Source organism: Haliotis rufescens, unplaced genomic scaffold, assembly GCF_023055435.1.
Source record: "Haliotis rufescens isolate VD_foot unplaced genomic scaffold, xgHalRufe1.0.p SCAF_13, whole genome shotgun sequence".
Lineage (NCBI taxonomy): Eukaryota > Metazoa > Mollusca > Gastropoda > Lepetellida > Haliotidae > Haliotis > Haliotis rufescens.
In genome coordinates, this window is record NW_025963813.1 from 33,101,083 (window position 1) to 33,173,171 (window position 72,089).

At 40.1% G+C, this 72,089-nt stretch overlaps 4 protein-coding genes across 4 annotated transcripts in view; 1 reads left to right on the forward strand and 3 right to left on the reverse strand.

The window, feature by feature from the left end:
- Positions 1 to 2,467: 2,467 nt before the first annotated feature.
- On the reverse strand, positions 2,468 to 30,553 carry LOC124125056. Its single transcript, XM_048394678.1, has 24 exons — positions 30,442 to 30,553; positions 28,089 to 28,264; positions 27,298 to 27,556; positions 26,244 to 26,417; positions 25,556 to 25,743; positions 23,661 to 23,820; positions 23,016 to 23,127; positions 22,384 to 22,534; positions 21,433 to 21,577; positions 20,800 to 20,971; positions 20,038 to 20,228; positions 13,329 to 13,484; positions 12,726 to 12,901; positions 12,004 to 12,265; positions 10,646 to 10,819; positions 8,774 to 8,961; positions 8,027 to 8,186; positions 7,739 to 7,850; positions 6,865 to 7,015; positions 5,123 to 5,267; positions 4,691 to 4,862; positions 3,440 to 3,630; positions 3,204 to 3,264; positions 2,468 to 2,544 (listed from the first exon to the last, which is right to left on the reverse strand). Exons 2-24 carry the CDS (start codon positions 28,257 to 28,259, stop codon positions 2,538 to 2,540), a joined length of 3,678 nt encoding a protein of 1,225 aa, XP_048250635.1. The 5' UTR covers positions 28,260 to 28,264; positions 30,442 to 30,553; the 3' UTR covers positions 2,468 to 2,537.
- A 3,497-nt stretch (positions 30,554 to 34,050) lies between these two features.
- On the reverse strand, positions 34,051 to 44,796 carry LOC124125057 (endoglucanase E-4-like). Its single transcript, XM_046488370.2, has 12 exons — positions 44,641 to 44,796; positions 41,505 to 41,680; positions 40,590 to 40,842; positions 39,606 to 39,779; positions 38,661 to 38,848; positions 38,285 to 38,444; positions 37,866 to 37,977; positions 36,762 to 36,912; positions 36,189 to 36,333; positions 35,357 to 35,528; positions 34,380 to 34,570; positions 34,051 to 34,156 (listed from the first exon to the last, which is right to left on the reverse strand). The coding sequence occupies exons 2-12, from the start codon at positions 41,673 to 41,675 to the stop codon at positions 34,092 to 34,094; spliced, it is 1,782 nt and encodes a 593-aa protein (XP_046344326.2). The 5' UTR covers positions 41,676 to 41,680; positions 44,641 to 44,796; the 3' UTR covers positions 34,051 to 34,091.
- A 7,569-nt stretch (positions 44,797 to 52,365) lies between these two features.
- Positions 52,366 to 64,809, reverse strand: LOC124125058 (endoglucanase E-4-like). Its single transcript, XM_046488371.2, has 12 exons — positions 64,675 to 64,809; positions 62,422 to 62,597; positions 61,556 to 61,763; positions 60,109 to 60,282; positions 59,681 to 59,868; positions 57,844 to 58,003; positions 56,944 to 57,055; positions 56,292 to 56,442; positions 54,580 to 54,724; positions 53,447 to 53,618; positions 52,683 to 52,873; positions 52,366 to 52,474 (listed from the first exon to the last, which is right to left on the reverse strand). The coding sequence occupies exons 2-12, from the start codon at positions 62,590 to 62,592 to the stop codon at positions 52,401 to 52,403; spliced, it is 1,746 nt and encodes a 581-aa protein (XP_046344327.2). The 5' UTR covers positions 62,593 to 62,597; positions 64,675 to 64,809; the 3' UTR covers positions 52,366 to 52,400.
- A 7,257-nt stretch (positions 64,810 to 72,066) lies between these two features.
- Positions 72,067 to 72,089, forward strand: part of LOC124125065 (endoglucanase 4-like) — a 22,055-nt gene continuing 22,032 nt past the window's right edge. The window contains exon 1 of the mRNA XM_048394420.1: positions 72,067 to 72,089. This exon is cut by the window's right edge and continues 27 nt beyond it. The gene's annotated coding sequence lies outside the window, so the exon portion shown is untranslated.

The following is a 72,089-nucleotide window of genomic DNA, read 5'->3' on the forward strand; positions in this document are numbered from 1 at the left end:
ATACAGGCCTTGGATTGAAATCCTCCATTCGAGTGGTTGCCTACAGTACCATCCACAGCCGATCCTACAGTCAAGACGGTCGCCACAAGGAACACGAGCGTAATGACCGAGAAGAGTGTAACAACAAGCCTTTTAACATACACTCCAAAACAGCGAAACGCATAATCAGATTCATGGTATGGGAAATAAAGCACATTCACTGTGTATCTGAACACACGATGGAGGACAACATATTGCAAACTGGACAACAGTGGACACCAAACGGAAAATCACCAAGGTCAAGGTAATGAGAACTCAATATCTCGAGTGTTCACCATCAGCGTCACGTACTCCCGGACACCTTCTGCCCATGGACCAAAGTGTGTGGCTCTTGATGAAGCTGTCATACACGACGATTGCTAATCCTATTGGAATTCTATGTGTTCAAATCTGGCTATTTAGAGGGTCACGGGTCAAGATGGACTGTCTGTGGGTGTAGGATTGCATTACAATAGCTCTTGGCCGTTAAAGCATCTTGCACTTTTACCAAGGTTGTTCTACCAACGTGGGAGATGAAGCCCCACATCATTACACTACCACCGCCAAATATGTCGACTTCCTGTATGCAGGTGGCTGCAAAACGTCCTTGGCGACATCGGTACACACTGCCTTCCCATCAGCTCGATACAGCCAAAATCGTGACTGATCCATACATTTCTCCATCGCTAGTTAGCCCAGCGCTTGACACCACTACAGCAGCAGTTGACGATGCTGTTGTGTCAAAATAACACATCTCACAGGCACGATGAACCCAGAACTGTCTCGTCAGATATCCTTCACAGTCCTTTGCCACAATTGAGGCGATATGAAGCGGCAAGAAGCGGTCATGGACAGCTGTTGGTTGAAACATGGGGTCTGCCTGGTTGGTGGTACCATCCTGCTGGTACCGATGTCACGATATGGCTGAAATATCGCCGATGTGACGTTAAATTGTAACTCACTCACTGGTACCGATGCCTACATCTAGAGATGGTGCTCTGGGACACCTTGCATACCCTGGCTACAACCTATTCTTCTGCTTCCAATCGTCCCACGACATTGTTCTCTTGTGCTCAGGTTAGTCGCTTGATGCCACATTTGTTGCCACAGCTGTTGCTTCAGATGTTTTATTGGCAACCGAGAAACCCACTGCAAAATGTGCATCGACCCGTGCTTTCCACGTGGTGTTGCGTTCTGTATTGTTACGGTCGGTTATGTATCCTGTCAGTGTTGTGTTTTGATAAGTCAAGCAATGACTTAATCAATAATAATCAAAATGCTTCTAACGTTGCTGATGTTCTTGATATTTATATATTCCAATTGCATCGGACATCATTCTTTCTCACTGATGCGTCAAATTTGGAAATTTCCTTCATGTCTATCATAAAACGTTTTCGAAGCTTTACCGAGGCCTTGAATGCTGAATCCTTGATCAAACAACGTTTGAGCAATAGACTTTGATATCATCGTAGAAACAGCATACTCGATTGTTCCTCACATGTTGTGAAATGTAGACACCAAATGCTGGAGCGGCAGGAATATTGCTCGACATAAAGGGAAAGTTGACTGTTGGAAAGTTGAATTCGTCCCTCTTGTCATGTAGTCTTGAAAAGTTTTTTTTGTCAGTAAATCTTTGTGCATAGATCTAAATAAGAAATCTCTTTTATTTCTATTTCAGTGGGTACATCAGTGAACGGGAATTGGCAATTTGACCGTTATTTAACGACATCAGATCATCGATATACCTGTCGAAGTTAATTTGGCAAAATTCCCTTCTTTTTTTTTGCCAATCCAAACAGAACTTCTGATTCATATGCATAATGAAACAAATGAGTAAGAAGGGTGACAAATTGACCCCCTGGAGATAGAAATCAATATCACCACGTTTAATAAGGACATTAATTTTTTCATGAAACGAGCCGTATGAAGAAGTGATGAACAAAGTTGAAAAATCAAATGTTTTGACAGAATTCAACTTGGTACTTTCTGATCTGAGATTGCAGTTTTTGAGAATCCCCATTTTATTGTTTCCCTTTTGGCTTACCTCTCCCATACCCATTCAAGTACGGTTGAAGCTCACACCTTAATGCCTTATCTACAATAATACACAGATGTTACCCAGGTGGCCCACTCCTGGAACATGTGTGGGATAGAACGCATGTGCCAAGTATGAAATATCTGTCTAACAATAGAAGCTGTGGGGGGAGTCTAGTGGTTAAAGCGTTCACTGGTCAAGATCCGGGTACGATTCCCCACATGGGTAAAATGTGTGAAGACCATTTCTAGAGTCCCCCGCCGTGATATTGGTGGAATATTGTTGAAAGCAGCTTAAAACTATACCCATTCACTCCCGGTAATAAAACATGCCATAAAATCGCTCCTCACACTCTTTACACACATGTATTTGCCAGTTGGGGTTTTGCAATATTTAAAGACAATAAAAGAAAAATGGTATCAAAAATTGAATTTTATTGACAATTGAGTAACTTGGGTAAAATTCTCTATCCCTATTCCCGTGATTAAGACCTGCAAAAAAGGAAAAATTAGATTATTGTCCAGCGTAATATGAAGGAACAAGGGAGATTATGCTATATATAGATCATGCAGCTTCGCGAGTGCCAATCAATATTTGCACCACCAGTCCTAGTAGCATGAACTTAGCGACCAATCTGCGTCACGTACATGTACCAATATTTGCACCATCTCTCCTACTAGCTCCAGCTTAGCAATCAATCTGAATGACGCATCAATATTTGCACCATGAGTCCTAGTAACTGAAGCTTAGCAACCAATCTGAATGACGCATCAATATTTGCACAATCAGTCCTAGTAGCTCCAGCTTAGCAATCAATCTGAATGACGCATCAATATTTGCACAATCAGTCCTTGTAGCTCAAGCTAAGCAACCAATCTGAACGACGCATCAATATTTGCACCATGAGTCCTTGTAGCTCAAGCTCAGCAATCAATCGGAATGACGCATCAGTATTTGCACCATCAGTCCCAGTAGCAACCTCAACATACGTTTTAGCATAATCAACTTCATTAATAATATGACACTCGATTAATATCAATTACCTCCCTTGACCGGATACCACTTTCGTAATTTAGAGTAACTTACACTGATTTGTCACAGCATGGTTTTTTTCAATCAGTAGAATTGCAATACAATAGTATTCATTTACCCGTGGCATTTTGGTGTACCAACATCGGGCAGTTCCTTTTTGGCGACAAGATGAGTAAGACCTAGGACAGAAGGTTTCTCTTAGTTCTCGAGTGCACCAGCATCAATCATCAGTTTACAATTATTAGCTATGCATTAAATGAACCTCCAGTATTTACCAAGAAAGCGTTTCAGTAGCTGGGATATTTAACAACAAATTGCATCCACTATGCGTGAAAATAAAGTAACCACACGTACCAGCAAGAGCAGACTGGAAGCCGGAGTTATAGTCGCAGGCCACCTCGTTGTGGGTGTAGTCCTCCCTGTTGTCCTTGTAGGAGTCGTCTTTCTCGGGACCTCCAACAATGGCGCCGACAAGGAGCTGGGGACTCGGGCCGGAGGAGTGGAGGTTAGCCTCGGTACAGGGAGCTGGACGGTCGGGGCAGGAGCTGTGGTGTGAACAAACATGTATAGGCAGAGATTATTATACGAGCATGTGTGTCATACTGATTTTAAGAAAAGATGGTCAGAATTCTTGCAATTCCAGAGCGAGAGTGAGGGTAATACATGAATTCTTACACTAGTGTCTTAAAATCAGTATGTCACACATGCGAGTGTAATACTTCTTTCTTACCCATCATTTGGTAATCCTTTTGAGCTCCCTTTTGAAAAGTGCACTGATCGCGACCGACGTCTCAGAAAACCACAATTGTCGAATGACGTCAACATTCAGCCATGACGTCATTCGACTATTGTGGTTTCATTACTAACTGACGTCACAATAACATTCGAATTACGTCAACAATACCGTTCGGGTGACATTAACAAAACACTGGTGCGCGTTAAGGGATATTTGCACGAGTGCACATACATTTTTTTATGAGCTTGGTTATATTCTAACCCAGTGGGTAATAAAACATTTAACAGAACGAAGACATAGCTGCTAAGTTTTGGTCAGGAAATGGTTCCAGAGAATAGTTCATAATACTATGACTGCGCTGTATTTCCTTACACCGGAATTATATGTTCGGAGTATATGAGTACAGGAGACCAATAATGTGTTTCAAAATTGTTGGGAGTGGTGAAACCAACATCTGTCTTCAGATTTCCAATTCCAATACATTGACCTCAATGTCACATGTTAAACCCCTTATCTTTTGAGGTAGGTTAGTATGTTGTTTAACGCTGGACACAGCAATATTCCAGCTATATGACGCTGGTCTGTAAATAATCGAGTCTGAACTAGACAACCCGGTGTTTGATATCATGAGCATCGATCCACGCAATTGGGATCGATGACATGCATCAACCAAGTCAGCGAGCCTTACCACCCGATCCCGTTAGTCGCCTCGTACGACAAGCATAGTCCCCTTTGACGGCAAGCATGGGTTGCTGAAGAGCTATTCTACCCCGGTTCTTCACGGGGCCCTTTGAGGTAATAAATGGATGTGTTGTGATTCGAGATGCTAATAAAGGATGATGAATGAAAATATAGTCAAGTTAACACACGCTGATCTGTGATGTGGACTCCTGGGGTACTTTTTGCCGAAGCCAATCTGGTAGCTGATGCCGTAGTTGTTGTCCCCGAGGATGTAGTTCATCTGTTGAGCTGCCCACTTCCTGTAGGTTGCAGTGTCAATACCAGCATCAGCAGCAATCAGGGCGACAAATGCTGCATCAGCTGAGAGTGAAATTACAGGCATAAAGGCAATGAAAAATATATGAATGAATCACTAAAAACGAAATGTTTAGAATTGTGAACTATTTTTCTTTTATTGTATAGATTTTAAATGCTTTCGTGTTCTTCCTGAAATTTTATCCCCTGGTCGATTCTTGCGACCAGATATCTCTAACAGTTGCCTACATATATGGCATTGCCCCACTGGTTTTGCAATGGAATGTAAGGAATTTCTGAATGTATGCATAAACATTGATATGAACCTGCATATCTGTTGGAGCCCCACATGTCTCTCCACGCCAGTCCACATGGAGTGTACGTGATGGAGCCACCAGGGAGCCAGCCCTTAAAGAAGCCCTCCACTTCCGCCTTGTAGGCAGTGTCACGGGTAGCCTCGTATAACAGCACCTGAAACACGAATGAAATAAATAATGATTAAGATAATTATAAGATAATTATTCCCAAATAATTAACTTTTAAATAACAAACCCTATTTATGCTTACTTCTTTTTCATCGACGGTATTCACATATTTATTTCCAACTTTGATATATCCAAACGTCTTTAATAGGTCAGTGATAAGATTGATATTGTCGCAACGCTTTGTTCTTCCCACATTGAGGAGTCGAAATGTTGTAGTCTCGTTCATCATGCTTCCCACAGCTGCCAATGCGTTCACAACTACCTTTTGTGCACCAGTGATCATTTCCCTGCTTTGGACAATGTTATTAAGATACTGCTTATTGATTTAACTACTGAACATGGGCATTTGTCAGTACTTTGAGGATGTTACTGGAAAGATGGCTTCTCTAGACTTTGCCAGCATATATTTCAGAGTCGAGAGTATAGTAAGTCCCATCTTCATCGACAATGGAACTACGGGTCATACCCACCCTTTATGAGAAGATTGGCTTCTTTAAACAACATGATTTATGTATTAATATATGTCGATACAGATTCAATTGAGCGAAAAAGGCAAAAAAGTGATGATCATGATGTGAATGGATCACTGAAAATCAAGGAGGACCCCAGGTGTTCGCGTAAAGAGTAAACATGTAATGCTCCACCGTAAGCTTCCGTCACTCATGCACTTTACATGTCTGTTTGTTTGTGTGTTTTTGTGTTTGTTGCCTCAGTTACCCTTGTTGACAGGCCCAAGTTCCAAATAATGTTATGAATTAGGTGAGGTGAAATTGGGTTTAACGTCGCGTCCAAGATTATTGCACTTATATAGCGACGTGCATGCACGTGTATGTGTGTGTGTGGCTGCTTGTACTAGTCCGGACTGATGCCGATTTATAGTGCTAGCACACTGAGATATCATGCCGCAGTTTAACATGGATACCCCACTCAGACACAGTATACTGACTCCGAGCCGACCAGTCCTTAATTTAGCCCTTTAATGCCGAGCGCCAGACAGGATAACAACAAGTACCATCTTTTAACGTCTTTTGGTATGACGCGGCCGGGGATCGAACCCCGGACCTTCCGCTCTTCGGGCGGACGCTCTACCACTAGACCACGGAGGCGGTCTGTTATGAATTAAGAACACTCTGAAAGCGATGTGGCCATCAACCATACGCATTGATATCCATGAAACTGATATAAATCACTTAAATGCCTTACAAGGAGATATGAAATTGTCATCTATGTTCTCGTTTGTTCTACTTGTTGTTTATATAGAGTCTGTTGTATAACAGTGCTATTATTTTATACACCACGCACCACTTTACCTGCTTTTGTTAGCTACATACATGTATTTTGGTCAGGCATGTTTATACTCAATCCTAGAGATTTTATTTCTAACGTTTATATCGTAAAGGTATCGGGTGAAGATCCGGGTTAGAATAGGTCTTCAGCAACCCATGCATGTTGTAAGAGGCGACTAACGGGAACGGGTGGGCAGGCTCGCAAACAAACAAAAACATAGAGAAGGAATGTTAGTTCATAGTTTCAAAAATATCTTCGAATGTGTGTCATGAATGCGAGAATTCACGTTATTTCACCTGGCAAGCGATCTTCTTGTCGTCCCATCCAAGAGCCCACGCCCAGGCATTCTCGTGGTATCCCTTGGCATCGGCCAGGTAGGACTTGTCCCCTGTAGCTCTGTACAGCCACATAGCGCCCTCACACATCTCGTCTTTGTAACCACTTGATCTGGAGAACCAATTACATCATCATGCTCACGTCAATGGTTTACGGGTAAATACTCAACGTCAACGCGAGAGAACAACCAGTCTCGCTTAGCCATGGAATCAGATTCCATTGGACGTAAGACAGAAAGTGAGGAAACTTATATGAATGGATCATTAAAAAGAGTGATGACACCATGTGTTCCAGAAAAGCGTAAGCATGTCCTGACCCACCTGCCATACTCCTACAGGAAACTAAGAATTATGAGAGAAATATACTGCTGTTCCTTCTCAACTCAGAACATTTCCCATAAATGTTCAGGTTGATCAATTGCACAATTACCCTTTTCCAGCTGTGATGCCCCGTTGAAGGTGTGTGGCAGTGTTATGTGTTTCAAATATTTCCTTTTCGTTGAAGCATAACAGTGTATGTGTTTATTGCTTCTTAACCTTCCATTTTGCCTACAACTGCGAGGTTTCATCTTCTGGTGACTCTTGTTTAAATGGTTAAGTTTGATTAATTCATCTAGATTTTTTTATATGATATATACCCCAGAAAAAGTTAAACACTCCACAGACCAGCGGACCTCTTTAACTATATTCTATTCATCTTCATTTTCTGTAATGTACATTTGAAAATTGCTGTAGCCTTGGACTGTCTACCTAAATATGAAACGTCAATGCCAGAGAATAACCAGTCTCGATTTTCCTACGAAACAGATTCCGTAGGGCGTAAAAGGCTACATACGAGTAGAACTGTCCAGCATCTTGGATACTGGAGGAGTATGTCCCGGGATATTTCTTGCCAAACTCGTAAATCTCCTTGGATGTTGACAGAAGGGTGGCGGCGTATTTGGCATCTGTAATCAAAGGTTCATCAGATGACAGGCGGCACATTCAAGTCTAACCTTTAACATGTACATTAATGCGTCAGATATTAACAGAGTGAAGACTAAGCATGTTATTTGATCTGCCATTGAAGCAAAATGAGTTTCATGAGTGGTGGTGTATTTCAACTTCAACACTTCGTGTTCACCTCTTTCCTTGAACGCCAGATACCCGGCAGCTAGAGAGGCAGCAATCTCCCCAGCAACATCGGACCCAGGTTTGCTTGGTGTGAGTTTATAGGCGGGTCTGGCCATCTTCATGTCCTCAGCGCGGCCCCAGAAGTGGTGGTCATCATTTCCTTCTCCAACCTTGGTGAAATCAGAAACTAGGTTTGAATACAGGGAAGGATACAGAGATTAATGATTTCATATGTTTGGTAAGGGTATTCTTAAGGTATATGCTAAACGTCAGTCCCTATTATCTATCCAAACAGATTCCATTGGGCTTAAAAAGGAAAATAGTTATGAATAATATGAATGTATCACTGAAAATCGGTGATGACATCAGGTGTTTCCGAAAAAGGGTAAGCATGTTCTGTTCTGGAGGCAGCTTCAACCAGTTACACAATTTGCTAGAAAAATAAGTGTTTTTTTCTTGCCCAACGACGACCTGGTGTACAGAAATCACAGTACTCAACATAACATGATCTCCTCCATGTTGATGGCGATATTTGTATCGTTCCGTGATACACAAAACTGATGCCCATAATATGCCAAGTGTACTTGTAAATAGAATGACATAGCTGATTATTCCTGTCAGAAGAGGAACAGTATGTGGGTTTCCCTCTGTCCTAAATGGAGCCTGAACATCCGTCTGGGGTGTATCTGCAGATTCATGTCATATTTCTAAGAGATAAACTGCTCTTAAAGAGACGTTACGCTGAGTAATGACTCACCTGAGCATACAGAGTCTGACTGGATGGGATCCAGCACTTGAGGTAATAGTCCAGTGGCCATTTGATCATGTCAAAGAACATATCTGTCTGTTTCATCGTAGCATAGGCATCCTTCCACTGCAGGTAGCCCCAGAGCAACAGAGTCGAAGTACTGGACATGGGCAAACTGAACTTGACGTGGTCACCAGCTGCAAGGAAGCACCACCATAATGTTTATATCCTCTGTTGCCTTCCATTACCTACCTTCCAACCCTATAAGTAGGCCAGCCACCCGTGGGCATAAACCCGGACATATTGAAGGATATCGAGACAAAACAGAAGTCCATAAATCAATATATGTCACGTGTGTTTTGTAACATGGTGCCACTTCTACTCAATAAATGTATTTTTGTATGTATTTTTGTTTTGTAAAAATCGTTTCCATGTTTTTTAAAGACATAAACCTGTTCGATCACATGTAACTGTTAATTAATGTGAGTTTCCTCTGCTTCTCTCATGAGCTTTTCGTTTGGGCTGTTTGTGTAGGATTTCACTGATGCAAAATACCCTTTTGTTGTGTCATGAGTGGTAAACAGTACTGTTGTGTGACGGATTGACAAAGTATTTAACGTTTGTAGTTATTTGTGCATATTGCAACCACCGCACAGCACAAAGTGAGACTGAATGGACAAAGACTGAATTTAATTATGTTGTTTGTGGTGCAGTTTGCCAGCACTTCTACTCACAAAAGGAAAAAGAATAATGAATATGAAATGATCAGCATGTTCCTCAAGTTCATGACAAATGAATACAAGTTTGGTTAAAGTTAAGGTTTTAATAACCATGCTGACATGAACACAAATACATTCTGCATAATACATATCTTCGCATGGACTTTTCCCCCACTTTGAATATGTAAATAATTCATATTACAGTTTTTATTTACAATTTGACAAACTATAGTACAATGAAGATTAAATACATCGTCACTTGCCAAGTTGCTCAATTGTTAGCAACGGGAACATGTCACAGACAAGTATGGGTTCTAACCGATGGCCATCGAATTCATGAACAAGTTGAGTGAATTCTTACAAAAACAAAACAAAAGTGGGAAAACTTCAAAGTCACACCAATTTCGTCCCGTGACATTAATTTGGCCCTTCATGTGATAATTATAGTTTAATTTTGGTGATTAATTTATCATGTTAATTAGGTCATCATTCACCAGCGCCCTTTACGTTGTAAGAACTGTTTGCGACCAGTAACTATTGCGCGTAGCTTAAAATACTATAGACAAATGCATTTCCCTGATTGTGAATACATCTCACATAATTCTTGACTACAATCATCACTACAATATTAAGAGATTTAGCAGCGTACATTTTATCTTTACGATGGAAATTACAATGAATTTGATAAATTCAGAATACTACATGTTGCACTAAACTTCAGTGATTTATGATTGTGTACCTCCCATGACCATGATGATAAGGATTTTCTCAATATTGTGTCTCAAATGACAAAGATATGATATTTTGTTATTTTAAGTTGGCATTTGTCTCTGTGAATGGCACGCCTCTTTCTTCATATTTCTATAATTTCTTGCAGATTTCTATTTTGCCAAAGATTGATGATGTTAGGAGAAGTTTGGTTTGTTGCCAGAAAATATCGTGATCAAGCTGAACATATTGTTATTTAAGTAAACTCACTACGGGGAGACAACTCTGTCTAAATAACAGATTCTGGATTTTTTATAGAGCCTGTTCTTATTATCTTATCACTGAAAATAGTCAAAACAACCAACACGGTTAATTTGCATGGATTTCTGTTCATTCTGGTAGTATTCATGTGCCATGATAATAATGTTAGCATCATCAAAACGCTTCCACTCACCGTCATACCATCCTCCAGTGAGGTCCTCCCCATTATCTCCCTTGTCTCCCAGGGCGGAGTCTCCTCTCCAGGGGATGGGGTTGTTAGCCGGAAGTTTGCCTGATCTCTGGGCGTCATAGAAGAGTATGGACTTGGCCATAGCTTCTCCGTAGGCGTATCTGGCCGTTCCGCCACCTAATCAATAACATGGAAAAGGTCATTATCACTAAAAACAGAATTATTTGACACAATAGAAACCGTATATCCTCATCTTATCTCATCTTAGCTTTCTCTTTAAAAAAAACCAACATATGACGTCACTCTAATGTTTCAACTGTAGATTATTTGTAACGAATCAACAGTTTACTGACCTACTTAAGTCTAAACACGTGCATTACGAATGACTACAACAAGCAAATGGCGCAAAATCCACTTGCAGTCCAAATGCAGCACGATATTAGTGAGTGAGTGAGTGAGTTGGGTTAAACGCCGCTTTTAACAGTATTCCAGTTATATCACGGCGTGTCAGCTAAATGTGGGAGGAAAGCCCGAAGTGATGCAGGTCTTTACGTTTTATTACTTTGATGCTGTATTTTGATCAGTTAAATATTTGTTATAATTAATGATAGTCCAGTTATTTGTGGGTTATCCTTAACGTATCTGTATGAAGCAAATTGTCGATTGTGCAAGAGCTAACACAAACTCAAATAATCTTTTGTTGGACTCATTTTACATTTTTTTCTGGGCGGTCAGGTAGCCTAGTGGTTAAAGCGTTCGCTCGTCACGCCGAAGACCCGGGTTCGATTCTCGACATGGGTGCATTGTGTGAAGTACATTTCTAATGTTCCTGCCGTGATATTGCAGGAATATTGCTAAAAGCGGCGTAAAATCACACTCACTCACACTCATTTCTTCTATAGCTATATTTTCAAATACCGTTGGCGAATTCCATTTGATAATGTATTTAATGTTATATATTCCTAAGCACTCAACATGAGTGAATCTAACAGCCTTACTGTAACGACATATCCTGAACAAAAACAATGGAGATCATGAATATTTTGGGGAACATATTCTGCAGTAAAGAGAGCACACAATGTCATATAAAGTCCCAAAACAATTTTGTTCAGGGTTGCGTCCCTTGGGAACGCCAGAAACCTATTATTGTGGGTTCGAATCCCGGTTCGCCCCGATTATGTTTCTAGGTTTGTCAGACCATACACGTGCTCGTGGGTTTCACCGAAGTGGTAAACGTCTAAGACCTGCACCACTTCGGGCTTTCCTCCCACATTAGGCTTTCACGCCGTGATATAACTGAAATACTGTTTAAAGCGGCGTTAAACACAACCCACTCACTCACTCAGTATAGATTCACTGACCTGTATGTGGGATTGGTGGAATTGTTGCTATTTGGTGAGGCTTAGTGGGCAGGTTGCCCTGGGTAACAGACCCTGATGACGGCACAACGCCACCACTCATTCCTTCAATATCAAGTGTGGTTTGGGGGGTGATGTCCCCCGTTGTGTGGGCCACGAAGTCAATACAAAGTTGGTCCCCGACATGCTCGTCGGCATTCCAACCCTTGTTGGTCAACACGAACTCCTTGCCCCCATCTGCCTTCTTGGCATCAGCCGTCCATACCTGCCGAGTTAGAAAGAAAATCGTGTTAAATTGACGGTGTGGTAATCTTACAGTTAAAGCGTGCGTGGTCACATCGAAGACCCAGATCCGATTCGTATATGTAGATATATCGTGGAAAACCTGTTCCTGTATAGTATCCAAAGCATTCAAACGAGGCATAACGAACCGTTATGCAATTGTGCGTTATGGAAATGTGTTAAATATCTTTTAAAATATCTTCCATTGGTATTTACTCTAACGCCATTATATTAATTTGAAAAGAACTGAGAAGACGGAATCGATCTATATGCATATACATATATTTTATTGGTAGATAGATAGATAGATAGATAGATAGATGTATATTCTCATATATACTCGTATATATATTTTGAGAGAGAGAGAGAGGCGGTTATATATACTCGTATATCGTACGATTTGTTTAAAACTGTAATAGCTTTTGCAACAATGAATAACTTACGTCAATGCTGTCGACGGCTTGGTCAAAACGTAGATGTGCCGTCCAAGAGTGCAGCTCCTTGGTAATCCCTATACAGGCCTTGGCCTGGAAGCCCCCGTTCCAGTGGTTGTTGAGTTTGACGTCCACTGCCGACCCGACAGCCACGATAGTCGCCACGAGAAACACAATCATCGTGACTGGAAGGGAAACCACTCCACAACATCAACATGTATGGGTGACAATTTGTGCCTATTGCTTTGCTTCCGATCGAAAATCGAAACGCTGAACGTGGGCGAATATTTCAACTGATCTCAACATGTGCACGTCGTGGGAATAGTAATACCATGCACCCACTAAGAATGAGATTGTAATGTGGTTGTTCACCTTCTAGCGCTTCGCAGGCAGCTTGGGTTGTATACTCCCCAGGGACATGAGAATTAATCGTCCACTGCACACTGATCAATTGACGAGGGTAATAATGGTTCGCGATTTGAGAATACACGAGAAATATAGCGCTACACTGTGTACACTGTAAAATAACCCCGTATTTTGATTTGCGGTAAAAGCCCTGGCAGTAAGATGCCTATAGAGTACTGTACATGAAAACGTTGACACCGTACGTACGGTAAGCCCGTATCTGCGACCGGAACGTTTCATGTACTTTTACTGGCAACCATCTGCCCGGATTTTCACCGTAGATACGAGCGATACCATTCTTTCTACAGTACAAATCCAGTAAAAGCGGTGTATAAATAAATATCCCATAATCCTGCGATACATCTGGCAATGACTCACTTTCTCAAAATTGTGAGCGCATTTATTCATAAAAGTTAAAAATAAATCATTCAGAAAAGAAAAACATTATGGATATTTTTGCACCTACCTATATATACTTACAAACCCATACCATGGGACATGATTTAGGAAAAAAGGCAAAGATGTCCTTACCTCCTTATGTTCAGATGAGAAGTGAAACGTGGTCACTGCAAGTCATAGATATATGTTTTCAGCGTATCCCACACCCTGACCTTATGCCTTATAAGCTTATCTACTGGCCCGACCCTTGACTCTTATATGTGCACGTGGTTAGACAAATGAGAGCAAACGTGGTATTGTACCGATATCTCAGATATCCGGGTGTCAAGCTCATTTTTCGCCTATCTGTTGACTTATTATATCCAACATGGATCATATTTTTACACATCATGACAGGGCAAAACATGGACATGAACATCTGCTCACGAAAACAGGTAACGCATGGAGCACAGCCCTGATTAGTGAGCTTGTGAACTGTAAATGAGATTCCCAACCTGATTGCGTATTGCTGAAGGTACACAAACAAGATCAGAATAAGAAGTATATAGTAATAGGGTCACCTATGTATCGCATAAATGATCACCATATGCTAATAAGGAACATTTCACTAATCTCGACATAATGGAATATGAATTGAATAGTAGTGTTATAATGTTAGTAGACTTTAAGGCAATGACCAGAGCGAATCCTGGTTTTGTCGACATTGAGGAAGTTAACCCCAGTGTAGACCTTCCTGATGAACTGCTGGAAGATGGACAGGAGAGACAGATTCTTTCTGAAAAATAATAATCTTTACATTTTAAAAGGCAGATTACATCAGGATAAATACTGTGGTAAAGCCATTCGTAAAGACGTTAGTGTTGTGGATTATGCTATAACACATAATTTCCTATAGACCTTTGATCGTTTAGTCGCAGATATACACTCTGTCCTGACACTTTGCTTTGAAATCACTTGTGAAATAATACCAACCGGCACAAAAGAAGATGACACCCAAGATAATGTGATGAGTAACAAATTAGACAAGAGCCAAAATTCAAACATGTGATACTGAGAGGCTCTGTGATGCAATCACACACTTGCGCATAGATAATGATATAGAAAATCAGCTGATTGATATTATCAGTACTATAAATGATATGTTTAGCTGATCAGCTGCTAATATTGCTCTTTGGGAATATACACAGAGATCTATATACACAGTGATCTATATACACAGAAAGTAAACCATGGTTTGGACGTGAATGCAAGCTAGCCCGTGGGAAATAGTCCAAAGCAAAGACATTATTTAACAAGCTATATGAGTATTTCAAAGACCTATAGATGCTGAATTAAATTAAGGTTATTATAAATATCTGGACAGACCATTTACGGCAGATGAAATTGCTATTGCTGTTAATTAATTAAAAACATAATAAAGCCAGTTGATGCGACAATAGAATCGATGAGCATATCAAAAGTTCAATTGTTTTGCGCCAGGTTACCAGTTGAATATGGTCGCTGGATAGAAATTACCATTCGTTGAAAGAACACGCCCATTCTGTACATGCAATGACATTGCGGTTGAGTAGCTTTGTATCTTAATTTGTGAAAGGTTTGTTACCTTTCGATCACAATCTGATTCTTAGATTCTTATTATACAAGGAATCCTTCAATGTTTAAACAGGTGAAATTGTTTGAATGTAAAGATAAACTTTCCATGAAGAAATTGTCAATTTTCTGAAAAATGTCTATAAATGCTTTTAAGTGACTATTGTACTAGTGCATGTGTATGTACTAAATATGTGGATGTATTGATCTCTGTTACGACGTAAATTGTAATAAAAAGGTAAATTGTAATACTTGCAGTAAATTGTAATAATTTTGACGTAAATTGTAATAACAACGTAAATTGTAATAATATTTGACGTAAATTGTAATACGCAAATTGTAATAAAAATTGACGTAAATTGTAATAATCTCTACTTGCGGTAAAATGTAATAAATTCTTACGTAAATTGTAATAACCTTACTACCGTAGTGTCCAAGACGCCAATTGACTAGAAATGATCTTTGTCAGTTGAGCTTGCGTTTCACATGTACAATTCGTACAGATACAAAGAGTATACGAATTATCATAAATTTCTTGCAATCAATTGCTGAAATATATCTGCTTGTATCCAAATAGAAAGGAATTGAAAATGTGTCACTAAAGTAAATTTTCTCTTTGACCTTGAAACGTACTTGAAGATCATTAAACTCGACTATCGTTATGCTTTCAGGGGATTATTGTCCGTCTCAAATTAGTGATAAAAAAGGAAAAACGTACGTTGGACATACTTTTATCTACGAAGAAGATACGTTTATCTAATGTATTTGCTACATTCTAACACGTATATATACAGGTTTGTGTTTCTATTTTATATTTTATAAATCTTACTTTGTTCATTTGTTACATTTTGTATAACCTTTAATTGCTCATATCAGCATTTTTGTGGGACCTCTCACATAGTAGTGTCACTCATCTTTCACTTGGAACACTTTACATACACACATACATACATACATACATACATACATACATACATACATACATACATACATACATACATACATACATACATACATACCTATGTGTGTATCTGTTTGTATGTATGTGTGTGTGTTTGTGTGTATGTGTGTATGTACATGTATATGTGTGTGTGTGTGTATACTGATTAGGGCATTGTATCGGCGATAAATATAATTTGGTTTCTTAGTTAGTCACTATTCTTTTCATTGAAATGTTAAGAAGGTATGCTATAATTTCAATATTTTATTCCTGTGCTTGATGTTAGCTGGAATTATTTTAATCCTCTTAAAACCCCAGAGAGGATTATCTTCTGAGGTAATTTTTGTCCGTATATAAGTCACAAATTAGTGATAACTTATGAAAAACGTAATTATCTGTTTCGAAAATTATGTACCGCATTATACGTGAGGTACCAAATTTGGTATCACGGTTGCTTGGCGCAATCCACCGACGATTGCCGAGTTTAATGATCTTAGAATACTCTTCGTACAAGGTCAAAGAGAACATTTACGTTAGTGACAAAACCCTTATCATTATAGATTATCCATCCTTTCAATTTTGATAAAAACAGATTTATTTCAGCAATAATTGACTGCAACAAATTTATTATACATTCTGATGCCTTGAAACTGAACAAATCATGCCCGAAGATACCGGATATTATTTGTGTATACTTTGAATTATGATTTCGTACCGTTATCATGATGGATTCTGTTTTTGTTGTTGGGGCAAGGAGTTATTATCCAAGCAAAAGTTGTCAGTAAGTTGTTGTTAGTTCTTCATGACATATGAAAGGAATCCAGACAGTTACATTTATTCATTTATTTCATTAAATATACTTCTTCCTATGAAAGGAAATATTTTATGTTATATTAATGATCCATATGTTAATCATACATTGCTACAAATATTGCATAAGTTAACATGGTTTGCATTTATTTATTATTATTTCTTTATCTGTGAAAAGTTCACAGAGATCGAGAATACACAATATCTAATAGTATATGCAATGTAGGTAAAGAATATCCACGCCCTTCTTTTGATATTAATAAAAACATTGCATATAATGTTATGTATTAAGTATTCTCCTTTCCCATGCATGGGGAATCTATGCTGCATTTGCTGACGAGTGGTTTTTTGTCCTTTGACATCTGTCACTCATTTGTTGTATTTGAATTCTTCGTCAAAATATAATGTATAAATACGATTGAACTGTCTCGTTTGTTTCAAGGAAACGGTCATGTGCTCCTTATCAAATTAAGTAAACCTCCAATGCAAATCGACATAATTTCAGGGTCCGGTTGCACAGAGCTCTCTTCGGTAACTCGTAACTCAATGTTATTGCAATGGACTCCTAGCTAAGCTACTATTGGATGATAAATCAATTAACATATTTGTCGAATAGAATTTGTGTACAGTTGCTAGAGTATCATTCTAACAATACAGACATGACACAAGCGGCACGTAAAATAATTGATAAAGGTAGTCCTTGCGGGTTCACATACCCACATGTACATCGTCCAGGACATTGTCATTATTTGCTTTACATCCTCCGAGCAACGTTAAAAAATTGAAACTTGAATAATAATAAATTGATGTTATGTATATAAACATGTTTAAATCAGCTTGCACACAGACTACTGCAGAATGACATCATGTGTCATCCATTTGCTAGTGTAGTTTAGTTTAAACATTTTTTATTCACAGAACAAAATGAGAATTGTATTGGGGACAAGTTCTTGCAACTTAGTAAACCCCTCTAACATAAAATATGTACAAATATACAGTTGCAAAATAAATAAATTTGCTTCAGTCAGTAAAAGTCAGACTTTCCACATTTACACATCAATGTATTTGTGTAAGTTTGTTACGTTATAATTATTCCATTGTGTATATTACTACCTACTTTACCAATTGAAATATGAGTCCATTAGGTTAAATATGAACAATTATGATAAAAATCGTCAATAGGATATGTTACAATTAAGTAAAAAAAAACACAGAGTATTTCTCAAATAAATAAGAAAACTAAGTTCATTCTAGTAATTAATCCTCTTCTGGACAACCATAGAAATGAAATTCCAATGCGTTTATATATACATATAATTATACAACAATGTACGATAACGACCTCAATCCTTCCCCCACACCCATACTTTAATGACGATTGTATGATAAACCCTGTACCAACCCTGACAAGGATAGGTTCTAGTCATTTAACGCCTTTGACACTAAACTTATAAGGTTATTACAATTTACGTAAAAAGTTATTACATTTTACCGCAAGTAGAGATTATTACAATTTACGTCAATTTTTATTACAATTTGCGTATTACAATTTACGTCAAATTTTATAACAATTTACATTGTTATTACAATTTACGTCAAAATTATGACAATTTGCTGCAAGTATTACAATTTACCTTTTTATTACAATTTTACGTCGTAACAATCTCTGTTAACCCTGAACATGCCATGAGAGCCTTGAGTGAAGTACAGTTCAGATCAGTTCAGTTCCTAGTTCGTGGATGTATAGTCATGTTTAATCACGAGGCCGTGAGATGGCCAGCGTGTTGTTACTATGTATATGTCAATGTCACTGATCATGTAACCACAGTGTCTAAAAACAAGGAGAAGTTATAATAAGAAATATTCCATTTCCACACGTCTCCATGGCATTCCAGACGGATTAAACATTAGAAGTATCTATCTAAAGTCAATACATTACTAAGCATTTTCGGTGACAATATAGTGTTCTTTTTCGATAAAATCCCAAATTAAAACACATGAATTGGCTAGGAAGATTAACTTAAACTTCAGATACATTAAACATCTGACATCGTTCAATAATCTTTATATTGCAAATTCACTTCCACTGATTTACTCACAATAAATGATACCAATCTTATCTGTTCGATATCATAAACATTAGGTATAGGATAAAACACTCAACCGAGGTTTTGATCGAGATTGTAAAACCTGAGGACGCCAGGATCGGGTAAGTAAAACCGAGGGCGAAGTGCGAGGTTTTACTTCCTCGAACCAGGCTACTTCTTTGATGCGGTCGAAGTATTTAATGTTATCTAGTCTTAAAGGGTAGGAACCTGATCATTCCACCCTCAGTAAGACAAATCTAACTACATTGCCACAGCTATTGAAGGACATGATATCTGTGGATCAGTTACTATATGAAGTGAGAGATATGCGGAATGAAAAACTAAAAGCCTTATGCAATATCAGTAATCTCGGAATGATTATCATTATAATTTGATTATGATAAGCATCACAGTTATAGTATTAGGTTATAAAAGGTTCAGACAATGGTTAACCCTTAGAGGGAGAAGTAAAAGAGTTGCAGGGGTGAGGCCCAGTTACGAAATGGCGTCGATGAATTTGTTTGGCACAAACTCGGTAATCTACTTACCACCATCTGTAGCGTGGGTAATGTGGAGTTTGGCGTTATACAACTAATAAACAAACAAGACATAAGAGCACAAAAGGGTGCAGCCCTATATAAAAGCAAAAGTTCCCAAGAATGTTTATACACCTATGAAATGTAGATGCTATCTAGATGCTAGGCCGTCATATTTGCTTCGTTTGTACATATACAGTGCCAACAATTAATAACAACATGTAGAAACGTTCCATATTTTATTTCATTCAAAACAATCAGTTTGCTTAACCATGACACTTTGGTGCAGGAACGGCTGGCAGCTCCTTGATTTGGACAAGATGAGTTAGACCTGAAGTAGAAAGCTTCAATTAGATAAATATGTAATTAACCGTAGTGACTGATACTAATACCCATAACCTATCACAATTATTGTCATATATTACTAGCATAAAACATGAAAAATGAACATATTGAACGTCCAGGCTTACTAATTGTATGCAATGTTTAGCAACCTTTTCGCATTCAAAACATGTAATTCTGGTTGCACATCACACCTCAGACGATATACGTACCAGCGAGAGCAGACTGGAAGCCGGAGTTGTAGTCGCAGGCCACCTCGTTGTGAACGTAGTCCTCCCTGTTGTCCTTGTAGGAGTCGTCTTTACCAGGACCTCCAACAATGGCGCCCACAAGGACGTGGGGGCTGGGACTGGAGGAATGTAGGTTGGCCTCAGTGCAGGGAGCAGGAATGTCACCGCAGGAGCTGGAATGAAGAACACAGTTAATGGAAGACATATGTACTAGATACATGCATACATACATTGTATGTCACATAGTTAGTGCAAAACGATTTAGAACACTATCACCTGTTAGATGATAATATGGGAAGTGACTATTCATGACTGAAGGTTTTGGCTGAATGAAAACCCAAAAAATGCATGTGTATAGCAAACTAATTTTAAGAAACAAATTCTCTAGAGCGACAGCGTGGAGTCTTACATGACTTTTCGTACGAACACGAATATGATAATGTAATCATATTTATTTTTAAAGAAGCTGTAATGAAGAAGTAATATTTTCTTCAGATCCGTGTACACTCATAAACATTGACCTTTGGTCATCTAGCATGACATATTTCCATATTACAACAATGGTGTATTAAGTCAAGGACGGTGTCAGAATATCCATAACGTTAAGTTACAGTAAGTGTGTACTGAATGTAGTGAGTATCTTAAAAACGAATATACAATAATTTTGTTGGCGGGCATATGGACAGTAATTGCTCAAAAATATATTTTCGTACATAACGATTTAAACGTGAAAGACAACTTTACGCAGATCTGTGATGTGGATTCCTTGGGTATTTTGTGCCGAAGCCAATCTGGTAGCTGATGCCGTAGTTGTTGTCCCCGAGGATGTAGTTCATCTGCTCAACTGCCCACTTCCTGTAGATTGCAGTGTCAATACCAGCATCAGCAGCCACCAGAGCGACGAATGCAGAGTTAGCTGCAGAGACAAAAGACACAAGCCCAGTCAAAGGGATACTTTGTAACATAAAATGAACATCAAGTCTATGTTGATGTTCCTTAAATTAAACTTTCTGGTCTACTACAACGTGATGAAAGTACAACTGATTAAATTTGGTTTTTCGAATGTAAGACCTTCACCTTATTTCTGCAAGAAACTTTTGGCATGGATACAACTTGGCAAAATAAGATCTTACTTAACCGAAACTTGTATGTCAATCATGCTCTTTGGGGTCTAGAGCATTTCTTCTAAATAATCATGAATGTGACCACCCACAAATACCTTCAGATTCTTGTTATTCTGGCACAATTGGGAATAAGTATACTCACTAAGTACACTCTCGTGTTGATTTCATGTTAAAATGAATAACTATTCGAGCACGCATTTACGTTTCTCTCTACATAGCGCTGGACTGCTATTGTGATGGCTATGATATTGACCTGCATATCTGTTGGAGCCCCACTGGTCTCTCCATGCCTGTCCGCATGGAGTGTAGGTGGTGGTGCCACCGGGGAACCAGCCCTTGAAGAAGCCCTCGATATCTTTCTTGTACGCAGTGTCATTGGTAGCCTCGTACAGGAGCGTCTGAATGCAGGAACACAGTCAGATTAGTATGGGTGTAATACAAACAACAGAATAAATAGTTTCATTAATAGTGTTAACTATTTCTGTTGCACCCCGATGTGACATTGCTGGAATATTGCTAAAATGATTTAATACTTTATTACTTTAATACTTTATCGACATCAATGCCAGTTGTCAATACAATTTTGGTTAAGAAATTGTTTCGAGATATGAATATTTCAGTAATATACAGCGGAGACTACATGTGTGGGTCTCGTGACACTGGCAGACAATAACAATATGGTTATTAATTTTGACATTAATACCGACCACAGAATCGTCCTATCGCATGTGTAAATAATGATTCATCACTTCATTATCATCCTTATCTTTTACGACAACCAATTCCATCAGTCGGTTACAAGGAAAAACATAGAGAAACAAGGATGATTACACTGCTTTAGTAGAAATCCTGATCATGATTCTCTCTCATTTTCGCATATCGTCGCTGTGTTATTCATTATGTTATACAATTTAGAACATTTGGAAACAAATTATCACACGTAATGTATATTTGCAAAGGTAAGTGGGTGAGCCATAGTTACAGAGGAACAAAGCTCTACCACCTGGTACCAATTTCCAGTCTTTGTCTAGCCATTGCCGTATGGCGACTGTGAAGTCGGCGTTTGTATCTTTAGGTATTCATTTACTGATAGGCATCATAAGTGTAGGTTAGTTGATTTTCAAATTGGGCTAGGAGAGACATTTATATTTTGACTGTCAGTCAACTTGAGCTTAGTACCCCTTCGAGCCAAAGACCTGTTCACCTGGCAAGCGATTCTCTTGGTGTCCCATCCCAGAGCCCACCCCCAGTGATCATCGGTGTATCCCTTGGCATCAGCAAGGTACGACTTATCCCCCGTTGCTTTGTACAGCCATATAGCACCTTCACACATCTCATCCTTGAATCCACTGGACCTGGATTCAAGACATAAATAGCTGAGTCATTTGACCTTTGGCATAAGACAAATTTAATCTTATCACAACGGTAAACTATATGGTGATCATGACAGCTACTCGGCAGATGTGAGTCTGTATAGTCCAACTCACATTCCTTCTCTGCAACACTTGCCATTCTGTAATCCAGTGTGAGTGAGTGAATGTTGATGACTGCATATCAGCAGTATTTCACCTATTCACAGCAATAAGTTTGATACATTTAACAAATATATCAAATACGCTTACTTGCTGTAAGTTATCTCTCGAATATGGCTTTGCAGAATTGGAACATTAAGAGAAAACTAGAAGCATTCATTACTTTCTATCTTATGAAGAAAATTCGAATGGACATACATACAAATACAACTGTATGTTGGGATAGATATATATCCGATCAGAACTACATGGTGGACATGACATACGTACAAGAAGAATTGCACGTTACAATGAACATACGTACGAGTAGAACTGGCCGGCATCCGAGATACTCTGGCTGTATATTCCAGGATACTTCTTTCCAAATTCATAGATCTGCTTGGATGCAGTTAGAAGTTTGTTTGCATAGGCATGATCTAGTATAGGAAACATTTTGTCAAGTCAGCATTATATCAAATATATAGTTAGACGCTGCAATGGCTGATCATAGCGCTTCGATAATTTGACACACCATGTCGCTTCAATTGTAATATATAATTTGATCTCGAATACTTTCTTGAATCGTCCCACATCTTCTTAAGATCACCTCTGTGGTCCAGTGGTAGAGCATCCACCCGGAGAGTGGAAGATCCGGGGTTCGAACCCCGGTCGCGTCATACAGAAAGACATTTAAAAATGGCACTCTGAATTAAGGGGCACAATAAGGACTGGTCGACCCCAGACTTGTACAAACAACCACACACACAAACGTCGCTAAATAAGTGCAACAGTCTTGGACGAGACGTTAAACCCGGTTTCACCTCACTTCACCTATTCTTCTTAAATGTGCTAAATGCTAAATCTGCAAAGTTTATTTTCTACCATAAGCAATGGTGCGTCATCAACATTAGCCATTGTCTTGAAGACTGACACCAACAGCAACAGCATTATCTTCTATGCAAACACCCACCTCTTTGTTTGAACGCCAGATACCCAGCAGCCATGGATGCAGCAATCTCCCCAGCAACATCGGACCCAGGTTTGCTTGGTGTGAGTTTATAGGCGGGTCTGGCCATCTTCATGTCCTCAGCGCGGCCCCAGAAGTGGTGGTCATCATTTCCTTCTCCAACCTTGGGGAAATCAGACACTAGGTTTGAATACATAGAAGGATACCGTCATTAATGATTTCATTTGTTTTGTAAGTATATTCAAGCCGTTAATGCCAGTGAATAATCAGTCCAACTGGTCGCGAAAGGCAAAATAGAGAAATTATAGGAAAGGATCACAGAAACCTAGTAATCACACCAGATGTTCACGAACATGGATTTTGTTTGTTGCCCAAAGCTGCACCCAGGCTTACGACGACGGCCTGCAAACAACCTAGATTTTTGTTTTGTAAGAATATCGCAGTTTAAAACAGGATCGATTCCTCCTTAATTAGCCATACATGAGCGCTTAGTTCAAGGGACTACCCTCCTCTGCTCCAGGCGCAGATACCAAACCTTCAGCTCGTAAGCAGAGTCTACCATGCCATACCGATCATCAACAAGAAACGTGTTTGCAAGTACACGCATACGCAGAGGCTACCACTTCATCGCCATTTCTAGACGTCCACAGAAATCAGAACATACCACCACGGAATTAGGTCTGTTATAATTACCTGGGGAAATCGGGGGAAATACCTGCCTACTACAACTTCAAAAAAGCATACCTTAGCGATTGCTGACCTTAGTCGTATTACTTTAGCTACTTGAATTAAAGATTCATAGGCACAAAAGTTCCAGTGCCTCTATCCAACTTTATAAAAATGTTATGTGCACTTCACCCAACATTAGGATGGGCAACGTTTTTTTTCGGGCAACAGTGAACACTTCTTCAGTTATCATGAACATAAAATAGTTTCAGTGTTTGACTTTAAGTTTAGGTTTGTGTTTTTGTGGCTATTTTCCATAAATGACCTTCACCGTAATCTTGACCGTGCAGGTAGCTATAGATCATCTAACGCTGCTGTCTATGGTGAATGCGGCAGAGTTCATTTGTATATTACCTATTTTGTAAGATGTGTTAAATATTGGTCAAGATTGCCTCATGTGAACTTTAATAGCTATACATATATTTGCTATCCTTTTATTAGCGAGTGTTGATAGGAAACGCCCCAACTAGGCCACACATGTAAGACATTTATTATTTTCCTACGGTTTTGTTATCGCTTGGATTTCACAGGATGTTGGTGAGCCTAAGCTATTTATTACCCAGTTTAAAGAAAGAGTGCACAACTGTTCTTTGCAAGAATGGCATGCCTCTTTAGACTCAAATGTATTACCTTGTTATCAGACTCAGAAATCATTGTTAGATTGTGAAAAAATATGTGTCTCTCCTAATGCCCTGGGAGTACAAACGTCTATTAAGCAAGTGTAGAATAGGCTGTATTCTTTGGGTGAACAGCATCGACGTAGGGGTCTATCAAAAACAACCGATGATAATGTTCTGTGTGACGCAATTGAAGATTAAATTCAAGTTGTATATGTGTGTAAATATTATGAAGATGAGTGTAAACTTGTATTACCCAAATTGTCAAATAAGCAGTATTATTCACTTAAAAGCCTATGTACTTCGCCAATGTAGTATTGCCATTTACCAAGTTCTTAACCCACCTTTTTAAGAACTGTTCCTTTTAATAAGTAATTTTGTTAATTTGAGTCTGTATATCCTCATGTGGTAACTCAAATTATGATGTTAAATGTATTTTGCATTTTAGGCCTCGTGGCCTTTAATGCAAATAAACCAGTCTGTCTGTCTGTCTGTCCTTGCAGGTAGATCACACACAATTAGGATACACTAGGATACACCAAAACGAAATCTTACCTGTGCATACAGAGTCTGACTTGCTGGAATCCAGCACTTCAAGAAGTAGTCCAAGGGCCACTTGATCATGTCAAAGAAGTTGTCTGTTTGTTTGGTGGTAGCATAGGCATCTTTCCACTGTAGGTATCCCCAGAGCAGCAGGGTGGACGAACTGGACATGGGCAAGCTGAACTTGACGTGGTCACCAGCTGGGAGCAAAGTAAGTAGTTCATAGCCCTTCTTTAAGATACGTTAGGAGAAGGGATAATAAAAGCGACACAACCATTTGTATTATCATAATTTATATTAACTTAATTAACTGTGAAGTGAGGAACAACTCTCCACAAGACATGACAAGAGGGATGAATTCAACCTTCCAAGAGTCAACTTTTCCTTTGTGTCGAGAAATATTGCAGCAGCTCCAACCTTTGGTGTCTGCATTTCACACTTTTTGGATCAATCAAGTGTCGACGAAGACTTCAAACAGTCATACCAAATTTGTTTGATCAAGGCTGCAACATTCAAGGTCTCAGTGAAGCTTTCAAAAAGCTTTATGGTAGACATGCGGAAAATATTTCCGAATTTGACAAATCAGTGATAATAATGTTCATACAACAGTTAGCGGGTGATTTGTGTCCTATTGCCATGTGGACATTGTCTACAGTGTTGTAAATGGTACTATACAGTGTCTGGGGTACGGACTACTGACCATCATACCACCCTCCAGTCAGATCCTCGCCGTTGTCTCCCTTGTCTCCCAGGGCGGAGTCACCTCGCCACTTGATGGGGTTGTTGGCCGGAAGTTTGCCTGATCTCTGAGCATCATAGAACAAGATGGACTTGCCAAGAGCCTCGCCATAGTTGTATCTTGCTTTACCGCCTCCTGCAACATGAATTTACCCTGTACATACTTCATTTGAGATGTATGTGAATTGTTACATTTTAGTCATCGCTATTTTCTGTGCAGAGTTGCGTGCCGGAGACCTCTGCTTGTGGGTTTTAATCCTCGCCTCGACCTGATTATGTTTCCAAGTTTGTCAGCACCATACCCGTGCACACTAGAAAACGATCTAAGATCTGCATTACACATACCTCTACTTTCACATCAAGTGGAAACGCACTGCTATAACTAAAATACCCTGTGAATGTTGTCAATGTAATTAAACCTGCATGAAATACTTAATTCCAGTTAGATCACTTCTTGAAACTTTTTACACGTACGGCTTCCTATTCAGAGGTATAGTCAGTGCCACTTAAATAATATGTGGACATTTATAGTTTGGCTTGATTTCTACAAAACATGTATAGTTATTTTTATATATTAGATTGCCGCAGGATCCCATGGGGAATACGGATTTTAAAGATCCCCAGTAACGTATGCTGCTCGTAAGAGGCGACCAAATGGATCTGGTGACTGCGTCTCATCGACACCCGGTGTGTATCGGCGCTCACAATATCGACCACTAGATTATATCTGGTCCAGAATCGATTATTTACAGGCCACCACCATATAGCTGGAAACTGCTGCGTGCGGCGTTAACCAATCCACAAACAAATGTTGTTGCATTTCCTCACATGTACATGTTGTTTACATACTCGGATATGGCTTGGTGCATAGAATGAACAGACGGCGCGAAGATAGAGTTCATATAAGCCTACCCATCCTGTTCCAACAGTTAGATGTTAGCTAAGTGTTTTTAATAGTATAACTGTTGGGAACCACAACATTCTGTTGATAAAAAAAACACATCCAACGAACGCACCTGTTTGCGACGTCTGCACAGGGGCCTGGGTGCCGGTACCGGTATGGGTACCCGTGTTGGTACCCGTGGTTCCGGTGGTGGTTCCGCCAGCATTGACGCCCTCTATTGTTAGGGTGGTCTTAGGGGTGATATCACCACTTGTGTGACCAACAACGTCCAGGCAGAGTTTGTCGCCAGGATGTTCATCTGCGTTCCACTGTTTGTTCGTGAGGATGTATTCCTTTCCCCCATTCGTCTTCTGGACATCGGCTGTGCCGCACTGTGAACATCGTTATAGCATACAGACCTCCTGTACAGAGTCGCAATCGACGGACGTCACAAGGTTACAAGGGCTGGGTGGGTCGGATTTGGGGGATAAAGATGCCAGTGGTCACGGGCGCTTTACTTTTTTAATATTAACTTCCATCGTACAAAATCTCACATTGTTATCATTTCGGCTACAGATCGACTGTTGACAAAGAATTATAATTCTGATGAATCTTGAGTACGGCCGGACAACCAGCAGACGTGCAAACAAATATACCATGAAATCATATCATTACATTTTCTTTTATATTTATAAGATGGCTGAGATTTATTACAGTAAACCCGAGTGATTCTTAATATTTGGATACAATAATATAATCGGGAATATAATAATATTTGATTATTTTTTATTTGGAGAAAACTCTATTCCGTATAGAAAGTGTAATGAATTCATGGCCCAACGACGCAGACACGCTTTCACACGAGCCAGAAGAGATATAATTGCCAATTTCATGTAGGTCGAAAACCTAGGACTATATCCTCACATCTAGAGAATCAACGGCCTCCGAGAACTTTAAGTGCGCCTTCCAGCTATGAAGTTCTGTGGTGATCGCGATGCAGGCCTTCGCCTGGAAGCCGCCGTCCCAGTGGTTGCCGATGGTGACGTCCACCGCCGAGGTCGCGGCCGCTAGAGCCGCCAGTACAAACACCAGCATATTGTCTTATAACAGAAGAAAAGTACTATTTAAATTATCGTTCTATGATATTGCAAGAAAAGCAACAAATAAACAACATTTCCTTAATCATAAGAAGTTTCTTCTGAAAACAGAGTCGATTGTACGATTACGACATATATCATTATCAAGTATTTATGAACCATTAGTGATGATCAAGGGTGTTCACGAAAAGGTGAGCGTATCCTGCATCTCCGATGGATTCCATCTCAAACACATGCAGTGGCTTGTCAATTATTCACCTGAACGGGAACATAGGGTACTGTCATTTTTGTCACTGATCGATCGATCCAGTTACGATCTTACGACCAGAATGGTTTGCTGAAAATTAATTCTTTCCCGGATTTTCCCAGGGTCCGAGTTCTTTGACGTATTCTTGGCAATTGTTACATTTCTGGACTATGCAACTAAAGCACTATTTTCAGAACCGACATTTACTGATGTTAGAGCTACTCTACGCTCTACGTGGTAACAATATTCACTTATTTATTCAATGTTAGGAAACCTTGATTCAGTCTCACAACAACACTTCCTGTGGCTACACAAAACATGCTGTAAAAAAAGCACACAGATTCTCCTCTGCAAGCTTGAAAAGAATATAGAACGGCGTTGAACCCAGCACACTCGTTCCCAACTTACAGTGATTTCAGTTCTTGGACATACTTTGGACTTATAGCATGGAGTGTGTATCACCATATATCAAATATTGTTTTAGACGTTTTAAGCAGTAACGTAATTTTAGGTTTTGAAACGTTATGTCAGACAGTTTTACACACAAAAATGTCAGTGACTCAAGACCAACGTTCACACATGTCTTCATTCTCACGGTGACCACACCTCAACCAGATGTCTGCAGCAGGATGGCCTTGAAGTAAACCAAGGGCCTTGGTAGAATCACATGCAGGTAAGATTATTAATGTTTGTTGATGAGGGAAACAGTTGTCTTCTCGTTTAGCGAACGGACAATCACAGATAAAACAATTCCAAGGCATCAATCAGGAAAACATTTTTCATTTTTCATAATACCCCTTTTCCACAATAATATATATGTCTATATACATAAAAACAAGGGAGTAAAATAAAATATTCATGTTAATATTTATTGAATTACATGAACGTTTGACGATAACGAAACCAATCTTCACATGTCTCAGTCTATCTTCTGTTCATTGTCTGATGACAACAGGACAGACGAGTGTAAGAGATAAATGGAACAGTGCGTTACAAACAGAGGCACAGGAATCTAATAAATTTCCGATTAAAACAATGAAATTGTGTACCCTAACTGTCAAACACCTATTCCGTATAGATAAACTACAGGAATGAAACACATTCTCTAAAATGTCGCACCTCTCTCACAACGATGGTCTCGTATTTTAATGCAAAATTCAATTCAATCAGCAATGTTGCTTAGGCGTGGTCTCAGTATGAATTAAACGGAGTCCAATTCACATTGAGACCTTGTGACCATTATGCCACAACTTGCTAGAAAATGGAAACTAGCCTCTATTTTCTTTCTTACACTTGCAGGTTTTGATTTTCTGACATGGCCAAATACGTAAGTATGTCAAAATTAAGTACCCAATGTATTTGATGTTGTTACAAATCCTAAACACACATTTGTTCAAATAAACAAAGTCTAGTTCTCATACTTCTGATTACATTTTCAGAAAGTTTCGCTGAATTCGTGTGGCACACAGATCCTCTGTGCCTAATTCGTTCTTTGAGATGTGGCATTTCATTCCTGTTGTTTTTCTGCGGAGTGTGTGTGTGTAGGTTATATATATTAATTGTCAGAGTCTTGTGTTAGAAGTGAAATGACATGTATTTGTGCCACGGAATAATTCCAATTTCAGGCATAAGTAATGAAAACCTAGTTGTTGAAAGGTGTCTCACATACACACGCTTACCTCCTGACTACTGACTATGTTTTAATGTTGCTTAATTCTTATAACATTCTTATACCATACAGATCCCGTAGGGCTACCTCGTCCTTTGAGAGATGGCGTTTCATTCCTGCAGGTTGTCTGTAGAGTGGGGTTTTTGATAGTAACCATTCATTGCTTTAATCAGAACTTCAAAGTACTGTCACAGAAGTGAAATGACATGCATTCGTGCCACTGACTCACATATCAGGCATAAGTATTTGAAAACCTTCCCTTACCTTGTCACTCCTGACTCGGTACGTCTACTGAAGACGCTGTAGTCGCCCCACCTCGCCTCACCTGTCACCGGCCTTATCTTGAAACCTACTTTCCAAACACCAATAGTAATGATACACGAAGAAGCGCGCAGCTGAAGTAGAAACTTTCAAAATATAGAATTAAAAATTGTGTTGTGTCACGTCGACCTGTGCTCAGCGCCCACGTCATAAATCAGAGGAAATTAAGCAACGTTGGTCATGGAGAATACTTGAATTGATGACCCTTGTCGGCAGCTTAACTCCTGCCAGTTTCTTGGGATTCGATCCTAAAGCACCTGTAGCACATGTGGTGTCTCCTTTAGCAAGTGACGCTAGCAATGAATGGGTACCCTGTACAATGAAATGGCAATCTTTTAGCGAGTCTGAGAATTAAAATACCATGCAAATGGTCCATTGACTTGGGTCATTATGATGAAAAGCTATCAGCAATCATATATCCGGTACTCTACTTTCCTGACTAAAATAGTGAGTGCTATATCACGGCTTGTGGGAGAAAACCCGTAGTGACCTTTCTTAGACGTTTACCTCTTTGGTAAACCCTTTTCATGAGAAATCTCTGCTAAAGGGAGTGAGTATGGTTTTACGCCGCTAACAGTAACATTCCAGCAATATCAAGGCGGGGGACACCAGAAATGGGTTTCACACATTGTACCTATATGGGAAATCGAACCCGGGCCTTCGGCATGATGAGTGAACGCTTTAACCACTAGGCTTTAACCCCTACGTTCCAGCAAAGGTGAAGGGATTAGTACACACACACACACACACATGTTTGATGGTGGCTGAATATGAAACAACAAAAAATGGTTATTGGATAGTGATATTTTCATACGGGTTTCATAGCTGTATTTTCGACCTTACGTTTGCAGTATTTCGACGACTCTGTTCAACCTAGCAACGTTGAGATAACGTTTGTAATTTTTTAGGTTAATATCAATTTTCAAGTATTTACCTTCTTTTGCTGGGCAGTTTATATCCAAATCTAATCTTTACCAGTGATGATACCAAATGTTCGCGAAAATGTTAGCGTATGTTCACAAACGCTCACATGAAAGTCTATTGTAAACCTAAACACACGGGAACATATGGTTCAAGTCAAATGAGGGAATTTCATCAGATATAGTTTTTATCAGTGATTCTTCGAATGCATAAATGTCCTCCAAAAGTCTACTATACTGAGGCCTTGAATGTTGGAAACGTATCAAACAACTTTTGAGCAAGAGTCGTATACCTCTCTTCGAAATAGTCTTTCGAAAGAGCGTGGGCGGTTGTACCTCAAAATTTGCGAAATGTCGGCACCGATGGTTGGAGCTGATGGAATATTTCTCGACATAAAAACAAGAATATTAGACAGTTTGATGCTGTCATTATAACCCAAGATTATAGGCTTTTGGCAGGCCTTTTAACACTACTTTGCAACGCGAATTGCAACGCCTTAGACGATCGTTACCCCTGTTGAACAGTGATATATTTTGCTTTTAACTAAGCTTTTCAATTATGGTTTCATTATCAATGGCCTGTCATTCCAGACATTGCATGATAGACACCTAGGGGAAAGTACTAAATATGAACAGGAACGTTTCTTATATTCTGCACTCTTTGTATTCTTTGATTATTATTCAAGGCATGGCTGTATAATACTTATAGATCTGTGGGAAAGTAACTAAACATTTACTGAAAAAACATCAACATACATTTAATGGAAGAACATAAACATACCTATACTGCAGGAACGTAGCCACACATTTACTGCAGGAGCGTAGCCTTACATTAACTGGAGGAACGTCGCCTTACACGTACTGAAGCCACGTAGCCTTACATTTTCCAAAGGAATGTCGCCTCACATTTACTCCAGGAACGTAACCTTACATTTACTGAAGGAACGTAGCCTTACATTTACTGAAGTAACGTAGTCTGACATTTACTGAAGTAACGTAGCCTTACATTTACTGAAGGAACGTAGCCTTACATTTACTGAAGTAACGTAGCCTTACATTTACTGAAGTAACGAAGCCTTACATTTACTGAAGTAACGTAGCCTTACATTTACTGAAGTAACGAAGCCTTACATTTACTGAAGGAACGTAGCCTTACATTTACTGAAGTAACGAAGCCTTACATTTACTGAAGGAACGTAGCCTTACATTTACTGAAGTAACGAAGCCTTACATTTACTGAAGTAACGAAGCCTTACATTTACTGAAGTAACGAAGCATTACATTTACTGAAGTAACAAAGCCTTACATTTACTGAAGTAACGAAGCCTTACATTTCCTGAAGGAATGTAGCCTTACATTTACTGAAGTAACGAAGCCTTACATTTACTGAAGTAACGTAGCCTTACATTTACTGAAGTAACGAGGCCTTACATTTACTGAAGTAATGAAGCCTTACATTTACTGAAGTAACGAAGCCTTACATTTACTGAAGTAACGAAGCCTTACATTTACTGAAGGAACGTAGCCTTACATTAACTGAAGTAACGAAGCTTTACATTAACTGAAGTAACGAAGCCTTACATTTACTGAAGTAACGAAGCCTTACATTTACTGAAGGAACGTAGCCTTACATTAACTGAAGTAACGAAGCCTTACATTAACTGAAGTAACGAAGCCTTACATTAACTGAAGTAACGAAGCATTACATTAACTGAAGTAACGAAGCCTTACATTTACTGAAGTAACGAAGCCTTACATTTACTGAAGTAACGAAGCCTTACATTTACTGAAGTAACGAAGCCTTACATTTACTGAAGTAATGAAGCCTTACATTTTCTGCAAGAATATAGTTTTTCATTTACTGAATGAACATGACCATACATTTACTGAAAGGTAGCCATACATTAACTGAAAATGAATATAAGAAGCATATTTTTCAATATTGATAAGAAATATCTGCTAAAAGGAATGTCACTTGGAATGTCAAGAACGTTTCAAGCATTTACGCTTTCATATAATGTCGAAGAAAGATATCATTTGGTCAACTTGCAGTAACTTGCAGTAAGATTGGCTTCAGTGACACTGGTTGAACTCAAAACTTATTTCCTGGTCATATGATGCCAACCTAACACTAACTATAAAATGTCAGCCTTCCAAAATGGTGGCACCACGAAGACCTATCACATAGAAATCCGGAAAATATCACAGAAGTAGGGTACTGCTTGTTGATAAAAACCATTGCGGACAAATGACTGTAATATGATTAGACGACTGATCGCGCTCCTCTGGCGTTAATATATCAATGATAAAGTTATTGGTACCCGATGAGTCGACCATGGATCTAGTTCCGTTGTCTCACGACTATTGTGAGCTATCAAAAGATACAAAGTTGCGTTTCTCTGAGGGTGCTGAGTGTGGCGTTAAACAACAAACAAACAAGACATAAAAGCACAACTGAACGTAGCCAGACTCAAATGCAAAAAATTCAAGAACGCTAATGCATCTGTAAAATGTTCGAGCAGAACATTAGCCTTTCGGCACAAATGAAAATACTATCTGAGGCCGTTAGATAAAATTCGTTTGTACAGTGCAAATATACAGTACCAATCCTTAATCATTAACAATACAAAGAAACATTCAATATTTTATTTCATTCAAAACAGTCCGTGACACTTAACCGTGACACTTTGGTGCAGGTATGGCTGGCAGTTCCTTGGCTTGCACAAGGTGAGTTAGACCTGAAGTAGAAGGCATCAATTATATATATACGTAATTAACCGTAATGACTGATTCTAATAATCATTACCTGTTACAATTATTGTCATATATTGCTCAAATATAACATGAAAACTGGACATATTGAACGTTCTGGGTTGACATTTATATGAACTGTCTCGGAATCTTTTCGATTTCAAAGCATGTTATTCTGGTTGCACATCACACCTCAGACGATATACGAACCAGCGAGAGCAGACTGGAAGCCGGAGTTGTAGTCGCAGGCCACCTCGTTGTGGACGTAGTCCTCCCTGTTGTCCTTGTAAGAGTCGTCATTACCAGGACCTCCAACAATGGCGCCCACAAGGATGTGAGGGCTGGGGCCAGCGGTGTGGAGGTTAGTCTCGGAGCAGGGAGCTGGAATGTCAGGGCAGGAGCTGGAATGAAGAACAGTTTGTGTGTTTGTTTGTTTGTTCTTTAACGCCGCAATACTCCAGCTTTATGACAGCAGTCTGTAAATAATCGAGTCTTGACCAGACAATCCAATGATTGACACGATGAGCATCGATCCATGCAATTAGGATACGATGATGTGCGTTAACTATGTCATCGAGTCTGACCACCCGATCCCGTTAGTCGCCTCTTACGACAAGCATATTCGCCTTTTACGGCAAGCATGGGTTGCTGAAGACCTAGACCCCGGATCTTCACGTTTGTGTGAGACATATAAGAAACAAAAGACTCGTGGGAGTTGTTTATCGTACAATAAAACACGGCAGGAATATAAACAGCCCCGATTGGTTTGTTCTCCTTACCGTGTTTTATTGTAAGTCAAAACAACGACCACGAGTCGTTTATAGCTTATATCCGATGTCAACATTATGTGCAGCCTCTTTAAGTGTGTTGATAAAACATACAAGCTTTATAAATACTTATCAGTCTCTTAATAATGGTAACTCCCTGAATAGAATCCGACAAGTCCAGTTTGGTGGGTTACCAGGCTCGTTAAGTTTGGTATTTCCCGCATACTCTCACAATCCTCACGTCGATTATCTGTACCATTTCTCCTAATATTGATTGTCATATCTCTCCCACTTTTGGGTGCGATCGTTCGACCACTGCGTTTATCGGCGTAGCCCAACATACCCAACACTTCCCTCTCAAAAATAACGTCGTCCATTATATGACGTTATCAAGTGGCGAGTGCATAACCGAAGACTTACGCGGATCTGTGATGTGGATTCCTGGGGTATTTTGTGCCGAAGCCAATCTGGTAGCTGATGCCGTATTTATTGTCCCCGAGGATGTAGTTCATCTGCTCAACTGCCCACTTCCTGTAGGTTGCAGTGTCAATACCAGCATCAGCAGCCACCAGAGCGACGAATGCAGAGTTAGCTGCAGAGACAAAAGACCCAAGACCAGTCAAAGGGATACTTTGCACCATACAATGAACATCAAGTCAATGTTGGCCTTTATATTTCTAGACATGTTGGTCTAGTACAACGTGACAAAACCGCAACTTATTAAATTTGGTTTTACGAAATGATAACCTATAAGGTCTTCACCTTATTACTACATGCATCTGCTAGCAACTCCTCTATTTTCCTGATTGCAAAAACTCTTTGACATGAATACAACTTTTCACTCAGCCATTATCAGTCTCAATTATCTGTGGAAACAGATTCCATTCGGCGTAAAAGGTAAAACTGCTGGGAAAATTAAGCAAATGGCACTCTTATCATAGGGTTACTTCACCGAAATGTATTTCTTGTTTAGTGCATTTCTTTATATTGATCAGTAATGGGACTTTGGCAAGATCATCTACAAATAAGCTCAGGTTCTTGTTATTCTTGCACACTAGCGAATACGTACACTCACTAGGTACATTCTTATGGTGATTTCATGTTGTAATTATTAACTATTAAAACACACATTTAAGTTTAACTCACCAGAGCCGTGGACTCCTATCGTGGGTATGAAGAATTGCTTTCTATTATTTTCGAACCTCTATTTGCTTCAAAATGAAATACGCCTATATATGTTTATTAGATTGACCTGCATATCTGTTGGAGCCCCACTGGTCTCTCCACGCCTGTCCACATGGAGTGTAGGTGATGGAGCCACCAGGGAGCCAGCCCTTGAAGAAGCCCTCCACCTCCGCCTTGTATGCAGTGTCTTTGGTAGCTTCGTACAGGAGCAGCTGTACAAGCAGATAAGCATAGGTTTAATCCAAACAGTATGTACAAAAGTGTCATTCCTCTTTCTTTTGTCCCAAACGTCCGTTACAAGGAGATATTTTACACTGATCATTATTATATTTCATTTACATTTATTCACATAATTAATTCAGTTTAAAATGTAATATTGAAAATTTGGAAACACATTATCACCCACAATTCATATTTGATAAAGGTAGGTGTGTGAGCCACAAAGCTCTACCACCTGGCACCCATTTCCAGTCTTTGTCTAGCCTTTGTCATATGTCGAACTGTGAATTCACCGTTTGTATTTTGGGTATTCATTTATTGACATGCATCGTAAGTGTAGGTTAGTTGACAACCAACTTGTTTGGACTGCCAGTTAAGTACCCCTTTAATCTAACTTGAGCAAACCAAAGACTTGTTTCACCTGGCAAGCGATCTTCTTGTCGTCCCATCCCAGAGCCCACGCCCAAGCATTCTCGTGGTATCCCTTGGCATCGGCAAGGTAAGACTTGTCCCCTGTTGCTTTGTACAGCCACATAGCTCCTTCACACATCTCATCCTTGGATCCGCTGGACCTGGATTGAAGACAAAACAAAGTCATTGATAACGTTTCTCACCTTTGGAATTACCCAATCTTAATCTTATCCAAACGGTATCCTCCATGACGATCATGACGGGCTTTCGGAAGGCTACCAGTGAGTAGGTATTGTCCAAGTCACATTCATTCTCGGCATCATTGGTTGTCAAGCACCCGCCATTCTGTAATCCAGGTTGACTGAGTGAGGGAATGTTGAAGACTGCATACCAGCAGTATTTCAGCTCTTCGGGGCAATAACTATTATATACTTAGCATTAAGCCAAAATCAATCCTGTCTTTCGAATATGGCTTTACAGAATTGGCACCTTCAGAGCAAACTAGAAGCATCCGTAAGCTTCCACCTAGCGAACTTAAATTGATATTTCCTCCAAAGAAAAATTAATCCTACGCATCTAAAATCAAAAAACAATTTAAAGAATTAACAGCTTGATGTGATCGTGTATGATGTGTGACTCTTGGTGTTGGCGTATTAACTTATATACTTCAAAATGCATCATTCGGATGTGATTAATACTTTGCCTGTAAACTTGAGTGCGAGTGAGTGAGTTGGGTTTTACGCCGCTTTTAACAGTATTCCAGTTATATCGCGGCGTGTCAGCTTAATGTGGGAGGAAAGCCCGAAGTGATGCAGGTCTCAGACGTTTTCCACTTCGCTGAAACCCACGAGCACGGGTATGGTGCTGTCAAACCTAGAAACATAATCAGGGTGTAAACTTGAAGACGTTACCAGACACCACAGGAATAAATACGTTGGACGTACGTAAGAGTTGAATCGCACGTTTCTATGGCCATACGTACGAACAGAACTGCTAGGATGAATATACATCCTAGTAGGTCTGCACGATAGAATGGACATGCATACACATATAACTCTATGTTAGAATAGACGTGTGTAGGAATAGAGCTGCACGCTGGAAATGACATACGTACGAGTAGAACTGGCCGGCATCGGAGATACTCTGGCTGTATTTTCCGGGGTACTTCTTTCCGAATGCATAGATCTGCTTGGATGCAGTCAGGAGTTTGGTCGCATAGGCAGAATCTAAACATTTTGTCATGTCCGCATTATGTCTAATTTATAGAAAATGGTCAGACGGTACAACGACTTATCATAACACAGCTGTCAATATTCCAACGCAGCTCTTCCAGAATTTGAAAAACCATATCGCTGCAATTATAATGAATAATTTGATCTCCATTACTATCTTGTGTCGGCAAACATCTCCTTCTGAAATGTGCGTAATGCTTAATCTGCAAAGCTTTTTATTAACCAAAAGCATTGGTGTGTCATTAACATTTGTTGATACCAACAACAACAGTATTTAGCATTTCTTCATAGAAACACCCACCTCTCTGTTTAAACGCCAGATACCCAGCAGCCATGGATGCAGCAATCTCCCCAGCAACATCGGACCCAGGTTTGCTTGGTGTGAGTTTGTAGGCGGGTCTGGCCATCGTCATGTCCTCAGCGCGGCCCCAGAAGTGGTGGTCATCATTTCCTTCTCCAACCTTGGTGAAATCAAAAACTGGGTATGAATGCATGGAAGGATACAGGGATTAAGTGTAGGTTTGTGTTTGTACTTGTGTCGCCATGATTTTGAATACACTTTTATTAAACCCCACAGTAGTGAGTGAGTTAATGCTTTACGTCACATCGGCAATAATTCAGCCAACAGTATACACTTGTATTAGGATACACTAGGATACACGATAACGAAATCTTACCTGTGCATACAGAGTCTGACTTGCTGGAATCCAGCACTTCAAGAAGTAGTCCAAGGGCCACTTGATCATGTCAAAGAACATGTCTGTTTGTTTAGTAGTAGCATAGGCATCTTTCCACTGCAGGTATCCCCAGAGTAACACGGTCGAAGTACTTGACATGGGCAAGCTAAACTTGACGTGGTCACCAGCTGAAGAGAAAAGTATGTAGTTCATAGCCCTTTATTAAGATACCTTAGGCGAGTCGATACCCCAGGGATAATAAAAGCGACACAACCATTTATATAATCATTCATTACATTAATTTATTTAAGTGAAGTGAAGAAAGCTTTTGACGAAAAACTCTTCTCAAGACTGTATGACAAGAGGGAGGACTTCAACTTTCCAATTGTCAACGTTCACTTTGATGTCTACATTTCACAACTTGTTAGATACAGCCGTACATGCTCTTTCTACCAAGAAAATACGACTCCTGCTCGGAAGTTGCTTGTTCAAGGTTGCAACATTCAAAGCCACAATTACGCCTTCAAAAAGCTTTATGGTAGACATGTGGTGAACCTTCCAAATTCGACAAATCATAGAAAAAGATAATGGCTGGTGCAATTCCCTATTTTGACTTGTACCATATGTTCCCGTGGGTTTTTTTCAGGTGAACAATTGACTTGCCTTGTGCTTGTGGCAGGTGCCACCGGTGGTGCAGGATACGCTACACCTGGTGTCATCACTATTGGACAGTGATTCAAGCACAAGCTGTTTCAACAATCGATTCTCCTTTCAGCAGAGATTTCTTATGAATATGTTGCTGTTATTTACACAGGGTATCCAGGAGCGGGTATACAGTACAATGTTTTGTCTAGGGTGCTACTTGTCTGTTAGTACTAACCATGTGGACAGTGTCTACAGTGTTGTAAATAGTACAATACAGTGTCTGGGGTACCAACTACTGACCATCATACCACCCTCCAGTCAGATCCTCGCCGTTGTCTCCCTTGTCTCCCAGGGCGGAGTCACCTCGCCACTTGATGGGGTTGTTGGCCGGAAGTTTGCCTGATCTCTGAGCATCATAGAACAGGATGGACTTGCCAAGAGCCTCGCCATAGTTGTATCTTTCTGTACCGCCTCCTGCAACACGGAATTTACCCTGTACATAACTTGTGACTTTACATAGTAGACATATGTGATTTTTTATATCTTTAGTCATCAGAATTCTCTGCGCAGAGTTGCGCTCCTTAGGCGCACCAGATACCTATGCTTGTAAGTTTGAATCCTAACCACGACCTTTCGCGGAGTTAAAACAAACTTACGTGCTGAGTCATCGCAACACTGGCTAACTACCCTGTATACGTGCTGTCATTTTATTGAATCCTGCATGATAGGATGTTTCTCTTTATTTCAGTTGCAGCTCATTTTAAAACTGTCTACACAGGTTCCTATTTAGAGTTATAGTCAGTTCAGATCTAGTATGTTGACATGGAATGTTAGATTGCCGAAGTTAAGTATACCGCAAGATCCGTGTGGAATCCGTGTGAGAATAGATCCCCAGCAAACTATGCTGGTGGTAAGAGGCGACCAAACTGATCTGGTGTTCAGGCCTGCTGACTGCGTGTCATCGAAACGCGGTGTTGATCGGCGCTCGCAATATAGACCAAAGGATTATATTTGGTCCAGAATCGATTACCTAACAGTCATATTGCTGGAAACTGGAGTGCTGCGTTAAACAACAAACAAACAAACGTTGCCGCAATTCGTCAACATTTACATGTTCATGTTGGTGAGAACCTTGAATACGGCATGGATTTGTGCCTATCATGAACAGACAACACGACGATTGTTCATATCAGGCTAGCCATCCCATTCCAATAGATAGATATTACCTATCAAAGTGTTTTGTTGCTGCTATGAAAAAAAGAAAGAAACATCCACCCAACGCACCTGTTTTGGGCACCTGTACAGGGGCCTGGGTGCCGGTGTGGGTACCGGTGTGGGTACCTGTGTTGGTACCCGTGTTGCTTCCGCCGGTGACGCCCTCTATTGTTAGGGTGGTCTTAGGGTTGATATCACCACTTGTGTGACCAACAAAGTCCAGGCAGAGTTTGTCGCCAACATGCTCATCTGCGTTCCACTGTTTGTTCGTGAGGATGTATTCCTTTCCACCATTCGTCTTCTGGACATTGGCTGTGCCGCACTGTGAACAACGTTATAGCATACAGACCTCGTATACAGAGTCGCAATCGACGGACGTTACTAGGTAAGGGGGCGCTAATAAAGATGCCAATGATAAGAGGCGTCTTACTTCTTTAACATTAATTACAATCATACATAATCTTGCATTGTTATCATTTCGGATACAGCTGTTGACAAAGAATTATAATTCTGGTGAATCTTGAGTTCGGCGGGACAACCAGTGGATGTTTGCGTGGAATAGCCTCATTGCTAAGGCGCCCTAGACAACTGGACCTGCTGTACACCCTTATCTTACAAGAGGTTAAATTAAATATATCATAAATTAATATCATTACGTTTATATCATCTGTTTTTTGTCATAAGATAGATGAGAAATATTCTAATAAGATTTACCACAGCAGACTACAGCAAACTACAGCAGGACTCTATGGTTCTTAATATACAATGATATAATCGGGAATAAAATAGTATATGACTGTAGTTCTTTAGGGGGGTCTATTTGGGTTCTGTCGCGGGTTTTTTTGTTTGATTAACTTGCATCGCTCGCACGTCGCCACAATGCAAATACTCTTTCGCACGAGCCAGAAGAGATATGATTGTCATGTACACGTAGGTTTCATATGCATAAACCATTCGACCGATGAATACGAAAGGCAACCTCACATCTAGAGAATCAACGGCCTCCGAGAACTTTAAGTGCGCCTTCCAGCTATGAAGTTCGGTGGTGATCGCGATGCAGGCCTTCGCCTGGAAGCCGCCGTCCCAGTGGTTGCTGATGGTGACGTCCACCGCCGAGGCCGCAGCCGCTAGAGCTGCCAGTACAAACACCAGCATATTGTCTGATAAGACAAGAAAAAACTATTATTTGATGATATTACAAGAAACGGGACAAATCATTCAAAACTTTTTTAATCTAATTTTATTGACATTAATAGGTCAAATGGATTTGGCAAAAGTTGTCCAATTTAAAACGCCTTTTCCATCAACATCTATACAGATAACTGACAATAGCGTTAATATTAAACATTGAAACGAATAACGTGCATACAAAATTCGATACTTTATGGAAATAGTAAAATTAGTAATAAAATTACATAAACCATTGCCGTGATGAATGATGTACGTTTTCTCATGGCTTTCCACAGAGGCATTGTTGAGTTTTCTGACAAATTGACTTTAAATAAATCTGCATTCAGGGAACTACAGCAATGGGTATGAAGTATATTTGCTCTTCTATCCCCAGAGGAGAGGTAATAAGAGGGTAATTTTTATCTGGTTTCACACTAAAACCTGAAAATGTAGAAGATTTACATTCCAAAGAAAGGTTATTCCATAATTTGAGTGTGTCTGATATCAAAGGGAGCCGGTAATTGTCAGTTCGAGCGTGAGAAATACCAATATTTGTTCTATTTCTTAGATTATATTGACTAATAGTGGCTCCTCTTGGTGGTAAAAGGCCATTCAAGTAAGCGGGGTATCAGTAGTTAAGAAATTTTTATAGAGATATAGTTTTTAGTTTTACGTCTGCTTGACAGTGTCTTCCATTCTGTTTCATAATATAAATTAGTTCGAGCTGCGTATTTAGGAAGACAAGTGACTATACTAGCTGATTCCAGCTGAATCTTTTTAAGTTTGTCAGAGCTGACAAAGGTACAGTTTTCTCAGACATCAGACGGTATTCGAGACTAGGTCTTTTAAACACAATGAAGAGTTTACAATATGTTGATATGTCGAGTGTATATGTTAGATTCCGTTAAGAAAAAAATCAATGATGATGCAGAATTGCTTATTCTGTCACTGTGGGTAGACCATTTCATATTTTGGGATAATGAAGTGGTGTATTGTTAGAGACAAAAATTATTTTGGGCAATATTGTTTGATTAATATCTATCTTGTTTTGTCGGGATCAGATTTTAATAGTCAATGATACATCCAGTTGAAGAGGTAAGAGAGATCATGATTCAAGGTCTCTTCCAAATGGTTAAGTCTAACAGACGATGCACCAATAGACGTGTCATCAGTTAATAAAGGAGTTGGATTCTTAAGGTCATCAGTCAAATCGTTTATGTTAACAAGGAATAGACAGGGACCCAGTACAGAGCCTTGGGGTACCCACGCTGAGGTGTATTTCAATTCGGACAGGCTAGCATTAAAACATACTTTTTCAGCCTATTATCTTCTTACATTGATTTGAGTTCTTGGACATACTTTTTATTTACAACATGTAGTATGTATCACTGTATATCTAAATTGTTTTAGACTTTTTTAGCGATGACCTAATTCCAGGTTTGGATATGTTATGTTGGACATATCTACCAAAAAAGTTGACAGTGACTCAAGATCAGCGTTTACATATGTCTTCATTCTCAGGGTGACCCACACCCCAACCATATCTCTGTAGAAGCATGGCCTTGAAGAGTTGCCTCGACCTTTGTCATGTAAGAATCACATGCTGGTAAGATTATTACTGCATGGTTGTTGATAAGGTAAAAGTTTCCCTTTTCGTTTAGCAAACGGAAAATCTCAAATAAACCAACCCCAAAGTATAAATCTGGAATTTATCATTTATTTATTTATTCTAACAATATCTTCAGGAAAGCATGTTGATGTTATTTTTTAATTTTCATAATACCCCTTTAACACAATAATACTTTTGTCCATATACATAAAAACAAGGGAGTAAAATAAAATTATTCAGGTTATTTATTGAATTATATGAAAGTTTAACGATAACGAAACCAATCTTCACAAAAAGTCTCAGTCTGTCCATTGTCTGAAGACAATAGGACACATGTGGTGTAGGAGATAAAAGGAACAGTGCGTTACAAACAGAGGCACGGGAATCTGAACCTCCGATTAAAACAATGACATTGTGTACCTTAACTATCAAACACCTACCCTGTATAGAGAAACTACAGGAATGAAACACCATCTCTAAAATGTCGCACCTCACTACCATCGACGGTCTCGTATTTTAATGCAGAAATCAGTGGAATCAGCAATGTTCCTCACGCGATCTCGGGATGTCTTGCAACTTTGGATTATCTTACACCCAGTCCATTTCATACTGGGACTGTGTGACCATTGTGGCCACAAGTTGCGAACAACTTGAAACTAGTCTCTATTTTCTTTCTTACACTTACAAGTTTGTTTTATCTTGCATGTATGGAATACTGTAAGGGACATTCTCGCGATCTCGCGATCTCGCACTCTCGTGTTTTTTGGCATATTTAGCTCGTTTCCAAATGCGAGATCGCAAGAGTGCGAGATCGCGAGAATGTCCCTTACAGTATTCCATAGGCATGACCAAATACGTAAGTATGTCTAAAACGACTGCAAAAGGCCGATTTTAAACGTATAAGCAAGTTCTTTATCGAAAAGTCATTAAAATCACCTTGGGCCAAAGACTTTCTCTTGTATAAATATAAGTCTAACGCTTCCTCTTCCTGACCCTTCAAACTCAGCGTTTTCGAAACGTTTTAGCCTTACCCATTTGATGTTACAAATCCTAAACACACATTTGTTAAAAAAAACCAAAGTCTTGTTCCCATACATGTGAAGACATTTTCGAAAATGTCGCGCCATTCTTGTAGCATTCAGATCCTGTAGGGCCACCTCGTCCAGTGCAATTTATCTATTGAGTGAAGGTTTTGATAGTAAACATTCACTGCTTTAATCAGGACTTCAGCGTCCTGTGATAGATGTGAAATGCATTCGTGTCACTGAATAATTCACATATAAGGCATAAGCAATGAAAACTTTGTTGTAGACACGCCTCACACAACAAACACACGCTTACCTCCTTAGTCCTGACTCGGTACGTCTACTGAAGACGCTGTAGTCGTCCCACCTCGCCTCACCTGTCACCGGCCTTATCTTGAAGCCAAAATTTCCATACACCAATGGTAATGATACACGAAGAAGCGTGCAGGTGAAATGGAAACTTCTAAAAATATTATAAAGAGTCAAAATATAGACTTAAAATTTTGTTGTGGCACGTCGACCTGTGCATAGCTTACAGGTCAAACATCAGATGAAGTTAATCAACGATGGTCGTCGAGATAACGGTGTTAGGCAGGTTGACTCCTGAGAGCTTCTTGGGTTTCTGTACAGCCCTGTACTGAAGCAATTGTGAGGCACGTGGTGTCTCCTTTGGCACGTGACTTCAGCAGTGAATGGGTACCCGGTAAAATGAGATAGAAATGTCACTCTTTACCTTCTAACGCCTCTGAGAATGAAAATCAAGAGCAAAATGATCCATTGGCCGGGGTATAATAATGTAGCGCAATGAACATGGTGAATGGAATTAGGCGCATTATAAATAGACTTATGATAGTATTATAATATTGGTATCTTCTTATACAGAAATCTACTTTCCTGGCTATAACAACAAATGCTATATCATGGCCTATGGAGGGAAACCTCACAGTGACATTTCGCAGACATGTGCCCAACAGTTATGAAGTTCTAAAGCTCTGAAGCTATAAAGACAACTTTGGTAAACCCACGAGCACGGGTATGGTGATAAAAGCCGACTAAAGTCATTCCATAAATAATTCTTGGAAACGCAGAGTCGATTGTATGTTTCGACTAAACTGAAGAGCAACCAAATATATACAGCCATGTTTGATGGGGCTAAATATGAAACAAAAAAGAAAATGGTTATTCGATGGTGACTTTATTTATACGGGTATCATAGTTGTGTTTTAGACCTTACGTTTGTAGTGTTTCGGCGACTGTTTTCAGCTAGTAACGTTTTGCTAACGCTTGGAATTGTTTGGCCAAATCTATTTTCAAAGTATATGCATGTACTATTTTGCCTGGCAGTTTATATAAAAAGCATGTGTTTAATTATGGTGATATCAGGTGTTCTCGAAAATGTGAGCGTAATCCGGTGGCACCTGTCACAAACACATGCAATAGCAAGGCAATTGTTTATCTGCAAAAAAAAGCAAAAACATATGGTACAAGACAAAATAGGAAATTGCGTCGGATATCATTTTTGTCACCGATTCGTCAAATTTGGAAATGTACTCCACATAAAACTTTTTGATGGCTTTACTGAGGCTTTGAATGTTGCTACCTATATCAAACAACTTGGAAATCTTCGTAGAACGAGCATGCTCCATTGTACCTCAAAAGTTCTGTGGAACTGTGGAACCCGAAGTCGAGAGCTATATATTAAATAAAGGGACAATTGCTAATTGGAAAGTTGAAGTCCTTGTCATAGTCTTGATGGGAGTGTTTGTAAATCTGAATCGTGAAGCATAGATCTATATATAACAGACGAGGAGGTCTCACTGGTCTTCCTTATTTCTAGTCCAGGGCTCACTTTGCACAAAGCGATCTTAGCGCTAAGATCATCGTAACTCCAGTACTTGAATATATAGGTTTACAATAGCTGTAGTGCTAAGACTGCTTTGTGCAAGTGGGCCCAGGTGGGTAAGTCAGTGGAATTCCTTGGTAGAATGTGCACTATGTGTTAGATTTGATTGCTGCAATAGGTGAGGACTGGGAAATAACGATAACTGCAGGAACGTGGCCACACATTTACTGCAGGGACGTAGCCAACATTTACTGCAGGGACGTAGCCACACATTTAATGCAGGGATGTAGCCATACATTTAATGCAGGGACGTAGCCATACATTTACTGCAGGGACGTAGCCACACATTTAATGCAGGGACGTAGCCACACATTTAATGCAGGGACGGAGCCACACATTTAATGCAGGGACGGAGCCACACATTTACTGCAGGGACGGAGCCACACATTTACTGCAGGGACGTAGCCACACATTTACTGCAGGAACGTAGCCATACATTTACTGCTGGAATGTAGCCATACATTTACTGCTGGAACGTAGCCATACATTTACTGCAGCAACATTGCCACGCATTTACTGCTGGAACGTAGCCATACATTTACTGCAGGAACGTAGCCATACATTTACTGCAGGGACGTAGCCATACATTTACTCCAGGAACGTAGCAACGCATTTACTGCTGGAACGTAGCCACACATCTACTGCTGGAACGTAGCCATACATTTACTGCAGGGACGTAGCCACACATTTACTGCAGCGACATAGCCACACATTTACTCCAGGAACGTAGCCATACATTTACTCGGGGACGTAGCCACACATTTACTGCTAGAACGTAGCCATACATTTACTGCTGGAACGCAACCATACATTTACTGCAGGAACGTAGCCACACATTTACTGCTGGAACGTAGCCATACATTTACTGCTGGAACGTAGCCATACATTTACTGCTGGAACGTAGCCATACATTTACTACAGGAACGTAGCCACACATTTACCGCAGGAACGTAGCCATACATTTACTGCTGGAACGTAGCCATACATTTACTGCAGGGACGTAGCCATACATTTACTGCAGAAGCGTAGCCATACATGTACTGCAGGGACGAAACCATACATTTGCTGCAGCAACAAAGTCACACATTTACTGAAGGAACGTAGCCATACATTTACTACAGGAACGTAGCCATACATTACCTGCTGGAACGTAGCCACACATTTACTGCAGCGACATAGCCACACATTTACTCCAGGAACGTAGCCATACATTTACTCGGGGACGTAGCCACACATTTACTGCAGCGACATAGCCACACATTTACTCCAGGAACGTAGCCATACATTTACTCGGGGACGTAGCCATACATTTACTACAGGAACGTAGCCATACATGTACTACAGGGACGAAACCATACATTTACTGCAGCAACACAGACACACATTTACTTCCGGAACGTAGCCATACATTTTCTGCTGGAACGTAGCCACACATTTACTGCTGGAACATAGCCTTTCATTTACTCTAGGAACGTAGCCACACATTTACTCCAGGAACGTAGCCATACATTTACTCGGGGACGTAGCCACACATTTACTGCAGGCGTAGCCATACATTTACTGAATGGACGTAGCCACACGTTTACTGCAGCGTCATAGCCACACATTTACTCCAGGAACGTAGCCATACATTTACTGCAGGAACGTAGCCTTACATTTACTCGGGGACGTAGCCACACATTTACTGCTGGAACATAGCCTTTCATTTACTCTAGGAACGTAGCCACACGTTTACTGCAGCGTCATAGCCACACATTTACTCCAGGAACGTAGCCATACATTTACTGCAGGAACGTAGCCATACATTTACTCGGGGACGTAGCCACACATTTACTGCAGCGACATAGCCACACATTTACTCCAGGAACGTGGCCATACATTTACTCGGGGACGTAGCCATACATTTTCTGCTGGAACGTAGCCATACATTTACTCCAGGAACGTAGCCATACATTTACTCGGGGACGTAGCCACACATTTACTGCAGGCGTAGCCATACATTTACTGAATGAACGTAGCCACACGTTTACTGCAGCGTCATAGCCACACATTTACTTCAGGAACGTAGCCATACATTTTCTGCTGGAACGTAGCCACACATTTACTGCTGGAACATAGCCTTACATTTACTCTCGGAACGTGGCCATACATTTAATGCAGGTAGATAGCCTTACATTTACTCTCGGAACGTAGCCATACATTTACTGCAGGCGTAGCCATACATTTACTGCAGCAGCATAGCCACACATTTACTCCAGAAACGTAGCCATACATGTACTACAGGGACGAAACCATACATTTACTGCAGGAACGTAGCCACACATTTACTGCAGGAAGTAGCCACAAATTAAATGCAGGGACGTTGCCACACATTTACTGCTGGAACGTAGCCACACATTTACTGCTGGAACGTAGCCACACATTTACTGCAGGAAGTAGCCACAAATTAAATGCAGGGACGTTGCCACACATTTACTGCTGGAACGTAGCCACACATTTACTGCAGGAACGTAGCCATTCGATCAATACAAAACATTGTCTTCCGTAACACCTTTGTTTGGAATGGTATTTAAAAATAACATATTCATGCAGTTTGCGTTTGTTACAAGAAGGTGCACACTTTGATTTTGTTTTGTTGAGCTCAAAACTCCTATTTCCTGATATGGTTTAGAAAGTGAACCAAACACTAACTATAAAATGTCAACTATCACGAAGGCCTATATAATATAAATCCTTAAAATATCACAGAAGATTGGTGCCGCTTGTCAATAAAACCATTGCGGAAAAAAGACTGTATTCTGACAAGACGATTGGTCGCGCTCCTCTTGTGTTCATACTGAATATCAGTGATGAGCTTATTGTATGCCTGTTACCAGGCGAGTCGACCATGGATCCGGTTCCGTGGTTTTAGACTATTGTGAGATATCAACAAATACAAAGTTGCGTTTCTCCGAGGGTGCTGAGTGCGGCGTTAAACAACAAGCAAACAAATCTTAATATCACTGGTTTGCCAGGCACAGAACGAATAAATAACTATCACTTACACAACTAATAACAAACTAGAATGTGTTTACTCCCCCTCCTTCGTGTTGATACATTAGTTCAAGCTGTTACTAAAAAAATACTAGTACAGATTCTGATTAACGAAGCAGCACACAGTTGTATCCATGTTGACTCTTACGGCAGTTATGACTATTTAACTTTAGGCTACAGCAGATTGGATGATAGATTGGTTGTATTGTGCAAGTAGACGTATCCATAATGAATAATCAGAAGCTTTATGCTAATAAGAAGACTCTTACAATTTTCAAAATGTTTCCATGGAAAAACCAGAAATTTAAATAATTGAAAATTGATCAATATGAAAAGACAACAGTAGAGCACGTGGTCATTGCACATGTATAGTTTCAAGCATGTATGTTCACTATTTGAGAGTAATGGCTCGGTAACGAATCCAAGAGTTGTTTGAGACTAAGCTAAAATTGATTCCTTTGGAACCTAAGAAAATAAAATTTAAAAAACAAGAAAGTAGCAAAAGACACCAGTTAAGCTGAGGAGCAATGCATATTCAAGTTTCGTTGAAAAATACTGAACGGTTTTCAAGTAAGGGCCCAGAAACGAACTCTCCCATCGTTTGTGAATAGGTAAAAAAATGTTTCCATAGAAACATAAGAAAAGACAATTGTGAGCAATGGATATGCCAAGATTCGTTAAAAAATATTGAACGTTTTACAAGGTAGGGTTGGGATTAGGATGGTAACACCGACTTCCAAGCCAAAGGGAACCAAGCCAGAAACAATATGTATTGACATAACAAGGCATAAAGCACAAATGCACGGTTTTCAAGAAGGTTAATAAACTAAAGAGAACATAAACTTTTCGGAAAAAATGCAAATTCTATCTCAGGCCTTTCTATGGTTATGTGGTAGGGTAATGTATTGTTAGACAGTGATTGTGACTGTATTGCATTGTTTCTGTTGAGATTCAGTAGAAGTTCATTGCATTGTATTTGGACAATGATTATTTGAAAGGAATGTATAGTAGTACCATAAATGTAAGCAGTGGTGAATGCTCTAATTATCTGTACACATTCGGAATAGCATGGATGGATGTCAAGCGTAAAAGAAGCATGTGGAATATTTTGTGGTGTTCAAGTGACACTTGACTGGCTTGGCAGAACTGTACTGAAATTTATTACACTCAGGCTGCTATCAGCGGCATTAGAGGTACAGCATTCATACATCAACATGTACATCACTATATACAAATATACAATATCAATCCACAGATTTACCGAGCAACGGCTTCAGTAAATACAGATACAGATCAGTTACGAGACATATTGATAATAATAATAATAATAAAGTCCATTTCTTCAGCGCCATTTTCGTCTACGTAGTCGCTCATAGCGTCTCACACAGGGTCATAGACACATCTAAAGAGATAAGTCTTTAGTTTTGTCTTGAAACTGTCCAGAGTTGGAGATTGCCTAATTTCCACTGGAAGGGAATTCCAGAGCACAGATGCAGTGTGAGCAAAAGTTCTGTTGCCGAATGCTTTGAGTGAAACCATAGGGACACTAAACTGGAGTTTATGTGCTGATCTGAGATCTCGTGCTAGCTGGTGTAGGGTAAGAAGTTCACTCAGATAGGAAGGTGCTGTACTATAGTAGCACTGGTAAGCAATGCACACGACTTTGTATTCAATCCTAGATCTTATTGGAAGCCAGTGTAATGATTTTAATAATAGGGTTTAATAGCTGCAGCATTATGATTTTACAAAATTTGGATAAGTTTCTAAGTGTTGCTAATCATTTACTTAATTTTCCAAAAGCAAAATCATTTTATACATATTCGGTGTAAAGTAAAAATATTTTCTCATTAGCTGTGTTCTTTCATTTTGAAAAAGTTGACAGACAAACAGAGTGGAACTCATCAGCTAAATAAAATGTTTTACAAAATGGACATTTTCTTACTGGTAGAGGTTAGTTTCAATTTGGAGGTTGTGGTTGGAGGTTCTAAATTTTAATAAGTCTCGCTAAATACTTACTTTCATTTTTAAATATTTTTTAGAAATTCAGGGATATATTTTTAACTATGGTATACATGGCTCCTTTGGAAGATATATTTCGCGTGGCTTCCAGCATTGTAAATTATTATCAATTGATTTGATCTTAACGATATTTTTAAGATGATTTGTGATTGCCAAATAATTAAAATTTCGTTGTGTTCATTGTAATTCCTGCATTCTGATTAGCTGAATTGGTCCACGTGTTACTGCATTCATTTCCCAATGAATGTAAAAATTTAAGCCACGCCTACCGAGGCGGACTACTTTTATTATAACGGAATTTGGGGGAATCCAAATATTACAGTCGAGGGACTTCCCTTTCTGCTCACGTGTATCGTCATGCACAGGTCATTTAGCGAAACTCATGCATATTCTCTGTCCAAATTACACTTTGAGACCGAAGGCCGGGAAGGAAAAAACAGCAAACGTGCAGGCTCGCTCGCCTGTTTTTTCCCCGTTCTCATGGAACTATCTTTTTAATCTGGCGGTATCTGACCATGTTATTTGTCACGCCACTGTATGATTATCAATCACGACATTTTTGTCAGCTTTGATATATACAACTGTTTTGGTTAAACTATTGTAGACAACATATGTTTTCGTTGTCGAATTTACTTATAAGCATTGACTGTGTATTGTTTGCGGTTCATTTAGGTATGACTCGAAAAACCGATGTGCAAGCTGTTTATGAAACGAAGGCCACAATCGTCGAAGGTGTGTTTTACCAAGGTTATCCAGTGTGTGGAAGTGTTGGAAGCTAGTTAGACTGTATAAGTGGAGCGGGTGAGTGCCTGTCTCATCTCACATTTGCCATTGAATATTGTACCACCACTCTATTGCATACTACCATTGTAATTGCTGTGCACTAATTATTATTGATTTGTAAACCCAGTTACTTTTATAAAACAATTGTTAATTTATACCTTTTGTTGGTTGTTCGTTGGTTTCACATAAAAATTCATGTACAGATTTCTGGGTTAACTAATTGTTTCAATTTGGGAATGACACGGAACAATATAAGCTTATTTAATACATATACGGTGTCGATAATTAATTGAGGACATTATATAAAAATATTCCATATTTTATTTTATTTAAAACATTCACTTTGTTGAACCATGACACTTTGGCGCAGGAATGGCTGGCAGTTCCTTGATGTTTACAAGATGCGTTAGACCTGAAATAGAAGGCTTCAATTAGATAAATACGTAATTAACCGTAATGACTGATTCTAATAATCTATTACAATTATTGTCATCTATTACTAGAATATAACATAAAAAGTGGACATTCAGGCTTGATATTTATATGAACTATTTAGGAACCTTTTCGAATTCAAAGCATGTAATGCTGGCTGCACATCACACCTCAGACGATATACGTACCAGCGAGAGCAGACTGGAAGCCGGAGTTGTAGTCGCAGGCCACCTCGTTGTGGACGTAGTCCTCCCTGTTGTCCTTGTAGGAGTCGTCTTTACCAGGACCTCCAACAATCGCTCCCACAAGGATGTGAGGACTGGGGCCAGCGGTGTGTAGGTTAGCCTCGGAGCAGGGAGCTGGAATGTCAGGGCAGGAGCTGGAATGAAGCACACAGTTGATGGAAGACATATGTACTAGATACATGCATACATATGCCACATAGATAGTGCAAAACGATCTAGAACACTAACACCTACAAGATGATAATAAGGGAAGTGACTATTCATGACTGAAGGTTTTCGCTGAATGAAAACCAAAACCAAATGCATGTGTATGGCATACTAATTTTAAGAACAAATTTTCTAGAGCGACCGCTTCGAGTCTTACATGACTTTCCTTACGAACACGAATATGATAATGTAATCATATATATTTTATAAAGAAGCTGTAATGAAGAAGTAATGTTTTCTTCAGATCCGTGTACACTCATAAGCATTGTCCTTCGGTCATCTAGCATTACATATTTCCATATTACAACAATGGTGTATTACGTCAAGGACGGTGTCAGAATAACCATTACGTTGAGTTACAGTAAGTTTTTACCGTATACTTCCTGTGTGTACTGAATGTACTGAGTATCTTAAAAACGAATACACCATAATTTTGATCACAGTTATTGCTCAAAATGATATTTTCGTACATGACGATTTAAACGTGAAAGAAAACTTACGCGGATCTGTGATGCGGATTCCTGGGGTATTTTGTGCCGAAGCCAATCTGGTAGCTGATGCCGTAGTTGTTGTCCCCGAGGATGTAGTTCATCTGCCCCACCGCCCACTCCCGGTATTTTGCAGTGTCCAGACCAGCATCAGCAGCCACCAGGGCGACGAATGCTGCATCACCTAAGAGTAAAATATGGTGTTGATGTTTACGGTGTACTCTACATCACGAGTGTCCGTTATAATATGGTATATGTCTCTTCAAGTATAGGTATATACCATACAAGATTTAATATTAAACTTTTAAGAAGTTTTGATTCAGGTTTATTTGTGACCATTTGTTACTGTCGATAAACTGTTTATCAACACAAGTTAAGAGAAGAAATAGGCTGTTAAAAAACTGCAGAGACAATAGACTCACAAACACTGTCAAAAGGATATGTTTGCGTTTTTATGTTCAGACTTTCTGATCGAGTTCAACGTGGCGAAAATGCAACTGATTAAATTTGATTTTACGAATATGACTCCCCGTAAGGCCTTAACCGTATCTCTGCGTGCATCTGGTAGCAACTACTCTGTTCGTGCGAGGACTAATTGACATGGATGCACCTTTGATGAAGCTATATGACTTTATTGGTAAGTTATTATCAGCTATCAGTCTCGATTAAGTGCCAAAACAGATTCCACTGGGCGAAAAAGGCAACACACTGGTGACAATGAAGCAAAGGTTCTTGTTAACCTGGCACAAAGGTGAATACGTATTCGCACGAGCTACACTCTGGTGATTATTTTATGTTAAATGACTAACTATTGGAGCACAGGTCTTTGAAAGGCATTTAGAAGTGAAAAACATTAGGAAGAGAATTTATGGATGTCAACTTCTTTATTCTGAGGATCACAACGTTTCGGAGTATATGCTTACTCCTTCATCAGGTGAATGATGAAGGAGTAAGCATCTAAGCATGTGCTCCGAAACGTTGTGTTCCTCATAATAAAGAAGTTGACATCCATAAATTCTCTTCCTTTTTGGAACACTCATTTACATGCTCCTCTTAAAAGATATGAAGAACTGCTTTATATCATCATCGAACCTCATTTGTTTCAAAATGAAATACGCCCTGATGTGTCATGTATTTAGATTGACCTGCATATCTGTTGGAGCCCCACTGGTCTCTCCATGCCTGTCCACATGGAGTGTAGGTGATGGAGCCGCCAGGGAGCCAGCCTTGGAAGAAGCCCTCCACTTCGTTCTTGTAGTCAGTGTCTTTGGTAGCCTCGTACAGGAGCAGCTGAATGTAGGAACACACTAAGGTCAGCGTGGGAGGAATACAAACCTCTTTATAAATGTGGGACCGCCTCCGTGGTCTAGTGGCAGAGCGTCTGCCCGTCATACCAAAAGACGTTAAAAGATGGTACTTGTTGTTACCCTGTCTGGCGCTCGGCATTAAGGGGCTAAAACAAGGACTGGTCGGCTCGGAGTCAGTATACTGTGTCTGATTGGCGTATTCATGTTAAACTGCGGCATGGTATCTCAGTGAGCTAGCACTATAAATCGGCATCAGTCCGGACTAGTACAAGCAGCCACACAACACACACACGTACATGCACGTCGCTATCTATATAAGTGCAATAATCTTGGACGCGACGTTAAACCCCATTTCACCTCACCTCACCTTTATAAATGTATTCATCAATAGTTTTTTTTCCATTTTCAGTTGTCCCCCGCCGTGATATTGCTGGGATATGGCGAAAAGGGCGTATTACACTTTTACTTTAATACTTTATCGAAAATGTACTCCAAAAAAAATTATGTTATTTAAAGACGTCAACACTGGCGATACAATGTCAGTTACACTATATCTTTTAGAAATAGTAACGACTTTGTATTCGTTCGTGATTTGAATATTACAGTAATATATACCCGAAAATACATACATATTAGACACAAGGAATTGGCGAAAAGTAGTGAGTAAGTTTTAAAAATTAAAGTCACATCGACTGTATATAAGCAGAAAAGAAGGCAATAACAACATGGATAATGTTTTGTTTGTTTGTTTGTTCAATATTCCAGCTGTATGAAGGCGGCCTGTAATTAATCGAGTCTGGACCAGTCAATCCAGTGATTGACATCATGAGCATCGATATACACTGATGGGATACGATGACAACCAAGTCACCAGGCCTGACCATCCGATCCCCTTAGTCGCCTCTAACGACAAGCACAGTCGTCTGTTCCAGCATGCATGGGTTGCTGAAGACCTACTCTACCCCGGATCTTCACGTTTGTGTGAGACGTATATACTAGATACAAGTATTGAAGAAATAAACGACTCGTGGGTGTTGGTTGTCGGAAAATAAAACACGGCAGGAATAGAAACCATGAGGGGTGATGACCTATGCTAACCCGGATCTTCACTAATTATTTTGACGTTAACACCAGACACAACATCGTCCTGTCGCAAGTGTGGATGTGTTCAAAACTTCATTAGCATCCTTATACTCGATAATTAACAGAACGCCTCATATAGCTGGAATATTGCTGAGTGCGGCGTTAAACAACAAACCAACCAACCAACTGATCGTTATTGTCTCATGTCTTTATATTTCTTGGCGTACTTAATATTTTGGAACATTTGTTAACATGTTTTCACACAGTCTTGCAAATGTCCCTTGCATTTATTGCTATATGTCGACCTGAAATATCGTCTTGTGTTTTTGGGGTAGGTATTTAGTGATATGGATCTTGTGTGAAGGTAAATTGACATTCAAAGCGGGTTTGGGGAGACTTATATTAAATTTCTTTGAACTGCCACTTTAGTACCCCTCTAACTTGAGCACGACAAAGACTTGTTTCACCTGGCAAGCGATCTTCTTGTCGTCCCATCCTAGAGCCCACGCCCAAGCATTCTCGTGGTATCCCTTGGCATCGGCCAGGTAGGACTTGTCCCCTGTAGCTCTGTACAGCCACATAGCTCCTTCACACATCTCATCCTTGTAGCCACTTGATCTGGATTCAAGACAAAAACAAGTCATTTCATAAAATTTCTCACCTTCGGAATCAGCCAAATTTAATCTTTTCACAACGATGCACTATGTGGCGATGATGACAGCAACTTGGCAGCTCTGGGTACCTATTGTAGTCACATTCCTTCAACATTGGTGGTCAACCACTCGCCATTCAGTAATCCAGTGTGAGGTAATGATTGTTGCTAACTGCACGTCAGCAGCAATTCAACTATTCACGGCGATAACTTTTATACATTTAACAATTATATTAAAGATGCTTCCTCAATACGAGGCATTGCTTTGCAGAATCGGCACAAACTAGAAGTATTCGCTACCTTAACCGTATGTATGAATTAATATACGTACGATTGGAGCTGCGTGTTGGAATTGAAATGCGTAAGAGTAAAATTGCACGTTACAGTGGACATACGTACGAGTAGAACTGCACGTTACAGTGAACATACGTACGAGTAGAACTGCACGTTACAGTGAACATACGTACGAGTAGAACTGGCCGGCATCCGGGATACTCTGGCTGTATTTACCAGGGTACTTCTTTCCGAATTCATAGATCTGCTTGGATGCAGTCAGGAGTTTGGTCGCATAGGCAGAATCTAAACATTTTGTCATGTCCGCATTATGTCTAATATATAGTAAATGGTCAGATGGTACAACGACTTATCATAATTCAGCTCTTAATATTACCACATAGCGCTTCGAGAATTTTACACACCATGACACTACAATTGTAATGCATAATTTCATATCTAATGCTTTCTTGCCATGTCCCACCGTTTGATCAGGGTTACAACATTAAAGGCCTCAGGCACAGAACAAATTTTATGCATAAAGATTTTGAGGTTAAAAAAAACTCTCCACAAGCCTGTATCGCAAGGGTGATTTCAACTTTCCACTAGTCGACTTTCCTTTTATGTCTAGCAATATTTCAGCAGCTCCAGCATTTGGTGTCTACATTTCACATTTGAGGCTCAATCGAACAATCCCCTTCTTCAGAGATTTACGCATCACGCGACTCTAACAGTTGTTTGATCAAGGTTACAATATTCAAAGCCTCGGGAAGGTTTAAAGAAAGTTTTATGTTAGACATGTGGAAGACATTTCCAAATTTGACGCATCAGTGACAGAAATAATGTCCGATGCAATGTTCCCGTTGTTTTTAGCCCCTTGCATGTGTTTGTGATGGGTGCGACCTGGCATCATCCTTATTTGTTAGTGAATCTTAAACATACAATCGCAGTCGTGCAATGGACTCTCAAGGGTGTTCTTAAATCTGCAGTACTGTTTATCCAGCATTACAACAGTCTGTCATTAATGTGTGTAGATGTCCTCAACACTGATAACAAGAACAGCAGTATGCTTTCTGTTCCATGCAAACACCCACCTCTCTGTTTGAACGCCAGATACCCAGCAGCCATGGATGCAGCAATCTCCCCAGCAACATCGGACCCAGGTTTGCTTGGTGTGAGTTTGTAGGCGGGTCTGGCCATCGTCATGTCCTCAGCGCGGCCCCAGAAGTGGTGGTCATCATTTCCTTCTCCAACCTTGGTGAAACCAGAAACTGGGTATGAATACAGGGAAGGATACAGGGATTAATGATTTCATGTTTTTGTAAGTATATTTAAAACGTCTCGATAATCCGCGAAACGGATTCCACTGGACGTAAAAGACAAAATAAAGAGGAAAATTATATGAACGGATTACTGGAAGAGAGTGATGACACCAGATATGTGCTTCTTTGCTACCCAACGCTGCACCCAGCAATACTCCTCCCGTACGACAGACGCTTCGGAAACCCTGCTTCCGGCGCAGTGTAAGCAGAGTCAACCGTGTCATACTGATCATCAACGAGCTAGAAACGTATTTGCAAGAGGTTGACCTTCATACCTCCGTGGAGTGAGTGCGTGTGTATGTTTTTACCCCGCTTTGAGCAATATTCCAGCAATATCACGGCGGGGGGCTCCAGAAATGGGCTTCACACATTGTACCCATGTCGGGAATCGAACCCGGGTCTTCGGCGTGACGAGCGAACGCTTTAACCACTAGGCTACCCGACCGCCCCTTACCTCCGTGGAATTCTGTTTGAAACAAACCTGAAAAAAAATACCTATTGCTTTTACATGATGAATGATATCACTGCCAGTCTAACCACTTCTGGTTTGGACAAAATCATTCTTAATGTTGCACAATTCTAATTCATATTCGTATGCCTCTAGGACAGGAAAAAAGCCAAAATAAATTAAACCACAGAAAGTGTCATGCCTCCAGCTAGTTTCCTGAGGCACAGATTAATTACTGTACCTCCGTTGTCGGAAATCACAAGCCACGCTGTAAAACAGAAAGTGTCGACCTATCTTAATAAATGAAATGCCTGCACTTATGAGTTTACTGCATTGACCCTCATTTCAGACATTCATATGTTTGATAATTTCAAGCTGGATACCAGGTGCGTGTTGTCCACACAGTACACAAAGGAAGCGAACTATCTTACTAATGTCCACTACAGTGACCTTGTCCTCCACTGATGGTTGACCAACACCTTATGGCTTCACCCACAAATAGGATGGACACATTTTGTTCTGGCTACAGTATACACTTCTTCAGTTATCATGAGCATTGTACAGTTTCAGAGTACGACTTTAAGAGTAGATGTGATCTTATATCAATAACAAATATTTCAAGAACATCCTCAAAGACTATACAGCATATAATATAAATTGTCAATGCAAGAGAATAACTTGACCAAACCAACTATGATTTCTTTGTTCGAGGAAAAGGTAGCATATAATACTCGTTAAAAGTAGGTCACCGTGACCTATGGATGTTAAAAACTAATTATTCATCACCACATTAAGATAAACCGCCGGGGAAAATAATATACACACCAATGTGTAATGGTGGCTAAATATGAAACAAACACGAAATTGCTATTTGATGGTGATGTGTTTGATATCGGTATCATAGTTGTGTTTTGGACTTGAAGTATGCAGGGTTTGATAACGGTAACGGTTTGTAATGTTTTGGTCAAATTCAATTTTTAAGTGTATTCTTTCTTTCGCCCGGCTCTTAATTTCGGCAAAAAAGCATTTTAGTGGGCATGCTTTATAAATTACCTTCACTGTGATCTTGACCATGCAGGTAGATCACTCACAATCATTCCAAATAAACCCAACATTATACACTTGTATAAGAATACACCAGGATACACAACGAAATCTTACCTGTGCATACAGAGTCTGACTTGCTGGAATCCAGCACTTCAAGTAGTAGTCCAAGGGCCACTTGATCATGTCAAAGAACATGTCTGTTTGTTTGGTGGAAGCATAGGCATCTTTCCATTGTAGGTATCCCCAGAGTAACACGGTCGAAGTACTAGCCATGGGTAAACTGAACTTGACGTGGTCACCAGCTGGAGAGAAAAAGTAGTCACCAGTATTTGAATATATGTTGTTTTTTTAAGATGCGATAGGCGACGTGGCACCCCGTGTTAACGGAGAATAAGACTGACGACTCTCTGACGTTGATGTTGATGTTGTATATATCATTGTTTTATAACAGTTAGCGGGTGATATGTGTCCTATAACCATGTGGACAGTGTCTACAGTGTTGTAAATGGTACAATACAGTGTCTGGGGTACGGACTACTGACCATCATACCACCCTCCAGTCAGATCCTCGCCGTTGTCTCCCTTGTCTCCCAGGGCGGAGTCACCTCGCCACTTGATGGGGTTGTTGGCCGGAAGTTTGCCTGATCTCTGAGCATCGTAGAACAGGATGGACTTGCCAAGAGCCTCACCATAGTTGTATCTTTCTGTACCACCTCCTGCAACACGGAATTTACCCTGTACATAACTTATAACGTTACATAAGAGATATGTGATTCTTTACATCTTCAATCATCACAATTCGCTGTGCACAGTTGTGTCTTTTAGGCGTGCCAGAGACCTAGGCTTCAGGGTTAACTTTGAATCCTCGCCTCCATCTGATGTTTCTTGGTTTGTCAGCATCATATCCGTACCCAAAATGTTTCAGCAAAGTTGTAAACGTCTAAGACCTACATAACACCTGCCTTGACGCTATGGTATAACTGGGGCGGTCGGGTAGCCTAGTGGTTAAAGCGTTCGCTCGTCACGCCGAAGACCCTGGTTCGATCCCCGACATGGGTACAATGTGTGAAGCCCATTTGTGGTGTCCCCCGCCGTGATATTGCTGAAATATTGCTAAAAGCGGCGTAAAACCGTACTTGGTCACTATGGTATAACTGATATAATGTCCAAAGCGGCTTTAAATCAAACACACTTACTAACTAGGTCATAGCAACATACGAAGGCCTGCTTCTATATATATGTGCTGTCAATGTCATTGAAAGGATGTTTCTCTTTATCCCAGTTGAAGTTCATTTTGAAACTGTCAGCACGGTTTCCTATTTGGAGTAATAGTCAGTTCCTATCTAATAACATGCTGACATGTAAAGTAACAAAACTTATAAAGTTATTTTTAACTGTTGGATTGCTATATTGCCGCAGGATCCGGTGTGGATTACGGATTATAATAGATCCCCAGCAAACTCTGCTGGTCGTAAGAGGCGACCAAATGGATCGTTGCTCACAATATCGACCACTGGATTACCTCTGGTCAGCATCGATCATTTATTTGCAATCGTCATAAAGCTAGAACTGCTGAATTGCTAAATTTCAAACAACAAACAAAACGAGCAAACGTGGCCACTGGTCGTGGACATTGTGCGTGTACTGGAGACATCCTCTAATGCGACTATGATTAACAGACGACGCGTAGAGTAGAGTTCATATCAGGCTAGGCATCCCATTGCAACAGTTAGATATTACCTTTTTCTGAGAATATGCTTATTGGGAACAGCAGCATTCCGTAGATACCTTCAATAATAGTGAGTGAGTTTGGTTTTACGCCGCTTTTAGCAATATTCCAGCAATATCACGGCGGGGGACACCAGAAATGGGCTTCACACATTGTACCCATGTCGGGATTCGAACCCGGGTCTTCGGCGTGACGAGCGAACGCTTTCACCACTAGGCTACCCGACCGCCCCCTTCAATACTAACATTCAACGAACGCACCTGTGTGTACCACCTTCGGAGGGGCCTGGGTTGCCCCGGCCACATTCCCCTCTATTGTGAGGGTGGTCGTCGGGGTGATATCACCACTTGTGTGACCGACAATGTCCAGACAGAGTGTATCGCCAGTGTGTTCATCTGCGTTCCACTTTTTGTTCGTGAGGATGAATTCTTTTCCACCATCCGTCTTCAGGACATCGGCTGTGCCGCACTGTGAACAACGGTGTATAGACCTCTTATATACAGCCGTAACCGACGGATTTTACAAGGTAAAAGGGGCGCTTATTAAGATACCTGTGGTAAGGTGCACTGTATTTCTTCAACATTAATTGCCATCTTGCAATATATTAAACTGTTATCATTTCTGTTACAGGTCGACTGTTGACAGACAAAGAATCATAATTCTGGTGCATCTTGAGTTCGATCCGACAACCAGCGGATCCTTGCGCGGATTAGGGACATAACTGGAAAACTGGACCTCTCATACAACCTTACCTTTTCAGAACAAGATGTGCAAACAAAACAAAACGTTACGTTTTCTGTTTTTCGTGATCAAATAGCTGAGAGAAATTCAAATATTTTTTTCAAATACAGTAAACTCTATCAGGACATTACGGTTCTGACAATGAAGATAAAATAACACAGGTATAATCAGGGAATAAAATAATATACGCAGGCTTTCATTTTTTTAAAGTAAAATCTATCTCGTCCTATTATTTATTTAACTGTACAATGCATGACCCTACAACGCATGCGCAGACACTCTTTCACACAAAGTGCCACGAGCCGGAAGAGATATAATCGGTACATATAGGTTCCATGTGAAGAACGGATTCGATGAATACGAAAGGCAAACACTGTATCCTCACTTCTAAGGTATCAACAGCCTCCGAGAACTTCACGTGTGCCTTCCAGCTATGAAGTTCTGTGGTGATCGGGATGCAGGCCTTCGCCTGGAAGCCGCCGTTCCAGTGGTTGCCGATGGTGACGTTCACCGCCGAGGCGGAGGCCGCTAGCGCCGCCAGTACCAACACAAGCATAGTGTCTGATTAAAAAAGAAAATGCTATTTAGAGTATCCTTCTATGATATCACAGTAAAAGCGACAAACCTATTTACATAATCATAATCTCTGCTGTCCTTTTGTTCCATTGAACGATTCCTACTGTGTCATAAGAGTTTAGGTGAGGTGAGGTGAAATTGGGTTTAACGTCGCGTCCAAGATTATTGCACTTATACAGCGACGTGCATGCACGTGTGTGTGTGTGGCTGCTTGTACTAGTCCGGACTGATGCCGATTTATAGTGCTAGCACACTGAGATACCATGCCGCGGTTTAACATGAATACTGACTCCGAGCCGACCAATCCTTGTTTTAGCCCCTAAATGCCGAGCGCCAGACAGGGTAACAACAAGTACCATCTTTCAGCGTCTCTTGGTATGGCGCGGCCGGGGATCGAACCCCGGACCTTCCGCTCTTCGGGCGGACGCTCTACCACTAGACCACGGAGGCGGTCTATAAGTGTTAAGGAATCACAATGACACAGTGATGATACCAGGTGTTCGCGAAACGGTAACGAATGTACAAGTCAGAGGGAATTGCATCCATATTATGTTAGTCACTGACTCTTGTCACGTTTGGAAATGCCGCACTCAGCAGTATTCAAGCAGTAAGACGACAGTCTGTAATTAAGCAAGTCTGGACGAGACTGGCATCATTGGCATCGATACACGCAGTTGGTGACCCGCCAGTTAGTCGCCTCTGAAGACCAGCACGGGTTGCTTAAGACCAGTTTTAACCCGGATGTAGTTCCTTGACTGAGGGACCATGCAAGTACCATACAGTTTGCAGAGCCGTCATTTACCAATATTAGAGCTACTCTACATTCTACGTAGTAAAACTGTTCACCTATTTTATAAATGTTAGGAAAGCACTTTTTTGCAACACCCGTTGTGGCAACATAATGCTGTCAGCTCACAGACTGTCAAAGCAATATTTTAATGCCAGCTTTCAACATGTTGGTCATATTTTACAAAATGTTTTGTATGTGACTTCAAGTGAACGTTTACACACGTTTTCATTGTCAAGGTGACCCAGATCTCAACCATAAATCTATATATAGATGACAGTGGAGTCAGAGTAACCTCGACTTTTATCGCTAACCATGTTAGAATCACATGCCTGTAAGATTATGACTGGTTGTTTTTTGATAAGGTAGAATGTTCTCGTGCTGCAAACAGACAATCACAAAAAAAACCTCCAATGCATAAATCTGGAAGTGCACTTTTATATTCTAACAATATCTTCTGGGAAACATATTGATGTCATCACAACATGACATGCTTGGAACAGAGGCATCAAACAGTGACATTGTCTACCCCTAGCTATTAAACACCCTCTATTTAGATAAATAGTGAATGAAATGAATGAAATGCCATTTTTAAAATGTCGAACTTCATTCCCATCGACCATGTGGTGTTAAAATACAAACATCAATGGCTGTAACTTTGCAAACGGTACATTAAACGAGACCGTGTGACAATTACACGAAAAGTTACGTACTAGCATAATTATATTTTCTTTCTGACACGAGCAGGTTTCGTATGTTTTACATAATTATTTACATAAGTATGTCTGAAATGAGTGGCAGCGGTGGGGTAGCCTAGTGATTAAACCGTCAGTTCGTCACCCGAAAAGGCCCGGTTCGATTCCCCACATGGGTATAATGTGTGAAGCCCGTTTCTGGTGATAATAATGGACTATTGCTAAAAGTGGTGTAAACCTATACTCACTCACTCACTCACTGTAATGAGTGCAAGCGGGTGATACTAGATATGAACAAGTCCTCGGTATGTTTAATGCCATTTCAAATACTTAACATTAATCAACAAATCAAATGAACAAAGTCTAGTTCTCATACATATGAACACAATTTGATAATAATGTTTTAACGTCGCTTAATTCTTATATCATACAGATCCAGTGACGCTATTTCGTTCTTTGAGAGAAGTCGTGTCATTCCTGCATGTTATCTGTAGAGTGGGGGTTTTGATAGGAACCATTCGTTGCTTTAATCGGAACTTCAGAGACCTATCACGCATAAGTATTGAAAACCTTCCCTTACCTCGTGACTCCTGACTCGTGGTAAGTCTACTAAAGACGCTGTAGTCGTCCCACCTCGCCTCATATAGTAACCTTTCCCCGGTCTTATCTGGAAACCTACTTTCCACACACCAATAGTAATGATACACGAAGAAACAGAAACAAAATTTTAAACAGTCTGTAAAATCAAGATTGCATAGTGGTGTCTTATGTTGCGTGGTCCTCTGCAAAGCGTACATACCCGTGAAGATTCCGGGGTAGAATAGGTCTTCAGCAACCCATGCTTGCCGTAAAAGGCGACTATGCTTGTCGTAAGAGGCGACTAACGGGATCGGGAGTCAGGCTCGCTGACATGGTTGTTGCATGTCGTCGTATCCCAATTGCGTGGATCGATGGTCATGATGTCAATCACTGGATTGTCTGGTCCAGATTTGATTATTTACAGACCGCCGTCATCTAGCTGGAATATTGCTGAGTGCGGCGTTGAACAACACACAAACAAATAAACACAATCACAGCGCACAGGTCACAAATCAAGTGAAGTAAAGCAAGGTTGGTCGCGGAGAGAAGTTGCATGGGTGGCTGTTTTCAGGAGCTTAACTCCTGAGAGTTTCCAGGGCTTCCGTCCTGCCCTCACTGAATCAATGTAGCACTTGTGGTGTCTCCTTTGGCAAGTGACTTTAGCAGTGAATGGGTACCCAGTACAATGAGATGACAATGTCACTGATCACCTTCTAGCGCCTCAAAGGCAGCTTGGGTTGTATACTCCCCAGGGAGCTGAGATGGAAAATTGAATACAAACTGATCCGTTGACGGGGTAAGTAAAAAAAGTAGCGCCATGAGTATTCACTTTGTGAATAAACTTAGGTGCATTATGATTTATTATATTATTATATTATTGGTATCTTCGTGTCCGGAAATCTACTTTAATGACTCAAATAACGAGTGCTGAATCACGGCGTGTGGGAGGAAGTCCCGCAGTGACCTCTCTAAGACGTTTACCACGTCGATTTACGATCCTGACTAAATTGTCGGGCAAAAGAAAGTATATACCTCTGTTCACATTTTTATATAAAGAACACAATAACTTACCAAGTCAACTATTAAGCCTATGTCTTTGAAAGATGGACAACAAGTTAACCCTTTTCACGGAGTCAAACGTCATTGTAAAAACTTCAAATAAAGCATACAACTTTCCTTCTTTTACTGATAAACATCTCTGTATCATAGAATGTAGGATGAAAGTATTGTCGGTGGTGAAGTATCCCTCTTTAAAGCCTACTTGTGATTCGATTATTTTATTATAAAAATCCACCCAGAAAACAAGTCTCTTAATGATAAATGGAAGTAGGTATTTACTGAATATATTGAGAGTAATATATTAAGCCTCTGTAATAATTAACATCGCTGTTTGCCCCCTGTTTATGAAGAGGAACAAGAATACCAACTTCCAACTCTCTTGAAAATATGATCTTTCTAAGACAATATTTAAAATTAGTTCCAAATATGGTATTACAATTTAGTTCGCCGTTTAAGCTCGCCGGTAGAGTCTTGATCAATCAATCCTGTAGTCTTGTCTTTATTGGGACGACCTGAGTGAGGTCGACCATTCAAACATTTGGGTTTGTTGTATCTGTTCCATACTCTGCTAACCGGGCGGTCGGGTAGCTTAGTGGTTAAAGCGTTCGCTCGTCACGCCGAAGACCCGGATTCGATTCCCGACATGGGTACAATATGTGAAGCCCATTTCTGGTGTCCCCCGCCGTGATATTGCTGGAATATTGCTAAAATCGGCGTAAAAGCATACTCACTCACTCTGCCAACCACAGACTGTGAAACAGTGAACGTATTGCCCACTGTACGCTGACTTGTGTCCGTTTCCAGCATGTCAATATCCCGTAGACGCAAATAAAGTAATGAAAGTGAATCACAATAGTATGAGCGAGTGAGTGAGTTGGGTTTAACGCCGCTTTTAACAGTACATGTATTACAGTAATATCGCGGCGTGTCAGCTTAATGTGGGAGGAAAGCCCGAAGTGATGCAGGTCTCAGTCGTTTACCACTTCGGTGAAACCCACGAGCACGGGTATGGTGCTGACAAACCTAGAAACATAATCGGGGCGAACCGGGCTTCGAACCCACAATCATAGGTTTCTGGCGTGCCCAAGGGACGCCACTCTGAACTGCGAATCGCGGCGCCTTAGACGACTGGGCCACTCGTGCATACAACAGTATGAGAAGCAGAATCAATAAGATTGACAGAAATATTAGCCTACAGAGATTATTCGACCTTTGAAAGTGTTGAAATCATGAATAACATCCTACGCACGTGTGTGACGCTAGTGCGTGAGGCACGTGCAAACTATACGATGTGTTGTAGTTTCTATATAACGTTTCTTTATATTCACAGAAAGTATTTGAGACAAGTGGAATTAATATCACGTGGATTCTTAAAAACTCAAAGGATTTTCTTGACTTTTTTACAATCTCAGAAATGAACCAAGTTCAGTTTTGTCAAAACATTTAATTTTCAACTTTGTACAGCGCTATCCGACTTGAAGAACTAAAAAACGTAATTCCTTGATCCATGTTACTAAACATGGCGACCATAGATAGTTACACATCTAACTTCAGACGTTCAGGGGAATTAGTAAAAAATGAAAGCAATGCCATCTGAAGTTTACTGAGGAATGCTGGACTTCCTCGTTTATAACATCTATGTAAAATATTGGGGAAAGACATTCGCAAGAAGTAGGCATCCCCATTGACACCAACTTCGCTCTCCTTCTTGCTGATCTGTTTCTATACACATATTAATCGGAATTTCTACTCGGAATGGCCAAGTCAAAAGAAAGTAAATTTGGCCAAGAAGTTTAACTAGCCAATTCCCATCCACCGATTTACCCACCTGACCAAGAAATAAAGGAGACCAGTGAAGCCTGATCTGTTAGTGAAACCATATTTATACCAATGCATAACCATTCGGAGTGATCAAACACTCTCCACAAGACTGTATGACAAGAGCGATGATCCCATTCTTGTTGATCTGTATCTTAACGTCCTCATCTGTTTCATATTCGGTTCTGGGGCGGTCGGGTAGGCTAGTGGTTAAAGCGATCGCTCGTCACGCCGAAGACCCAGGTTCGATTCCCGACATGGGTACAATGTGTGAAGCCCATTTCTGGTGTCCCCAGCCGTGATATTGCTGGAATATTGCTAAAAGCGGCGTAAAACCATACTCACTCACTCACTCACTCACTCACTCACTCACTCACTCATATTCGGTTCTATGCATAAGGTTTAAGAGTGACAAAATATGTCTGTACGACAGGAGTGATGACTGCACCTTTCCAATAGTCAACTTTCCCTTTATGTCGAGCAATATATACTCTTTGTCAGAGGTTATTCGAACAAGTTACAACATTCCAGTCCTCGGTTTTATTGTAAACATGTAGAGGACATTTCCAGAGGACACCTGTGACAAAATATATGTCTGATGCAATTCCCTATTTTGACTTGTTCTTGTATTTTTTTCAGGTGAACAATTGACTTACCTGTGCATGTGTTTGTGACGGGTGGTACAGATGGGACAGGATACGCTTACATTTTCGTCAACACCTGGTATCATTATACATATGGGGGGGCACGGGTGGCCCAGTCGTCTAAGGCGCCGCGATTCGCTGTGCAGAGTGGCGTCCCTTGGGCACGCAAGAAACCTATGATTGTTGGTTCGAATCCCGGTTCGCCCCGATTATGTTTCTAGGTTTGTCAGCACCATACCCGTGCTCATGGGTTTCACCGAAAATGTAAACGTCTGAGACCTGCATCACTTCGGCCTTTCTTCCAACATTAAGCTGACACGCCGCGACATAACTGTAATACTGTTAAAAGCGGCGTTAAACCCAACTCACTCACTCACTGTTATACATATGGAGAGGGTTTTGTCGCTTTTATTTACAGACATAAACGATCTTGCATAGGATCTTTGTCAATTGTTATAAACAAAATTGAATGGTCGGTCCATGATGAACTATGTTGAAGTGACCATTTTCCCACAATACCTTCAACTATTTTTATAAGACCATCTGGCCTATATTTCAGACGCTTTGAACTGATAAATTGAAAACAGACATTTTTATCAATGCCATTGACCCTACACAGTTGTTCACGGAAAAACTGAATGATATATCTGATGTAACTATCACTAAGTCCTCTGGTGACCCACTCATTCGTGAGCTATGGTTTAAAGATCTAGACGATTTAGCTTGGAAGTGTAGGAAGAAGGCAGGGAAATACTTTCGCCGTCATCCTACAGTTCATAATATAAAATAATGTAAAAATAAGTAGTGCCAAGGCTCGACGTATTTTTGAACAAATTTGCGACTGCCTGGAAGAAATTTGAATCAACGATTAATTCAGGTACATATATGATACAAAAATTTAAAGGCACAGGGACAAATTCTTAAAGATGAACATAATATATTTACTGATATAAATGACATTGCAAATAACTTTAGCTGAACGTTCTTTATCATTAAATTATAATCACCAATTTCAGAAATATTCAAATCAAGAAGAAATTAAGACAATTAATTATCATTCTGATAATGGTGAAATGATAATGAAGTATTTTCACTTCATGAGCTCAATACTGCCTTAGCCCAAGCTCAGGATACTGGAACAGGAGCTGATAATATCCACTGTCAACTCCTTTCATGTCTCTAAATTGTTTTGATGATATTTGGACAACAGGACACTTTCCGCCTTCTTGGCGCTTTTCTCATTCCGAAACCGGGCCTATATCCTTAACAGATTAGTTCGATCTAATGACTAACCATACAATGTGGTGTCCGACAAAAACAGAAGCAAAATGAACCATTTGGGTCGATTAGAATCGTTTATTTAAGAAATGTCATTGTCAATAACCAACATGCTGTATCAATCTGACCGCCTCCGTAGTCTACTGGTAGAGCGTCCCCGGAGAGCGGAAGGTCCAGGGTTCGATGCCCGGTCGCGTCATACAAAAAGACGCTTAAAGATAGTACTTCGTGTTACCCTGTCTGGCGCCCTGGTGCATGCACGTCGCTATATAAGTGCAATCATCTTGGACGCGACGTTAAACCCAATTTCACCTCACCTCACCTCACCTCACCTCACCTCACCTCACCTCACCTCACCTCACCTGTATCAACGTTTTTTTGTATTTAGAATAAGCGTAGCATACGACATGGAAGCATGGTATTTTATAAGATTTAAAAGAAAAGAAAATATTGCAGGACATACAAATCCATTAAACATCCCGAACGTGCTCTAGATTGCACTCCAATCAAAGGATGCCAAGCTCCTGGGACAAATTTGATCATTATTTAAGTTTTATGCCACGCGTTAAATATCAGAAAACTAAATGCCTGAAGGCCCTGGACTTGCTGAAAGACGTATCAAATTATAAATGGTGAGGGGATCAGACCACCTCCTTCACTTATATAGATTACCAATACGCTGTAATGTGGATTATGGCTCCTTTTTTTACGCTGGATCGTGAAAGAGTACATAAAAAATATTAGATTCAACCAGCTCCAAAGCCTAAGATTATGTCTTGGCGCCTCACTTGTTGGTAGCCTTTATGTGGTGGCTGATGAATCCTCTTCAAAACAACACCTTATTAAATTGTCTCTTCAAAACTAAGCTGCGTTGCAATCCCACCAATCCTGCTTACGACTCCGTTTTTAATCCCTTTTATGAAGAGCTGTTTCATAAGAAACCCAAGCTGGTTCCTCACTCTTGAGATTCGGAACAAATCGTATATCGTGCTGCAAATCTTGATCTTGAATACATCTCTCCAAAGCCGACTTTTGTCTACTCCTCACTGGCAATTGGTCAGACCTGATGTAGACCTTTTTCTATCAGTCTTAAACAAATAGTTTATCAACAGGAATATGTACACATGAGGGTCAAAATAAACTCACTTATCCATGATAAAAATAGAGCGACAGAAACCGTTCCATAGTCCAAAGAAATCTCTGCCAAACAGAGTCGGGCGGACGCCACTAGACCACGGAGGCGGTCTTCCATTAGGAGGACTGTTAGAGTACTTCATACAGAGTATGTACGCTGGAGAAATGTATTTTCCCACCTTCGGCAACGTCATGCTTCATATAGACAATTATGGTTTGTTTGTTTGTTGTTGTTTAACGACGCACTCAGCAATATTCCAGCGATATGACACGCAATTGGGATCAATGACATGCATCAACCAAGTCAGCGAGCCTGACCACCCTATCCCGTTAGTCGCCTCTTATGACAAGCATGGGTTGCTGAAGAACAATTCTACACCGGATCTTCACGGGTCCCAATTATGGTTTGAGAATATAAAAGCAAACATAACGCTGAATAAAATCGATCGTAATTTATCCCTGAATTCGACCATTCAACCAATTAAATGTATTACTCAACGCTTCCCTTCCTCTATTACGAAAGAGTTCACGTTATCTTCTGACTTAGCCACAGTAGAATGGAGATTCTGATTCTCAAGATAGAACTCCGATTTAAAACCTGCAATGTTTCTTTCGAAATCGAACGCTCACGCTTACAGGTATTGAGTCGTCTTTAGAATGCTCTAATTTGACAACACAGTTGGTTAACCTGCTACATAGATCATCAAGTCATCGGATACGTGTCTAATTAGATGTTCTCATTACGATCACCAAAATGCCTTCTCGGGACATGTTCTCAAGCTTTGCTTGTTTGTTGTTTAACACCGCACTCAGCAATATTCCAGCTTTATGACGGCGATCTGAAAATAATTGTGTCTGGACAAGACAATCCAGTGATTGACGTCATGAGCATCGATCCACGCAATTGGGATATGATGATATGCATCAACCAAGTCAGCGAGCCTGACCACCCGATCCCGTTAGTCGCCTTTTACAAGCATAGTCGCCTTTTACGGCAAGCATGGAATCTTCTCGGGTCTATTCACAAGCATACACAGTGCCCATGCAACAGTAATGCCATGAAAGGTCATTGCTTTTACATGAATCTGGAAGAGCCCATATTATGCACAATATAAACTGGTTCAATAAAACGGTTAAACATACAACATGTCTACTCCCCTATCAGCAGATTAGATATGAATCATACTGCGGTTCACATGAAAAAAAACCATGAAATCACGCATACAGTATTTGCCATATTTGATTATTTTGTGAAAGTTATCATATATTCTACATCATGCCATTGTCGTACACTAGTACTTACGTTACATAATGTTTATATTCGATAGAGACGGTATATGAAATGAATACAACAGTCTCTGTCATCAAATCAGTTCAAGACGTCATTCTTTTTATAGCATATGTCTTTCGTGAACAAGGAGTGTGTCAGTCTTATCAGAAGATACACCTTTAAATATATATAAATATAGCAAACATGTCTAGC

What these genes read in the sequence shown, in the direction of transcription:
- LOC124125058 (XM_046488371.2), bottom strand. Translation starts at nt 62,592, where the DNA reads ATGCTTGTGTTGGTACTGGCGGCGCTAGCGGCCTCCGCCTCGGCGGTG. An exon ending in ACAAGAAGATCGCTTGCCAG is followed by an intron (nt 54,725 to 56,291) that starts GTGAAACAAGTC and finishes TCCTACATTCAG; the next exon opens with CTGCTCCTGTACGAGGCTAC. An exon ending in CTTCCAGTCTGCTCTCGCTG is followed by an intron (nt 52,475 to 52,682) that starts GTACGTATATCG and finishes CTTCTATTTCAG; the next exon opens with GTCTAACGCATCTTGTAAAC.
- LOC124125056 (XM_048394678.1), bottom strand. Translation starts at nt 28,259, where the DNA reads ATGCTGGTGTTTGTACTGGCGGCTCTAGCGGCCGCGACCTCGGCGGTG. An exon ending in GGGCTCCAACAGATATGCAG is followed by an intron (nt 20,972 to 21,432) that starts GTCAATATCATA and finishes TTGTCTCTGCAG; the next exon opens with CTAACTCTGCATTCGTCGCT. An exon ending in GTCGCAGATACGGGCTTACC is followed by an intron (nt 12,902 to 13,328) that starts GTACGTACGGTG and finishes TTTCCCTTCCAG; the next exon opens with TCACGATGATTGTGTTTCTC.
- LOC124125057 (XM_046488370.2), bottom strand. Translation starts at nt 41,675, where the DNA reads ATGCTGGTGTTTGTACTGGCAGCTCTAGCGGCTGCGGCCTCGGCGGTG. An exon ending in GACTGGAGGGTGGTATGATG is followed by an intron (nt 38,849 to 39,605) that starts GTCAGTAGTTGG and finishes TTTTCTCTTCAG; the next exon opens with CTGGTGACCACGTCAAGTTT. An exon ending in GTCAGACTCTGTATGCACAG is followed by an intron (nt 38,445 to 38,660) that starts GTAAGATTTCGT and finishes GATTTCACCAAG; the next exon opens with GTTGGAGAAGGAAATGATGA.